This window comes from Rutidosis leptorrhynchoides, chromosome 1, assembly GCF_046630445.1.
Source record: "Rutidosis leptorrhynchoides isolate AG116_Rl617_1_P2 chromosome 1, CSIRO_AGI_Rlap_v1, whole genome shotgun sequence".
In the NCBI taxonomy this organism is placed as follows: domain Eukaryota; kingdom Viridiplantae; phylum Streptophyta; class Magnoliopsida; order Asterales; family Asteraceae; genus Rutidosis; species Rutidosis leptorrhynchoides.
In genome coordinates, this window is record NC_092333.1 from 178,844,925 (window position 1) to 178,917,013 (window position 72,089).

The window sequence follows — 72,089 nt, forward strand, 5'->3', positions numbered from 1 at the left end:
GCCATTGATCTTCAATACATAAATATATTATTAGTTGAAGAATCAAGATGTTATAAGTTTACAATCATGATTTATAACGTTTGCACAACACACATAGGTGAATAAGACAATATGCTTAAATAAACACTTAACATTATTGGAAACGAGGCATTATATAAGCCTTTATTACACGAGTTTGGAATGGAAAAAGTTTAGGCATAAGCCTTTACATAGATGGGTAAATGGAAAATAGGAAAACAAAAGGTAGGTTTTAGTTCTTCTTTTTCTCGTTCTCAGCTTCCTTCATAAATTTCTCTATCTTTTCATTTTTCTCCTTTTGTTTCTCGTGGAGGTATTCAAAATTATCGTAGAGGTTAGTGATGCGGCTGTTGACAAAGTTGTTGTTGAAATCCTTGATAGCCAGTTGATGATTGATTCGGTTTTTCTCTATTTTCATCTTAGACTCAACTAGTTCTTGGAGGTAGGCAAGAGATTGCTTTCCCCAACAGGTATTCCGTTCTTCCTCAGTCTTCACTTTCATTACTGTCTCCATTACTTTGTCCATGTTATTTTTCACAAGTTTTTCTAGTTTTTCAGTTTGAGAGTTGAAGGACTCTTTGATGATTTCTTTCAAGATTGTGTTTTCTTTTTCTAGGTTGTTTAGACGCATTTCTATCCGAGCAACTTAGCTTCGCTGAAGGTTGAGGATATCAGACTTCACCCTTACGTGTTCCATGTTATTACAAAATAATGGATCGGCTTCTCTAGTGGCGGCGGGTTCGGGTTGTTTTCTCTTTCGAGATGAGTTTTCAGATGATTCTTTAATAGGCTCTTCTTCAGGCTCATAACCTGAGAAGTCACTATCGTAGTTAGGGAGGTCTTGAAGAGCATTCCGTTTGGGAGTATTCATCGGTTGATGAGAGTCAGCAGTATTGGCATGATGTTTTCCTTTGCTTTCATTTCTCGGGGTTGGATAATATTCGGGAGACCCACGCTGTAACAAGTGTTCGGGCTATAGTTCATTGGTGGTGAAGGAGGACTATAAAGTGGGCTTCGAACTGATTTTTCGGTAGAAGATCCTTCAGTATCTTTCTCAGCTGGTTTGAAAAGAGTCATTTTGTTTATTTGATGATAGCTTGACATCCTAACATTAAGATAGAGATTTTGATTAGATTTTTAAGCTAGGATTGTAAAGAATGAGAGGTAGGGTTGAACTCTTTGCTTTAACATTCTAAGGTAATCCTAAGTGATTTAAAGTCTAAGGCAGGAAAGGTTATAGTTTCCTAGATCGCTAAGGTACCCTAGCTAACAAGTAAGGCACACATAAAATGCAATCCTGGTTCTCTATAACAGCCTGGTTATGCTCTGATACCAATCTATCACACCCCCAGTTAGGGCCTGGGCGAAATGTGATTCAATATCATAATACATACCAACATATTATAAAATGAGAACAAATACTATATGAATAAAACCAAATTTGCAGCGGAATGATTAATAATGTCGTTACAAGAATTATAAATTGTTCAAATGCAGAAAAATAAATATGCGATAAGTCTTGATCCTAGCCAAGTAAGTCATCACATAAGCAGTAGATATAGAGGTCCTGATCATTCAGTAACTGAGACAAACATGCTAAAAGTGTCAACCAAAAAGGTTGAGTGAAATTCATAGGTTTAACAAATATGATTGACCGTTTGTTCTTAGACCACAAGATTTATTATAAAAGTAGATTACGCAGATCCAAAAGTAGTACTGATTCGTGGTATTTTAGACTAAACGTTTGTTTTGTTGCCCTGATGATAAGTTGACAGTACCTTATTACCATGTTTAAATCATTATTAAGTAATACAAAGACATCGCGGTCAAATGTATCGGGGACGTTACTCCCGATAGGCCTACCCCCAATAATTAAGAATGCCTTATCCTGAAAGCAATTAAAAAAATATCACTGTGGGGTCTTAGTAGCATAAGCTAGTCATAGTACAGTTTAGGTTCGTACTTGTGTCTAAATTGTTTAAAGTATAAAAGCAGCATGTGTCTCACCCCAGTAAGTATAAAAAGTGCTATAGCAATAAGAGTGGGGCTATGAAAGTCACCTTAGTAATTCGATGAGGTAAAGTAATCCTTAAAGAAGAAGTATGGATGATCGAAGCACGGAATAAGTCAACCTAAGAATAAGTTGAGAATAGTTTAGATGTTTTTGCCCTTATTAAGATAAGTTTGAGTATTTTCTTTTATAGTAAGTTTAAAGAAGGTTTATCGTTTTGGAAAGGCTTTTCATAATAGACAAGCTTCCAATCTAACACTTTCAATTTAAAATGGCCTTTTCAGGTCATAGGTTTCTGAGCCACAGGATCCTTTAACTCGGTAATCCAAACTCTCCGCCTAGACTTTCGAGCGTCCTTCCACTCGAGAAAGATCAAGATCTATACCCATCTAATATACCGTTCCAATACGTTTTTAGGTGCGTATAGGAATACAACACTTTAAATACTTTATACAATAAGTATTTACTTAAGTTCGATTGTATTATCGTTATTAAGATTGTTTGGTTTTTAAATCCTAATAATAAGTAGGATATATTTAAGTAGGTAAACAAGTGTTTATCTTATATGTTAAAATATGTATAGTTTAATTTTAAGTTTTATGTCAATATAAGTACCAATAATTATCTAAAAATGCTAACAAGTGTTTTATTGATTTCATAACAGTAAGTAACTTGTATAAAACATAATAAAAATTTTCTATACATTAATATTAAGTTTTGTGTATTAAATATTACTTTTTATAATTGTTTTAATAGTTAAAATGCAAATAAATAGGTAAACAAGTTTAACACCACATCTTATATTTTTCTTAGGTTCTACTGATCAAAATAAACTTAGAAAAATTTTATAAATTTTTGTTATGGTGTAAAAGTATTTATTGCTAATTTCTTTTTCGGTTTGCAATAAATCAAAGTTTATAAAGTAATAATTATTAAATCAACTAAATTAATTCAACCAATAATTTTCGTGAGCTTATATTAGTATATTAAGCTTAGAAAAATTTATTTGTATAATTATATTAATAGTTTAACTATTTAATTCAACTTTTGTATTGTTATTAGTTTAAATTCGAAATTAACTAGAAATATATATTCATTAATTCAAAAAATAATTTTTATAACTTTCTTAATAGTTCCAAAGTAGTTTCTATTAATTATTGTAGTCATAAAAATATTATACCATTTAGTTCTCTTTTTATTTTAAAAACACTATTTTCGGCTACTGTAGCAAAAGTAAAGAAAATGCAAATTAATTATTTAAAATGACAATTAAATCAAACATTAATTTTTATAATTACTTGTATAACATATGTGATAAGCGAAAATTGTAAAAACATATATATATAATCGTTTACTATTTATTTATTATATATCTATATTTACCGAATATATATTTAATTCGTTTTTGATTTTTAATAAATATAAATTCGAATGTATAATTCATAAAAATAATTTTTATAGTCATTAGGATACTTGATACTAATTATCATATATTTAATTTATTTAATTATAATGGTTTGGTAATTAATTCCTAATTATCGATCGGAATACAAAAATAAATACAAAAACTGCATAAAAACTATAAAAAAAATAAAGGAGACTTACAAAAATAATTTTTGCAGAGGTTTGAGAGTATGATCTTCAAGTGAGAGTAAGTTTTTGGGAGTAAGTTTGTAATGGAGATTTGAGTGCTATTTATAGTGAAAAAATTTGTATTTAAAAGTATAAAAGAAAAATATAAATAAAATTATTGATTTATTAATTGTAATTAAAAATCAAAAGTAATAACACCAGCTCTAATAATCATTTCACTTAATAATTTAGTTAGGGTATGGGCTAAAGTGGATCTAGATCTAATAATACATGTGATTAGTTTTATAAAAGTAAAAGAAATAAAAATTTTTTTTTATATATAATACCTCTCGGCCGCTACAGTGATTTTTTTTTTTTTAAACTCATAAGTTTATAAAACTTTTTATCAAATCATAAAATGTTAAAATTGTAAAAACTTTTCTTAATTGATTTGTAGTTTTGTTAAACTTTTATACAAGTTATATATATACATATATACACATTTACGGTTTTTATATATATATTCATATATATATATATATATATATATATATATATATATATATATATATATATATTTTATAAAGTATATCAATAACTAAAATTTTATTTTATAAAAGTTATCGTCGTATAGTTTTATTTTTATAAGTGTTATTACGTTTATATACACTTTTTATTTTATATACATGTATATACTATTTAGTTATATATATTTATATATAACTATGTCAAGTATAACTAGTTTATAAGTTTAACTAATAAACTTATGTTACTTTGGTACAAAATTATATATTATAAACTTATTTATAATAAGTATACGTTATATAATTTAATTGATATTTTTAAGTTCCGTTATATAATATAAACTTATAAATGTACGTTGTTGAATAAAATTTATTATTCGTTTAACGTTCGTTAATTTCGTATGTATATAACGACCTTTCATTAATACATAAAGTTTATTCATTATACTTAAATCTTTTATTCGGGCATTAAATTATAAGGAAGAAAAATATAGACGAAAAAATGAGGGACGTCATATGTTGTGTGAACTATTGGTTGTTTTATACGCTAATGGTGGGGTCGTAAGGACCATGTTGTGTGAACTATTGGTTGTTTTATACGCCGATGGTGGGGTCGTGAGGACCATGTTGCGTGATTAGTGATGCGATAGTCGTGTTTCGCTCACATGTTATTACGGGTGTGACAATAGTCGATTTTGTAAACCTTGGGATTTGGGTTGCCTTAGTTGTTTTGGGCGCTATCGGTTTTAGCCGTTTGCTTATGATGTTATGATAGTTGCGTATTGGTCATATTGCGCACTACGAGGGATGTTTAGTGATAAGTGTAATCCGTAAGGAATCGCTTGTTCGGTCTTCATCGTTTGGGTTGTTGACCTTAGGTTGAGACTTGGTTACTTTTAGCGTTGTACTTGGTAAGGGTACGCTAAGGGATTGATATCTTGGTAAGAGATTGGTTGAGTTCTTCCCGATGTGAGGGATTGGGCAAGTTTTAGTGCTCGAATTTGCGGATTTGATAAATCGCGGATGACGATTTAGTTGTTAAAGGTGATTTATAGAGAAGAATTACCTAGGAAGGTCGGATTGGGACTTATGATTGAGGAACGTTGAGTGTGGTCCGTTCGGTTAAGTGGCACATATCGCGAGGACGTGATCATGTTTAAGTGGGGGAGAGTTGTAAGACCCTGTTTCTGTTTCAGTCCTTTTCAGTTGATTGGGACGCCGTCCAGATTGGAGGACACCGTCCAGCAATGAAGGGTTGGACGTCGTCCAAGTTTTGGGACGCCGTCCAACAGAACTGAAGGGCCAGCTGTGATAAATTGAGTTAATAAGGGGTATTTTGGTATTTTTACTTGAGGGTCGGTTTATGAGCCACAAAATTGATCTATGAGCTCTTATCCTCATTTCACCTCTTTTCACTCACACACTTGTATCTAGAGATAGAGGAAGGGTTTAGAGAGAGAGAGAGAGAGAGAGAGAGAGCTTGATTTGGAGAAGAAGGAGTCGGATTCTCACCAAAGCTCGGGTTCTAAAGTTATTCATCTCGTTCTTGGCTACGTTGTGGTAGTATTGGTAAATTCAAACTCCGAATTTCATTTGTTTGATTTGAGTTTCAATGTTAGGGTTTGAGCTTGATTAGTTGTGAAACCCTTTTAGATGATGAAGTGGGTTTATGGTGACTAGTTATTCTTGTCACTTGGCGGGTTTTGGGTTGGTTGACGTTTTATCCATGTTTAGGCTTTGATATTGGGTTTAATCACTAGGTTTAGTGATTATGGAAGTGTTGGAACCCTTTTGGGAGTATTTGGTGGACTAATTTTGAAATGGGTCAAAATTAGGGTTTGGTATTAATTTGGGCAAGACGAGTGTTTAACACTTGTGTTCGGGTTTGATTGGCGTATTAGGACCATTCTCACTTATGTTAGTGATTATTAGTTAGTTTGGACGCGGTTTGGTGCTTGGAAGTGCAATGGGTCGAAATTGCACTAAGTGTCGATTTGAGTTGGTTTGTAAATCCACTCTAAGGGTGTTGTTTGTATTGTGATAATTGAATAGGTACTTTCCATTGGCGCGTTGCGGATTATTCAGTTGCATTCATCAAGGCGACAAGGTGAGTGTTAATATCCTATGTGCATATGTATGTGTAGGATGGGTGCGGGTCGGGTGAAGTGATTCTCGGTTATAGAGCTCACTTCACATATAGGTGGTTTTGATGGACTTATGTATGGGTCCAATAGGCACGGTTGTGCATTTTGGTTGACTACCTTTGGCGAGGTGCACAATTTGTGTGTACGTTATCACACGTGTTTGTGATGTGGATTATATAACCCCAATGGCGAAGGGTTGATATTGAGTTGTGAATTGGATAACCTCGATGTGGTGGATTTCATAATCCCGTGACTGTGGGTTTGGATATTGGAGAAGTGGAGCACGTGTAGTTCGGATTCACGATGACTCTTGTAGTTCGGTCATCTTATTGAGGTAGTGATCTCGTGTGGTTTCGGATTCACTAAGGCTCGTGTAGTTCGGACAACCTCGATGTTTGTTGTGGTATTGAAGATAGTAGTCTAGTGTGGATGCGGATTTACTAAGGCTCGTGTAGTTCGGCCAATCTTCATGTTGGTAATTGGTAGTCGGTTCCGGTATTGGGTTAAGGGGTTAACCTAGGACGTTTGTAAATTGTTTATATATTGTCGTATTGTTGTGTTGTAGCTAACCCTCTGGGTGTAGCTTATTGGCGTTGTTCACATCGTCGTTGGTGAACTTATATTTGTTGTTATTATTAGCTTGATGCTTAGTGATCGTACGGTATGCTTTGTAACAACCCTGATTTTTCCGTTACTTTCGTTAACCTTCCGTTAGTTTATTTAACGGCGATTATTTAACTTTTATGCGTTTATGTGTATTAAATGCGTACTTGATCTTCGGAGAGTTTTAATATTTGATATGGGTTGATATTAATTCAAATGAATATTTCGAATAATGAAATACGATAAAAACGGTACGATTATGATAATAGCTTTTTTGAACAACGAAACACTCGGGTTTATTTTAATAATTAGTTTTATTAATTATTAACTTTTTAAAATATTTAATTTATTGGGTTTTTAATAAATTAGACAATTGGTTGCATTTAACGATCAGGTTAGCGTTCCGGGCCTTTGGTACGACAAAACGGACCATGATTACGCGTTTTTGCAAAACGAGAGCCCGGGAACCCATCCCATGGGGCCCATCGGCCTCCCCCCTCCCCCTCCCCTTTATTTTGTTAAATGTTGGATTAGTTGAGGGACTTATATGTATTTATCTATTTTAGGGCTATATATAAATACTTGTGATTAACCTAAACTAATTAAACCCTCACAAAAATTACTCCAGTCGATCCCTCCTCCCTCCCCAAAACCGTCGACCACCACCACCATACTATCACCTTCAATTTTCACTTTTTGATAAAACCCTGAACACGAAAGTTGTAATTCCCGATCTCCTCTACGTGTTGGTGTATTTAATTTAGCGATCAAAGGTATATTTGCATGAACCCTAATTCTTAAAAATCTGATTTTTATAAAGTTTCATAGTTATGTTGTCAATTGCTCAAGTCTATACGCGTACGTGTTAATTGTAATCGTTGTTTTGGTTGTTTGATGCGCTAGGGTTTAAAAACGAATTTGTATTTGTTTGATCAGAAAAATTAAGTTTTTCAAATGTTAATTATGATGTTATAATCAGATTCCTTGCGAAAAACTATTGAGTTTAGGCTTTGGATTCGCTTGATTTCGTTTCCGTATGATTAAGTTATGTCGATTTGAATTATCGTTGTGTTTTTGTTGCTTGATCAGAAATCTGGTATTGATAGACAATGAATTGGCATGTGAGACTTATACCACTGGAAATATAATTTAAAAACACTCAAGTTAGACTAGGATATCATGTCGTTTGCTTATGTATAGCCCGAGATATGCTAAAATTAGTGTAAACGTAGTTTTATACAGCACTTGCATGAAAATAACTTTATATGATAAAATATGGAAACTTCTGTGATTAAAGCTTTGCATATTTGAAAAATAGACAAAAATTACTTCATCTTTCATGTATATATCATAGGCTAATTGTATCTAGATCTTCGGATAATCGTATGCGAATGTGACTAACGAAATGGGAATCGAATCTGTAAATTGAACACGGTTTTGTACTTTGTGAATTTTGTATACTGATTGAGTATGTATGATTTTGGAAAATGAAACTTAATATGATATGTGACTTATTGTTAGTTTATGTCAATCTCTGAAACCTTATGTATTGGGCACAATAGAGCCATACTTTATGTGAATTCTGATTTGAGCTGAAAACTGAATGTTCAACTTGCACGAATAAACTGTATCAATTGGCTAAACAAAAGTTTCTAGATTTTTTCTATGTATTACTTTGATTTTTCCTTGAACTATGGCCACTGGTCTTGTATCAATTTCATGTTCCTAACTCTGGTTATAGTCGAAATGAAATCAGTGCGCGATCAGAAACTGACTTGGCAAACCCCAAATGTATCCCTTCTGATTCCTGACTTTTAATTGTCGTATGAGTCCCTGGCCAGACTTTTTGGAATAAATTTTAAGTCTAATTATGATCTGGAGTTTGTCATATTTACTTGAGTTTTGTACTATGAGATAATGTGCTACGTATGCTACGTGTTCATAAATTTTGTGCATGACGATAAACTGAAATTGTGAGAATGATCATTCATGACCTAAAACGTATTGTTTGACTTAGGTTTGACATGTTGACCAATATATGACATGAACCTACTGATGTTGACTTTAGTTGACTACTTTGACCAAGTTTGACTTTCGGTTTGACTTCCCTTGACTTTATTTGACTTGCATGATATAGTTGACTTTTACTTTGAAACGCGTCGAGTCGAGCAATAAAACAACGTACACTATGAAACACACTTATATAAGATACATATATTGACCAACCTACATACGTATACTTAGGTTACATTACTCAGGTCTAAACCATACAAGTCATCTGTCTTTCATTCCGAGCTTATTCAAAGGTGAGTCTACAGTCCCGCTTTTTACATGTTTTCAGGGATGAGAATACACACTGTTATATTTACATTTTCAAATTCTTTTATATTGACATGAGTACTACACATATGCATACTGAGTTTGTACACAAAGCCTCTAGCTTGAATACTTTTAATACCATCGATGTAAGCACAATTTAGATAGACGGATCCGTTAGGTTGACAACCTCACCCACTATAAAAGCAGTGGTGCATTTATTTTGAATATTAGATACACTCGTACAGGTGTATAACATTTTAGGAGGTAAAGGCGGGTATAGTGGCATCTATACTCGGGTCATTGCTAGTATTCAGGTGCTCGGTGTATGCAGCGATAGAATCTCGTGGCCAAGGAAACTAAAATATTTTTCTGATAACTGTTTTTCTTCAGATACTGTTACATTACTTTAAACCTGTAGATTCACCAACATTATTTGTTGACCTATTTTTGCGTGTTGTTATTCTCAGGTCCTTAAGAGGTATGCTTCCGCTGTGTTTGCTGCATGACTGGCCGTGGAGTCAGCATTTGATTTTAAAGAACATTATTTACTTTCGCATTTAAAACTTTTATACTGTTTAAATACTGTTGGCTTGTGGTTACGATCACAATAGTGTTTCTGTTTTGGGATTATTGACTTGTGCTTTTGAAAGTTAATTTTTATTAAAATAAAATTAAATGCGATTGCTTTAAACGTCTCATATAGAGGGCGTAACTGTTAACTGTGGGACCGGAATTAACACGCCGTCAGATGGTATTTTGGTGGGGTGTTAAAGTTGGTATAAGAGCGAAACGGTTACCTAGGACTAGGCTGCATTAGGGAGTCAAACGCTAGGACAACTAGTGCGTCTGGACTGTAACCATGGACTAGTTAAGCTACGTAGACTATAGTTACACTACTTACTACTTTACTTGATTCTATGACTGCTTAGTATATCATATATGTTTATATATATATAAATGCCTACTATTATTATATATTGGATGTTCTAATGTGAGCGTGCTTCTATGCTGACACCAGATGAAGTATCTTCATGATGTTTACTTAAGTGCTTGGGATGCGGATACCGAGTCCGATACTTCCGTGACTGCTCGGGATACTCTTACACCTGGTACTGATGAAGAGAAGTTGTCTGAGACTGTTGGGCAGCCTGAGACCAAAGAGGACGAGGAAGATTCCAATGCCGAGGATAACCCTTTGTTTGATTTTCTCGACTGAGAGGATTCCGACGAAGAAGAGGAACCCGGGAATGAGGAAGGTTCTGATGAAGAAGATTCTGATGATGAAAAGGGATCCGAGAAGGAAAAGGATTCCGAGGGTAAAGAAAAGTCTAAGGAACTGCTCAATACTAAACCAAGACCCCAGGATTCGATTATACCTATCACTACACCTACTACCCTTACCGAATCACGTATGTTGCCATCCACCAAGAATTCCCGTAAGCGTAAGATTACATTTAGTTCTCATGACAATGATACTACACGCTACTATGGCTCAAGTACTCCCCTACCTCGTGTTGTTCGTCACCGTTCTAATATACCAACTACTAGTGTTGCAAAGCCTTCATCATCCCCTACCAATGAAATTCGAGAGTTAAAGGAGATTGTTAGGAGTTTGGTAGCCAGAGTTTCAGTGCTAGAAGAGGAACAAAAAGCCATAGCAGCCATCCAAGAAGACTATGAACGCCTTAGCGAAAAGTATGCTGACCTGCACGACGAGCTGGCCGCATTCAAAGAGCGTGTCGAACCAAGTTTTCTCTATTTAGAGCGGAAATTTCCAGATGAAGATGACTCTGAGTGAGATCGAGTTTATCTTAACATACGTTACCTATAGTACCTTGTTTCATGTTAAGGCAAGCAGACGTGTTTCATTATTTGTTTTGTGAGACATATTCAATCACTTCGAGACCTTTTATTGTACTTTCACATTTTGAATGCTATTCCTTCTATCTTATTCGTGCATGTGTCATTGAAAGTTGATCATACTATTACTACTATTTATTTACACTAAGCTTATGTCATTTGGGCAGTTACACTAACGTTGATTTGAACTAAAACACGAGCGTCACACACTTTCTTTACATATTGGTATAGTATAGCGTACAGTCAACTCTGGAATTTTCTTCTTATGATATAAATACAGCTCTGTTTGCTTGGAATACACGTCAAAAATTTCCTAATAAAATCCCTTGTAACTTATCCACATAACCGCCCCTAACGTTTTGAAGGAAAGTCGCATTGAATTAAAAACTCACATGACTGAATTTTTGAAATATTACAGCACTTATTTAATGTATAAGGGGCCTTGTCAATTTTTATAAAGACATAGAAAAGTCATGCGAAGGTGAATTTTGGGTCTAAATTTATTAGTAATTCTTCCAATGGGTAGAAGTACACGTAGATTCTCGTTACATGCAATGGATTAACCGTATGTGTTTTGCTAATCTGAACTTGTGAAGTAATGTCAAAATGAAAATATAAGTCAGCGTAATGTAATGACCGGGATTATATTACGGTAACTTATATGGAAGTTTAGACAGCATGACATAAGGAATGGGAGGCTAGTTAAAGAAATTATTCAAACTCTCACTGCTTATAAAATAAACATAATAGTTTCTGTTAACCCATCGATAATATATGTACATACCACCAATCATCACTAATGACCCCCACTTGCTACTACGTATCATTTGTTGAATGAACATACTCATCATCTCATGTCGCAACTCCTTACTATATATCATTGCCAATCACTATTCGACACTATTCCTCACTTCTAATCGATTCAATCACCACTCGTTTCTAGTTTATTTTTATAATGTTGTTTCATCGACACTCGTACGTTATGCTATTTTGCACTAAGGAACACCCCAAATGGTGAGGAACATTAGGGCCATCATGTGAGATCTATGAATTGCGCAAGGAGGCAACCACATGGCCAGATACATTAGAATTGGAGCTTCGGTCCTGCTTATTAAGAAGAAGGGTGGGTCGATGAGAGTGTGTATCGAATACAGAGAATTGAACAAGTTGACAATCAAGAATCGGTATTCGCTACCGAGGATTGATGACTTATTTGATTAGCTACAAGGATCCAGTTGTTATTCGAAGATCGATTTGAGGTCCGGGTATCACCAATTGAGAGTCAAAGAAGCTGATGCCTCGAAGACAGCGTTTAGAACACGTTATGGACATTATGAGTTTACAGTGATGTTGTTGGGTTTGACGAACGCACCAGCAGTGTTCAAGGACCTCATGAACCGTGTGTGTAAGCCATACCTAGATAAATTCGTCATCGTATTCATTGATGATATATTGGTGTACTCCAAGAACAGAGAAGAGCACGAACAGCATCTACGATTGATTTTGACTATGCTTAAAGAAGAGCAGTTATATGCAAAGTTCTCTAAGTGTGACTTTTGGTTACCAGAAGTATAATTCCTTGGCCATGTTGTAGCGGCCAATGGAATACAGGTCGATCCAGCAAAGATTGAGTCGGTTAAGAATTGGGAAACTCCAAAGACGCCAACGCAGATTAGACAATTTTTGGGTCTAACTGGTAACTACCGGAGATTCATTGAAGGATTATCTAAGATCGCTCGACCATTAACCGCGTTGACTCATAAGGGCAAGAAGTTGAGTGGTCAGAACCGCAAGAGACTGCATCTTAGTTGTTGAAGGAGAAGTTAACAACTGCACTAGTATTGTCTCTACCCGAGGGAAGTGAAGATTTTGTTGTTTATTGTGATGCCTCACGTCAAGGAATGGGTTGCGTGCTTATGCAACGAAACAAAGTTATTGCTTATGGATAGCGTCATTTAAAGATTAACGAGCAGAACTACGCTACACATGACCTTGAGTTAGGAGCAGTTGTCTTTGCACTTAGAACGTGAAGACACTACCTGTTTGGAACCAACTTCACTATATTCACTGACCATAAGAGTTTACAGCACATATTCGATCAGAAGAAACTCAACATGCGACAACGGCGTTGGATGGAACTACTTAACAATTATAACTGCGACCTTCAATACCATTCGGGCAAGGCGAATATTGTGGCAGATGCCTTAAGCAGAAAGGAGCGAGAGAAACCTCTTAGGGTTAAAGCTCTTAATATAGTTGTCCGTACGAATCTCACATCAGCACAACAAGAAGCCATGAAACTAGAGAATGTTGATGTTGAATTTCTCAAAGGGATGGATAAGAAGTTTGACGTCAAGGAAGATGGAACACGGTACTTTGCTAACCGAATTTGGGTACCAAAGTTTGGTGGATTGAGAGAACTAGTGTTGGAGGAATCATACAAGTCGGGATACTCAATTCATCCGAGATCAGATAAGATGTACCAGGATTTGAAGGCGTTTTATTGGTGGCCAAATTTGAAAGCTGATATCGCTACTTATGTCGGGAAATGCTTGACTTGCGCTAAAGTCAAGGCTGAACATCAGAAGCCATCAGGATTATTAATTCAACCAGAGATTCCCCGGTAGAAGTGGGAAGGAATTTCCATGGACTTTATTACGAAACTGCCGAGAACGCCGGGAGGTCACGATACCATTTGGGTTATCATGGATCGTCTCACTAAGTCCGCACACTTCTTACCGATAAGGGAAACCGATAGAATGGAGAAGTTGGCTCAGATCTACATTAAGTCGTCTCTAGGCATGGAATGCCTATATCCATTATATCCAACCGCGATAGCAGATTTACTTCTAGGTTTTGGCAATCATTGCAGAAAGCAATGGGGACCCGTTTAGATATGAGTACAGCATATCACCCCCAGGCGAATGGCCAGAGCGAACGAACTATTCAGACTTTTGAAGACAGGTTGGGAGCGTGTGTCATAGATTTCGGAAACGGATGGGATAAGTATTTACCACTGGCTGAGTTCTCATACAATAACAGCTACCATGCGAGTATTAAAGCTGCACCTTTCAGGGCATTATATGGAAGGAAGTGTAGATCTCCCATTTGTTGGAGCGAGTTGGGAGATAGTCAGTTGACAGGTCCTGAGAATATTCAGGAGACGACTGAGAAAGTGCTACAGCTTCAGGAATGACTGAGAACGGCTCGAAGTCGTCAAAAGAGTTACGTCGATGTTAGACGGAAGGACATAGAGTTCCAAGTTGGTGACAGAGTTATTGATGATGTAGCGTGAGGGTACGAAATAGTATTATTTTTACTAGGAAATACTACAAAATATGACACAAGTTTTATTAATTTACGGATGGGATATACCTAAACCTTGCTACAACACTATAGGCAGTGTACCTAATCGTAAAGTAGTGTAGTTTTTAGTAAGTCCGGTTCGTTCCACAGGGAGCTGGTGAAGTTAACGCTATATTATTAAGTTTATTTGTAAAAATATATATATAAATAAGTAGTAGTATTATTATAAAATGGGGGTTTTACCGTTTAATGACCGGTTTGTCGATTTTAAGCGTAAAAATAAATGACAAGAATTAAAGTGCGTAAAATAATGACAATAAATAAAATGACAGTAAATAAAATTGCGAGTAATAAAATGACAGTAAATAAAGATACGATAAGAAATATAATAAAAGAATTATGCTTATTTAAACTTCCGTAATCATGATGTTTGACGTGTTGATTTTAATTTATTACCATGGGTTAATTGTCCTTTGTCCTGGTTTATTTGATACGTCTATCTGGTTTTTGTCCATAATAGTCCATCGGTCATAAATATAAAGTGCGAGTATCCTCGTCAAATTACCCTTATACCCGAAGTCAAATATTCCAACTGATTAAGGATTTAAACTGTGACGCAGTTATCACTTCTGTCAACAATTACATCAGTTATCACTGTATGTAATCCACCCCTGTTTTAATTAGTTTATGAATATTAATTCATCCACTTGATCAGAATGAATAATCAATTACCCAACCCAATTGATTAATTAAATGATTATAACAGATTCCATATGAACATCACTAAATAGGACAACCATAATCATTATTAATTATTAGGTTAATTAATTTGAAGATAGGTTCGACAGACTCCAATGAGTTGTCACTCAATTAGACAATACCCCCCATCTATTAATAGCCCATAGTTCAATTTCCACAAGTGTCGTTCTTTTATTCAAACCCCAATTATGGTACAAAGCCCAATTACCCAATTTTAGTAATTAGCCCAACATCATGATTACTTCATTTTAAATAAGCATAATAACGACTTAGCTACGAGACATTAATGTAAAAAGGTTGAACATAACTTACAATGATTAAAAATAGCGTAGCGTTACACGGACAGAATTTCGACTTACACACTCAAACGATCTCTATCATAAATCTTATTATTATCATAATTTAAAATTAAAATTAAGATTATTGTTATATCTGATTACATTAACATTATGATAGAGAATTATAAATATAGATATTGATATTTGATATAGAAAAATAAGAAAAAAAGATAGAAAGAAAAAAAAAGATCGTAAAAAATCTCTACCTAATTCATCGAACATATCGTTCGTTTTATAGGCAAATTAGAATTCAAATTTTCTTTTACGACCCCTGAACTATGCTCAATTAACAACTTTTTATTATTTAATATTATTCTTATTATGAATTATTTAAATATTATATTTTATTCTTGTGCATAGTTGACTTGTAATTTTTACACCGTTGCGTCGAGCGTTGAGAGTTGGTTCATGTCCTGGTTTCGGATTTTCGAACGTCCTTTCGTACAATTTTATATCTTGTACTTTGCGTTTTGTAACTTGTACTCTTGTCATTTTTAGACGTTCTTCATCAATAAATTGAACCTTTTGAATTGTATCTTGTACATTTGAGCTTTTTGGACGTTTTGGTCTTTCAAATCTTCGTTTTTGTCTTTAAATCTTCATTTTCGAGCGATTTGCGTCTTTCGTCTTCGCACTTATTTATTTAACTATTACAACTAAAAATAAGGAAATTACATTTAAAAACATTACATATTGGAACGATATTGCTACTAAATATATGTTCATTTGGAACACTATCAAATATCCCCACACTTGAGCGTTGCTTGTCCTCAAGCAATACAGAACTTGAAATAAAAACATACATGAATCACTTTTTTATTCATCACATTTTGTACATCAGTGATTTTGATATAGCGGTATAAACAATGACAGTAATGATGGTTAAAGGTGGGTGTGTCATCCACAGTTGCCTCGGGTTTAGGTCAACGACACTTGCAATCAAATAGCCGATTTACTTTCGGTTTCCAAAGCAAAGTGCATATTTGAAAGGCGGTTTACAGTCCCACATGACTATAAAAATTTAGATCCTTTAAGGAAATTGGATCTTTATGAAAACATTTGATCTTTTGAAAATTCAAGCTAGATTTTACCCTAGATAAGTTTTCTGATTTGATCCACCATTGGTGTTGCAAAATATATTTGTGGATCAATATTTTGGCTAAAAACATTTAGGTTTGTGTAATCCACTGCTATCCCGGTATCGGAAAGCACACATCCAGTTTACGTGTTCCGTATATTACCTTTCGGCAAACTACCGTCCGGTTGTAAAGGAAAGCGATGAACAAGAAACTGTTAAGGCAATGTCCCGTGACATGCAGATGATTATGGTCTTTTAACGTGTCGGATGCTAGAACTATCCTTGGTAGGAGCGATAGTAAAGATCATCCTATGATTTTTCGGTCTGGCACAAGGTCCTGTCTCTGACCATGCTATGCAACCACCGTTCTTACGGTTGACACCCGATTTGCTTCAGGTGACCTAATGAATTCCAGGTGAATTCCTAGGATTTTACGTTCAATGGTAATGAACGCATTGAAAATGGATTTTCAGAAAACAAATCGGTTTGTATTTTTGATCAAAATATTTTCTCGTTCAAGCTCGAGTTTAGATATCATTGAATTCCATGAGTTTGAATTCTCAATCTTTAAGGTCAATCTCAAGGATTGAGTAATATCAGGCTTAAAAGCTGATTTTTGATCTTTAAGGAGATTATCCTTTCTGGGGATCTGATTCATTAGTCTTATCAAGCTAATTTGCACGGTGCCTCCCCATTGTACGAGATAAATCCTTCTCATGGTTAGGATAAATCTGACCACATGGCGACCCTGTTTGATGCTGAGGTCCGTGGATTTCCTGCTGATTTTAGAGATGACTTTTCTAGATTTTTCGTCAACCTACAGCTGGTCTGGACGACAACTTCTTGACCTAAATCAAGAAGCGCGTGTCTTTTTCGGAAGACTTTACTTCCTTTTAATGATGGAATTGATTCATCGTGTAGATCCATCTTTCTTTCAAATGTATTACAGTAAACCGGGTAAAACTGATTAGTATCGTCCAAAGCAAAAGTACCTGCAATAATTCTTATACAAAAATGTGATAGATAGTTTTTAATTGAATAACTTGGTACATTCTCCCCACACTTAGCTTTTATTTATTCTTTTCTTTGCCTTTTTATTCTCTTCTATCCCATTTTAAATGAATTCAAGCGTTTTGGGTTGTTTCTCAATTTATGTCCTTTTCGAGGTAACGATAATTTCGGTATTATCACCTAGTTTTCATCGTTCATAAATATGTATAAACATGATTTTGAGTTCATTTAATTGAAAATTTTTCAAATTTTCACAAAATTTGGCAAATAAACTAAGTGTAAACCCGAGAGAATTTATAACCCTTCCCCACACTTAAGATCATGCAATGCCCTCATTTGCATGAAATCATACTATAATTATAAATTCATGAGGGTGATTAGTGTAGAAAAGTGATTAAAAATACCCAGTTTGTAAGCATATTATTTTACATCACATTTGATATTTTGCTTCTTGTCGTCAAAATCAGTAGCTATTGCTGAACTTAATGTTAGTCTTTGAAAGTGCGTTGTTCTACCCTGTTTTGTACATAATATAAAATACAAACATATATATACATATTTTTGAAGTTGGGTATATTACCCCACGTTCAAAAATTTATAAAGTCTAATATCTTTTTGGCATACTTTAGATCAATAAAATTAAAAATAATGATAACAAAATTTGCCGTCCCACCCTCGGGTAAAGCAATTTCGGCTTAATGACCTAGTCTTCAACTCACGACGAATTTTAGAAATCATTTTTTTCAACTTAATGAATTAAAGTAAATTTTGTTTTTAAATATCACACAAAACTTAAAAGCATATTAATTTCATATAAAACCTAAAAAAAAAACAAAAATTCAGAATGGGGGAAGAAAACTAGTTCTTTAGTGTCTGCTAGCGGAAAAGACCAATCGGATTCCATTCTCGGAACTACACGAGAACAGAACAACTAACTCTAGATAACATTTTCTTAGAACATTTGAATCTCCCCACACTTAGGTAGCTGTGGTGTCGAAATTGTGATTAACTTCATCGTCAATTTCTTTTGGTCCATAATCAACTTGCCTATCTGTGACTTTTTCTTTAAGCCAGTGCCCGGCTTCTTCCGTAATATCCCAAAATTCAACTAGTTTCGCCTTTTCTTTAGGCGACAGATTGGATACTAACCGGTTACATAACTTAAAGTTCCCTTTACTTCTAGCATCGATAGCCCGTTTAAAAAGTTTCTTCATTGAACTGTTAATAACGGGGTCATTTAATTTCGTATCAACAACGGGGTTCTTTATTATCAAGTCATCATTAGGTTTTACTTCATTTTCCCCACACTTAGGCGTTTCATTATTGCTAAGTATTACCGTTGGAGTTGGTAAAAGCACATGGTTCTTACCAATTGTTTTTACTGGTTCAACGGTTTTGGCTGGTGGAGATTTAGACTTTCGAATCATAAAGGTGATCGATTTGTCACCACTTTTAAGTGTCATTCTTCCATTTCCTACATCAAATAACGCCTTGGTGGACGCTAAGAATGGCCGACCTAAAATTAGAGGAATGTTTGGGTCCTCTTCTATGTCAATGACAATAAATACGACTAGAAAGGTTAAATTGCCTACTTGAACGGGTAGTTTGTCAGCAATTCCAACTGGGTGCTTAATGGTTTGATCAAAGAGTCGAACACTCATATCCGTTGGAGTTAACTTACCTACACCTAATCTCTTATATAAGGAAAGAGGCATAACACTTACACTTGCACCTAAATCTGCTAGTGCATCATACATGACACAATCACTAAGTAGACAAGGAACAATAAATTCACCCGGATCACCTACCCTAGGTGGAGGTTTTGGTGGAACTGTCTTCACCGGGTTTATATTTACGGCTTTTGTTTCTTGCACTTTCTTATTCTTTTTCTTCTTCTTCTTTCCAGAGGTATCACAATCTTTATTACCTATCACTTGCTCATACTCAACTCCTTTTCTTGGAAACGGGATGGGTGGTTTGTATGGTGCCACCACTGGCTTTACATACTCGGGTGGTGGTGGTGTAACTTCTTCATTGTTACTCTCATCTAAAACCTTCCCATCTTCTGGTGCTGGTTTTTCAGAATTCGTTGAAACCATATTAACATTCTCATTCCGAGGATTTACTTCAGTATTACTCGGTAGCTTTCCTTGTTCCCTCTCACTCATCATGCTAGCAAGAGTACCTACGTGTTTTTCTAGATTCAAAATGGAAGCTTGTTGAGTTCTTAATGACTGATCAAACCTCTCGTTCGTTTGGGTTTGAGATGTAATGAATTGTGTTTGAGATTCAATCAGCTTTGCCATCATTTCTTCTAGATTTGGCTTTTTCTCTTCGGGTTGTTGTGGTGGTTTATACAAGCTAGGTCTTTGTTGATTGAAAGTGTTGTTTTGAGTTGGTTGGTTATTCGGACCTTGTTGGTTATACCAGTTATTTTCGGGTCCTTTTGGATTGTAAAGAATGTTTTGATTTCGATTTAAGTTTAGCCTTGGCGGTTGATAATTATTTTGATAATTATTTCCCGGCCTTTGGTTCATATAGGAAACATTCTCTCGTTGTTCCATCGTTGGTTCAATGTGACAATCTTTCAATAAGTGTGGTCCACCGCATTGCTCACAACTGATTCGTATTGCGTGAATATCTTTATTCATCTTTTCCATTCGTCTTTCGAAAGCATCTATTTTTGCGGAAACGGAATCAAAGTCATGGCTAGAATCGGCTCTAGCCACTTTAGATGAACGAAAGATATCTTTTTCTTGGTGCCACTCATGCGAGTGGGAGGCTGTGTTATCAATAATTTTGTAAGCTTCAGTTGCGGTTTTCTTCATAATGGATCCACCGGCTGTTATGTCGATGTCTTTTCGTGTAGCAACGTTGACACCTTGGTAGAATATTTGTACTATTTGGTAAGTGTCTAAACTGTGTTGAGGACATCCTCTCAACATCCTTCCGAATCTTGTCCACGCCTCATATAATGTTTCATTTGGCTTTTGCGCGAACGTAACAATTTCTCCTTGAAGTCTCACGGCTTTAGATGCCGGAAAGAATTGTTTAAGAAATTTTTCAACTAAAACATCCCATGTGTCAATCGCCCCTTCAGGTAACGATTCTAACCAATCTTTGGCTTCTCCCTTTAAAGTCCAGGGAAACAACATGAGATAGATCTGCTCATCTTCCACTTCTCGGATTTTGAATAGTGTACAAATTCTTTTAAACGTACGAAGGTGTTCGTTAGGATCTTCATTCGGTGCACCACTGAATTGGCATTGGTTAGTTACCATGTGTAGAATTTGTCCTTTGATTTCATAATCTGGCGCATTAACTTCTGGCTTAATAATGGCGTGACCTTGGCCCGTGCGTGTAGCTCTCATTCGATCTTCCATACTTAGAGGTTCCGTTACTTCCATAATTGAATTTGTTGAATACGAATCACTAGAGGATTCTGATTTAATGGTTTGTGGCTCAGGAGGAATAATTAGTGGTTCAAGATCTTGGAATTGTCCTTGAATATGCTCCGGGTTCTTAATTGTGAAGTCGGGTTCAAAAGATGGATTATCGGAAATTTGAGTTGGAGTTCTTGTTCGACTAGATGACGATTCTAAAGAAAAATCAACGGCGACAATATTTGCTAGATGTCTTGATCGAGTTACAGGTGGTGAACGTATGACCGGCGGCGAACGTCTTGCTCTGTGCATTCACTGAATATCCTATTAGTTTTTAAAAAGGAAAGAAAAATTATAATAAGTTATCCAATTAATAGACTTTTCTGATTTTGCCCACGTTTCGAATAGCCAAAAGATGCAGCAGAGGGGCAGGATTCGTTTGGTCTCAATATAATTGAGGACTGTTTGGCTCCAATAACCCGGTCCACGTACAAATCCAACTATTACTACGAACCAGAAAATTTTGATGTCTATCAATTTAACAACTTAAAATAAATTTTCGTAATTTTAAGAAATTTAGAGAAGAAGTAGAAAAAATTCTAAGTCCTAAAAACTAGAATGGCGAGAAATAAGAGAGAAATAGATTGCGCGCCGAAAAATGTCGAAAAATAAAAAATGGTTGAAAAATAAAAGGTGACGGAAAAATAAAAGAAACTTATCAAAACTTAAAAATACTTAACTAATTTAACCTTATTACTACAACTAACTTAAAATTATAATCGCAAATTGAAATTACTAATTGGAATGATAATTGATACATAGTAAAAGGTCTAAAAATATTAAAGCTTACAGGAAAAGACTAAATCCCAAATGGAAATAACTTAAAAAGAAACTAAAACTTAAAAAGGCGTCGCAAAATTCTAAAGCACCTAAATCTTAGTCTAAAGAAAAAAGCACTTAAGGAATTCTACGGCAAAGCCTAAAAATCTAGGAGTAAAAATAACTATAGCAAAAACTAAGTTTAAAATTAAATATGAGCTAAAAATACAAAAGTTACGCTACAACGATTAAAAAGGTACAAAATATAAAAATATACAAAAAGTTGTAAAAAGTACAATTTTTATAAAAATATTATTTTATATTATTTATTTAATAAAACTATTAATTTTACAATTTAATAAAAACTTATTTAAACTAAATACATAAATAAAAATAAAACTTAAAACTAATAATAATAATAATAATAATTAGGTTTTAATAATAATAATAATTAAAAATAACCCGTGATTAGGGTTTTTGTCCGTGTGTCAGAAGGCCTCCGCGAGTCGCGGCAAATAAAGAGGAAAACTCCGCGAGTCGCGGGGTTCAGGAATTCAGTTGACAGCTTTTGTTTTTACGCGTTTTTCTTTTTTTTTTTTTTTTTTTTTTTTTTTCTATTTTTTCTGTTTTTTAATTAAATAAAAGATATTAAAATTAAAACTTATATTTTTATAAACTAAAATAAAAATAAAGAAACTTTTAAAACTTAATTATTTAACAAAGTCTTAAAAATACATATATTTTTTTTTTCTTTTTTATATTTTTTTTTTTTTTTTTCGTTTTTTTTTTTTTTTTTTTTTTTTTTTTTTTTTTTTTTTTTTTTTTTTTTAAAAAAAACGATTTTTTTTTTTTTTTTTTTTTTTACAAATTTTTTTTTTTTAAAAAAAAACGCTTTTTTTTTTCTTTTAAAAAAAAACGATTTTTTTTTTTTTTTTTTTTTTTTTTAAAAAAAACGATTTTTTTTTTTTTTTTTTTTTTTTAAAAACGATTTTTTTTTACAAATTAATAATTTTTTTTATAATTATAATTTTTTTTAAAAACTCTTTTTTTTTTAATTCATTTACTATTCATGAATAGTAAATGAAAATAAATTAATTAATTTACTATTCACATGAAAGCGACATGATAGCAATTATTAATTATAAGTTACATAATATACCCCTGAAGTATTTAATAAATACGACTTTTTTTTTTTAAAATTTACGTAAAGATTCTTAAATATTTTTATATTATTATATTCTATTTCAATATTATTATATTATTATATTTTATTTCAATATTATTTTAATTAAAAATATAGCGTTTTAGCGCTCCCCGGCAGCGGCGCCAAAAACTTGATGATGTAGCGTGAGGGTACGAAATAGTATTATTTTTACTAGGAAATACTACAAAATATGACACAAGTTTTATTAATTTACGGATGGGATATACCTAAACCTTGCTACAACACTATAGGCAGTGTACCTAATCGTAAAGTAGTGTAGTTTTTAGTAAGTCCGGTTCGTTCCACAGGGAGCTGGTGAAGTTAACGCTATATTATTAAGTTTATTTGTAAAAATATATATATAAATAAGTAGTAGTATTATTATAAAATGGGGGTTTTACCGTTTAATGACCGGTTTGTCGATTTTAAGCGTAAAAATAAATGACAAGAATTAAAGTGCGTAAAATAATGACAATAAATAAAATGACAGTAAATAAAATTGCGAGTAATAAAATGACAGTAAATAAAGATACGATAAGAAATATAATAAAAGAATTATGCTTATTTAAACTTCCGTAATCATGATGTTTGACGTGTTGATTTTAATTTATTACCATGGGTTAATTGTCCTTTGTCCTGGTTTATTTGATACGTCTATCTGGTTTTTGTCCATAATAGTCCATCGGTCATAAATATAAAGTGCGAGTATCCTCGTCAAATTACCCTTATACCCGAAGTCAAATATTCCAACTGATTAAGGATTTAAACTGTGACGCAGTTATCACTTCTGTCAACAATTACATCAGTTATCACTGTATGTAATCCACCCCTGTTTTAATTAGTTTATGAATATTAATTCATCCACTTGATCAGAATGAATAATCAATTACCCAACCCAATTGATTAATTAAATGATTATAACAGATTCCATATGAACATCACTAAATAGGACAACCATAATCATTATTAATTATTAGGTTAATTAATTTGAAGATAGGTTCGACAGACTCCAATGAGTTGTCACTCAATTAGACAATACCCCCCATCTATTAATAGCCCATAGTTCAATTTCCACAAGTGTCGTTCTTTTATTCAAACCCCAATTATGGTACAAAGCCCAATTACCCAATTTTAGTAATTAGCCCAACATCATGATTACTTCATTTTAAATAAGCATAATAACGACTTAGCTACGAGACATTAATGTAAAAAGGTTGAACATAACTTACAATGATTAAAAATAGCGTAGCGTTACACGGACAGAATTTCGACTTACACACTCAAACGATCTCTATCATAAATCTTATTATTATCATAATTTAAAATTAAAATTAAGATTATTGTTATATCTGATTACATTAACATTATGATAGAGAATTATAAATATAGATATTGATATTTGATATAGAAAAATAAGAAAAAAAGATAGAAAGAAAAAAAAAGATCGTAAAAAATCTCTACCTAATTCATCGAACATATCGTTCGTTTTATAGGCAAATTAGAATTCAAATTTTCTTTTACGACCCCTGAACTATGCTCAATTAACAACTTTTTATTATTTAATATTATTCTTATTATGAATTATTTAAATATTATATTTTATTCTTGTGCATAGTTGACTTGTAATTTTTACACCGTTGCGTCGAGCGTTGAGAGTTGGTTCATGTCCTGGTTTCGGATTTTCGAACGTCCTTTCGTACAATTTTATATCTTGTACTTTGCGTTTTGTAACTTGTACTCTTGTCATTTTTAGACGTTCTTCATCAATAAATTGAACCTTTTGAATTGTATCTTGTACATTTGAGCTTTTTGGACGTTTTGGTCTTTCAAATCTTCGTTTTTGTCTTTAAATCTTCATTTTCGAGCGATTTGCGTCTTTCGTCTTCGCACTTATTTATTTAACTATTACAACTAAAAATAAGGAAATTACATTTAAAAACATTACATATTGGAACGATATTGCTACTAAATATATGTTCATTTGGAACACTATCAGTTATGCTTAAAGTATCACCTTGGAAGGGTGTTGTACGATTTGGGAAACAAGGTAAAGTGAGTCCTAGATATGTTGGACCGTTTGAGATAATCGAAAGAGTTGGACCAGTAGCTTACAGATTGAAACTGCCACAAGCACTCAGCGGTATTCATGACGTTTTTCATGTGTCCAATCTAAAGAAGTGCCTAGCCGATGATAATTTAATTATTCCTTTAGAGGAACTACGTATCGAAGAAAAACTTCATTTCATTAAGGAACCTGTTGAAATCTTGGACCATGAGGTCAAACAGTTGAAGCAAAGCAGAATTCCTATCGTTAAAGTTCGGTGGAACGCGAGAAGAGGACCAGAGTTCACGTGGGAGCGTGAAGACCAGATGAGGCTGAAGTATCCGCAATTGTTTCTCGAGGAAACTACTTCAGCGGACGATCACTAAAATTTCGGGACGAAATTTTCAATAACAGGTGGGTAATGTAACAACCCTGATTTTTCCGTTACTTTCGTTAACCTTCCGTTAGTTTATTTAACGGCGATTATTTAACTTTTATGCATTTACGTGTATTAAATGCGTACTTGATCTTCGGAGGGTTTTAATATTTGATATGGGTTGATATTAATTCAAATGAATATTTCGAATAATGAAATACGATAAAAACGGTACGATTATGATAATAGCTTTTTTGAACAACGAAACGCTCGGGTTTATTGTAATAATTAATTTTATTAATTATTAACTTTTTAAAATATTTAATTTATTGGGTTTTTAATAAATTAGACAATTGGTTGCGTTTAACGATCGGGTTAGCGTTCCGGGCCTTTGGTACGACAAAACGACACTTAAAACGGACCACGATTACGTGTTTTTGCAAAACGAGAGCCCGGGAACCCATCCCATGGGGCCCATCGGCCTCCCCCTCCCCCTCCCCTTTATTTTGTTAAATGTTGGATTAGTTGAAGGACTTATGTGTATTTATCTATTTTAGGGCTATATATAAATACTTGTGATTAACCTAAACTAATTAAACCCTCACAAAAATTACTCCAGTTGATCCCTCCTCCCTCCCCAAAATAGTCGACCACCACCACCATACTATCACCTTCAATTTTCACTTTTTGATAAAACCCTGAACACGAAAGTTGTAATTCCCGATCTCCTCTACGCGTTGGTGTATTTAATTTAGCGATCAAAGGTATATTTTCATGAACCCTAATTCTTAAAAATCTGATTTTTATAAAGTTTCATAGTTATGTTATCAATTGCTCAAGTCTATACGCGTACGTGTTAATTGTAATCGTTGTTTTGATTGTTTGATGCGCTAGGGTTTAAAAACGAATTTGTATTTGTTTGATCAGAAAAATTAAGTTTTTCAAATATTAATTATGATGTTATAATCAGATTCCTTGCGAAAAACTATTGAGTTTAGGCTTTGGATTCGCTTGATTTCGTTTCCGTATGATTAAGTTATGTCGATTTGAATTATCGTTGTGTTTTTGTTGCTTGATCAGAAATCTGGTATTGATAGACAATGAATTGGCATGTGAGACTTATATCACTGGAAATATAATTTAAAAACACTCAAGTTAGACTAGGATATCATGTCGTTTACGTATGTATAGCCCGAGATATGCTAAAATTAGTGTAAATATAGTTTTATACAGCACTTGCATGAAAATAACCTTATATGATAAAATATGGAAATTTCTGTTATTAAAGCCTTGCATATTTGAAAAATAGACAAAAATTACTTCATCTTTCATATAGATATCATAGGCTAATTGTATCTAGATCTTCGGATAATTGTATGCGAATGTGACTAACGAAATGGGAATCGAATCTGTAAATTGAACACGGTTTTGTACTTTGTGAATTTTGTATATTTATTGAGTATGTATGCTTCTGGAAAATGAAACTTAATATGATATGTGACTTATTGTTAGTTTATGTCAATCTCTGAAACCTTATGTATTGGGCACAATAGAGCCATACTTTATGTGAATTCTGATTTGAGCTGAAAACTGAATGTTCAAATTTCACGAATAAACTGTATCAATTGGCTAAAAAAAAGTTTCTAGATTTTTGATATGTATTACTTTGATTTGTCCTTAAACTATGGCCACTGGTCTTATATCAATTTCATGTTCCTAACTCCGGTTATAGCTGAAATGAAATCAGTGCGTGGTCAGAAACTGACTTGGCAAACCCCAAATGTATCCCTTCTGATTCCTGACTTTTAATTGTCGTATGAGTCCCTGTCCAGACTTTTTGGAATCTATTTTAAGTTTAATTATGATCTGGATTTTGTCATATTTACTTGAATTTTGTACTATGAGATAATGTGCTACGTATGCTACGTGTTCATAAATTTTGTGCATGACGATAAACTGAAATTGTGAGAATGATCATTCATGACCTAAAACGTATTGTTTGACTTAGGTTTGACATGTTGACCAATATATGACATGAACCTACTGATGTTGACTTTAGTTGACTACTTTGACCAAGTTTGACTTTCGGTTTGACTTCGGTTGACTTTGTTTGACTTGCATGATATAGTTGACTTTTACTTTGAAACGCGTCGAGTCGAGCAATAAGACAACGTACACTATGAAACCACACTTATATAAGATACATATATTGACCAACCTACATACGTATACTTAGGTTACATTACTCGGGTCTAAACCGTACAAGTCATTTATCTTTCATTCCGAGCTTATTCAAAGGTGAGTCTACAGTCCCGCTTTTTACATGTTTTCAGGGATGAGAATACACGCTGTTATATTTACATTTTCAATTTCTTTTATATTGACATGAGTACTACACATATGCATACTGAGTTTGTACATAAAGCCTTTAGCTTGAATACTTTTAATACCATCGGTGTAAGCACAATTTAGATGGACGGATCCGTTAGGTTGACAACCTCACCCACTATAAAAGCAGTGGTGCATTTATTTTGAACATTAGATACACTCGTACAGGTGTGTAACATTTTAGGAGGTAAAGGCGGGTATAGTGGCATCTATACTCGGGTCATTGCTAGTATTCAGGTGCTCGGTGTATGCAGCGATAGAATCTCGTGGCCAAGGAAACTAAACTATTTTTCTGATAACTGTTTTTCTTCAGATACTGTTACATTACTTTAAACCTGTAGATTTACCAACATTATTTGTTGACCTGTTTTTGCGTGTTGTTATTCTCAGGTCCTTAAGAGGTATGCTTCTGCTGTGTTTGCTGCATGACTGGCCGTGGAGTCAGCATTTGATTTTAAAGAACATTATTTACTTTCGTATTTAAAACTTTTATACTGTTTAAATACCGTTGGCTTGTGGTTACGATCACAATAGTGTTTCTGTTTTGGGATTATTGACTTGTGCTTTTGAAAGTTAATTTTTTTTAAAATAAAATTAAATGCGATTGCTTTAAACGTCTCATATAGAGGGCGTAACTGTTAACTGTGGGACCGGAATTAACACGCCGTCAGATGGTATTTTGGCGGGGTGTTAAATGCTTAGCTTAGCTTGCCATTATGCTTGGATGCTCCGGTATGCGTTATTTGATTACTTATGTGGCGTGTCCAGTTTATGCATATATATGTATGTAGTATATTCTCACTCACTAAGCATTAGCTTACCCTCTCGTTGTTTACATTTTTATAGATTTGCATGGATGCGGTGGCTCGGGTAAGCGTGGGAACTAGTGGGCTTGCGTAGTTGCTTAGAAGACGTACTTTTGGATTTGATTAGGATTGGGTAGCGTATCCCCAATCACCATGCTCGGTCTTCGTTTTTATGTTAAACTTATATGGTCGAAAACTCGTAATTTTGTACGAAAGTCGTAAAACGGCCGATGTGGGCCCGGTGTCGTAAAACTCGGTTTTATTGTGGAAAACTCTTAGTTTTAATTATTATAACATATTGTGAAAGTGTTTTGGTTTAAAAGTGTCGGAAAGCGGGTTTTTCGCTCGCGTGTATTTGTAAAACTGATCAGAATTATTTAGTTCATTTGGACGTCGTCCAAAAGGCTTGGACGCCGTCCAGTCCTTCAGAACTGGACGCCGTCCAGTCATTCAGAACTGGACGCCGTCCAGATGTACTGTCCCACAAAAAAAAAATTAGGCGTGTTTTTGGTCGGATAACGGGTTGGGTCGTTACACTAACTATACGCGAAACAGACATTTTTTTAAAAACGCTAAACACGGCGACAGCCCGTATCTTTCTGTTCGCCGCGAGTTAAAATTTCCCGACTGCACCGTTACACTCGAAAAATTTTATTGAAAAAACAAAACTAACTATATTTGAAACGGATACTTTTTAAAAAAACGCTTAACACAACCACATCTAAAACGGCGCTTAACACACATGAGCTGTGTTTCCCTCTGTAAGTACACAACGCTACGTTAAATATGAATACGCAGCCCGAAAGCTCCCGCCGCAATGCGCGGGCCGGTCCGGACTAGTTAATATAAAAAATGAAAAAATAGTTTTTATTTGATTTATCAAATTAATAGTTATAATTTAGGATAATGGTTAGACTTCATATCAATGTCAAAAAAGAGATGGAAATTAATACCATCAATATTTAAAGTTATAAATTCATTCATTTGAAGGTAGGAATTCAAAATTTTTTAAACGATAACATAATTAATTTTTTCATATAAAAAAGAAAAAAAAAGAAGAAAAGGATAATGATGTTGACCAAATGATCCACCATTATTTACTCTATGTATATACATTTTTCTTATAACCTTATTGCTCTGATGTTTTAGCAATGAAAAATACGATGATTATATTTTTTTCTTGGCTGGTCTTCAATTTTGCTTAAATTTCACGTTTGTTCATCTTTTGATTGTTGTTGATTGTGTGATCGTGCTTCCTCGATGATGGGGAAGAGCTCAATAGGAAAAAAGAAAAAGAATATCGTACCAACGGTGCCTAGGGTTTTGTGGAGTTGAAAAATTGAGTTTCATAATCAAGATGAGGAGGATAAAGACTGGGGAGAATGATGGAGATCATTCGAATTTGTCGAGCGAGTCTGATTTTGATCTGAATAATTCGCTTTGGGTAGGTAGCAAAGATGACTTTACAGTTATTCAAATAAGGGCAGGTAGCAAAGATGATGGTAGGGTTTTTTCGCTGGATCAAATTATTGAAGATAATGAACATGAACAACGTTTTGGGCCTGGTACCAAAGTTAATACGATGGTGGAAAATCAGGAGTTAACAGGTAATACCGAGGGCAACTTTTTTGATAAGACTGAGTTTTCACAACTTGTTATTGGTGTTGGAGATGATAACAGGAACATGGATTGTGAAAATTTTTCTCATCCTACGAGTGATGTTGGGGTTGTTCAACCTCTTGTTCCATATTTGAATGTGGTGGTTGGTCCTAAAGTGCAAAAGGTGGTAAATTTTCGTATGATTGAGCTAATGCAACCTTTGGAAGAGGATGTGAACATGATTATTCCATTGGAATCTGCCAATGAAGCTTTTAAAAGATACAATAATACTTTGTATGCATACTTTATTAGTCATCGAGTGGCTTTTCCTGTTGTGCAAAATTATGCTCTAAATGTTTGAAAGAAATATAGCATCGAGAAAATTATGATAAATGCGAAAAGTTTCTTCTTTTATAAGTTTGCTACAAAGGAAGGTACATTAAATGTTATCCAAAATTGTTCATGGATGATTTGGACTATTCCTATCATCATTACAAATGGTCCTGATAATGTCAAAAACGAACATATATTTCATAGCATTATCTTTCAAGAAAGACAAGCTTTTAGTTGCAATTGTTCTATTTACAAGTGATATTCGTTTAAATAATAAAAGGTGAAGACAAAAGACAGATTCGACGATTTGAAGACGCAAACGACCAAAAAGCTAAAAAGTACAAAGTACAATCCAAGTGGTTCAAATTATTGATGAGAAACGTCTAGAAATTACAAGAGTACAAGCCGCAAAACGCAAAGTACAAGATATTAAATCGTACGAAAGGACGTTCGAAAATCCGGATCCGAGACATGAACCAACTATCAATGTACGACTCAACGGAGCTAAATTTACAAGTCAACTATGCACAAGAATATAATACAATATATAATTAATTATATATATATATTATATTATAAAATAATCAGCAGCCCACGTTTTAAATCAACAAATGAGCTGGAATCCAAAGCTCCGTGACTGCGGAGCTGTGAGGAAGAGAAATACCGCAATCGCGGAGCTGCACAGTACAAAATGGGCCTATAAAAGCCAGCGCATTCTGCTCGATTCATCATCCCTTTTTCTTTCTTTCTATCTACGTAAAATATATGTATATAATTATAATTTTAATTTTAATTTAACTTTAAAAATAATAAGGTTATAGTGGCGAATGTTTTAAGTTTGTAAGTCGAATTTCTGTCCGTGTAGCACTACGCGATTAATACTCATTGTAAGTTATGTTCAACCTTTTTAAATTATTGTCTCGTAGCTAAGTTATTATTATGCTTATTTAAGCCGAAGTAATCGTGATGTTGGACTAAATATTAAGACTGGGTTATTGGGCTTTGGACTATAATTGGGGTTTGGACAAAAGACCGACACTTGTGAAAATTGGACTATGTGCTATTAATGGGCTTTATATTTGTTTAAATGAATGATAGTTCGTTAATTTAATATAGAGATTTACAATTTGAGGTAATTATAAATAACCACATACACTCGATCGGACACGATGGGCGGGATATTTATAAATACTAATAATCGTTCATTTAACCGGACACGAGAATGGATCAATAGTCAATGGACTCATTAAAACAGGGGTGGATTACATACAAGGACACTTGGTGTAATTGTTAACAACGTATTAAAACCTTGGATTACACGCAGTCGATAACCTGGTGTAATTATAAACAAAGTATTAAGACCTTGTTACAGTTTAAGTCCCCAATTAGTTGGAATATTTGACTTCGGGTATAAGGGTAATTTGACGAGGACACTCGCACTTTATATTTATGACCGATGGACTGTTATGGACAAAAACCAGATGGACGTATCAAATAATCCAGGACAAAGGACAATTAACCCATGGTAATAAATTAAAATCAACACGTCGAACATCATGATTACGGAAGTTTAAATAAGCATAATTCCTTTATTTTATATCTCATCGCATTTTATTTATTGCACTTTTAATTATCGTACTTTTAATTATCGCACTTTTATTTATCGTCATTTACTTTACGCTTTAAATTAAGTTGTATTTATATTTAATATTTTACATTAGGTTTTAATTGTGACTTAAGACATAAAATCGACAAACCGGTCACTAAACGGTAAAAACCCCCTTTTATTATAATAATAATAATAATAATACTTATATATATATATATATATATATATATATATATATATATATATATATATATATATATATATATATATATATATATATATATATATATATATATATATATATATATATATATAGTTTAAAATAAATATAGCATTAAACTCAGCTAGCTCCCTGTGGAACGAACCGGACTTACTAAAAACTACACTACTCTACGATTAGGTACACTGCCTATAAGTGTTGTAGCAAGGTTTAGGTATATCCATTCAATAAATAAATAAATAACTTGTGTAAAATTGTATCGTATTTAATAGTATTTCGTAGTAAAATATAATCTATTTCGTACTACACCTCGCACACATCAAGTATTTCGGGCTCCGCTGCCGGGAAACACTCAAAGCCGAAGCGAAACGCTATAAAAAAAATTTAGTTTTTAAGTTATTTTTGTAAAAATATATTTATATTAGTTTTAAATATTAAAAACAAAAATATAAAAACATATATATATATATATATATATATATATATATATATATATATATATAAGTGTTTAAAATTAAAAAGTTTTTATTTTTAGTTACAAAAACTAATAAGTAATTTTTGTTAAAATATAAGTTTTACTTAAATTATATTTTCTAAAAATTAAAATCAGAAAAAGAAAATAAAAATCAAAAGTAAAAAAAAAATTATTAAAAACTGAACCTGCGAATTTGAGTCTGCACTCAATTTGAACCTGCGTAACTCCGCACTCGCGGAGCAATTTGGGTAGCAGAAATCCGCACTCGCGGAGCTGTCTGACAGACTGAACCTGGTACCTCATTTATTGCGCTGTTAGGGTTAAGATTTAATTATTAATTATAATTAGGGTTAATTAAAATATTAATTAGTTTATCTTAGTTTTATTTTTAGTTTTAATTAGTAATATTAAGTGTAATTATTATTATTAATTATATAAATTAATACTTTTATAAAAATAATAATATAAAAATAATATTTTTATAAAAATAAGTAATTTTATCATTTTTTTTGTTTCTTTTTATAAATTTTATATTTTTATCGTTTATTCGTAATTTGTATATTTTTCGTTCGTAATTAGTTTTAAACTTAGTTCTTACCGTAGTTATTTTATTTCTAGATTTTTAGGCTTTGCCATAAAATCCCTTAAGTGCTTTTTCTTTAGATTAAGATTTAGGCACTTTAGAATTTTACGACGTCGCTTATCGCTTTAATTTTAAATAGATTTTAGTGTCTTTTTATGTTATTGCCGTTTTGGATATAGAATTCCTTTTAAGCTTTAATACCTTTAGACGCAAGTTTTAATATTTAGTTTTTATACTTTTAAGTTTCGACGCTTTACTTTCTTATTATTATTTTTCGACCTTTTATTTTTCGAAGTTTTTCGACGCACTCTTTTTCTTCCTCTTATTTCTCGACGCTCTAGTTTTTAAGATATAGAATTTTCTATATTTTCTTTAAATTTCGACGAAAAATTATTTTAAGTGGTTAAATTGATAGACATCCAAAATTTTCTGGTTCGTAGTAATAGTTGGATTTGTTAGTGGCGAGTTGTGGGCTTCCGATTTAAAGGGTCCTGGCTACCTGCTGTATCTATTGGCTATTCGAAACGTGGGTAAAATCAGAAAAGTTTATTAATTTGATAACTTCTATAATTTTTTATTTTATAACTAATAGGATATTCAGTGAATGCACCGAGCAAAACGTTCACCACCTTTCATACATTCATCACCTGTAACTCGATCAAGACATCTAGCTAATATTGTCGCCGTTGACTTTTCTTTAGAATCGTCATCTAGTCAAACGAGTACTCCAATTCAAATTTCCGATAATCCATTTTTTGAACCCGACCTCACAATTGAGAACCCGAAGGATATTCAAGGACAATTCAGAGATCCTGAACCACTAATCATTCCTCTTGAACCACAAATTACTCATCCAGAGATTGTCGAGGAAGAAACCATTAAATCAGAATCCTCTAGTGATTCAGATTCAACAAATTCAATCATAGAAAATCAGGAACCTCTAAGTATGGAAGATCGAATGAGAGCTACACACACTGGCCAAGGTCAAGCAATTACTCAACCAGACATTAATGTGCCAGATTATGAAATCAAGGAATAAATCCTACACATGGTAACTAATCAATGCCAATTTTGTGGTACGCCAAAAGAAGATCCAAACAAACATCTTCGAACCTTTAATAGGATATATACTCTATTCAAAATCAGAGAAGTTGAGGATGAACAGATCTATCTCATGTTATTTCCCTGGACTTTAAAGGGAGAAGCCAAAGATTGGTTAGAATCGTTACCTGAAGGGGCGATTGATACATGGGATGTCTTAGTTGAGAAATTTCTTAAAAGATTCTTTCCGGCATCTAAAGCCGTGAGACTTCAAGGAGAAATTGTTACGTTCACACAGAAGCCAAATGAAACTCTATATGAGGCATGGACAAGATTTGGAAAGTTGTTGAGAGGATGTCCTCAACATGGTTTAGACACTTATCAAATAGTACAAGTATTCTAACAAGGATGCGACATTACTACATGAAAAGACATCGACATAGCAGCTGGTGGTTCCATTATGAAGAAAATCGCAACTGAAGCTTACAAAATTATTGATAACACAGCCTCCCACTCACATGAGTGGCATCAAGAAAAAGACATTGTTAGATCATCTAAAGCAGCTAGAGCCGATTCTAGCCATGACTTTGATTCCATTTCCGCAAAGTTAGATGCTTTCGAGAGACGAATGGAAAAGATGACTAAAGATATTCACGCAATACGAATTAGTTGTGAGCAGTGTGGAGGACCACATTTGACGAAAGATTGTCTCAGTATTGAACAAACAATGGAAAAAAAAGAGAATGTTTCATACATGAACCAAAGGCCTGGAAATAATTATCAAAATAATTATCAACCGCCAAGACCAAACTACAATCAAAATCAGAATTATAACCGAAATGTTCCATACAACAACCAACAAGGTCCTAGCAATCAACAAGTATCTAATAATACTTACAACCAGCAAAGACATATTTTCCCAAATAAACCACCACAAACCGATGATAAAAAGATAAATTTAGAAGATATGATGTCAATGCTAGTTGAATCTCAAACGCAGTTTTTCACATCTCATAAACAAACTAATGAACAAAATGCTCAAGCATTTAGAAATCAACAAGCTTCTATACAAAATCTGGAACAAGAAGTGAGTAACCTAGCAAGGTTGATAAGAGAAAGAAAACCAGGGAGTCTACCTAGCGATACAAATGCTAACTCCCGGAATGAAACAGCTAAAGCCATTACCACAAGAAGTGGTATTACACTTAAACCACCTGAAATACCTGTAATTTCTGATGACTCTATTTCTACTCCACAAGCACCACAGCCTGAGCAAGATAAGGAAACAGAACCAGTAGTTAAAAAGGTTAATAAAGATAACACAGTTAAGGCAAAGCCTTATGTTAAACCATACCAACCACCGCTTCCTTACCCGAGTAAAATGAGAAAAGAAAGACTTGAAGCCGAGCAATCCAAATTCTTGGATATGTTTAAACAAATAAATGTCAATCTTCCTTTCATTGATGTGATTTCAGGAATGCTAAGATATGCTAAATTCCTGAAAGATCTAATCACAAATAGAAAGAAAATGGAAGAACTCTCGGCTGTTACAATGAATGCTAATTGTTCTGCAGTGCTGTTGAATAAGCTACCAGAAAAATTATCAGATCCAGGAAGTTTCACAACTCCATGTTTTTTGGGTAGTCTCAATTCAGTAGAAGCATTGGCAGACTTATGTGCTAGTATAAATCTAATGCCATATTCACTATACGCTAAACTAGATCTTGGAGAATTGAAACCAACACGAATAAGCATACAACTAGCAGGCCGATCAGTAAAATATCCTAGAGGGATAATGGAAAACATGCTAGTTAAAGTTGGTACTTTAGTATTTCCAGTAGAATTTGTTATTCTGGACATGAAAAAAGATTTTCGAGTTCCTCTCATATTAGGAAGACCATTCTTAAACACGGCTAAAGCAATAATAGACGTGTTTGGTAAGAAACCGACTCTAAGTATAGAGGACGAGAGTGTTACTTTTTCTATTGATAGAGCCGTGCAACAACCGCAATCTGCAGATGATACATGTTACTATATTCAAACTATAGATTCAAATGCAGAATTGTTACAAGAATTTCCAGAATTACAAGGAACGGGAGAATGTTCTTTAGGAGAAGGAACTGAACCAATTGATGAAGCTGAAATGTTAGCCGTACTCATGGCTAATGAATACGAACTAACAATAGAAGAACTTCAATTGCTAAAAGAGGAAGACAGATATCGATACAAATCATCGATAGAAGAACCACCGATATTAGAGTTAAAGCCACTTCCAAACCATTTGAATACGCTTATTTACATGGTGAATCTGAACTACCTATAATAATATTGTCTTCTCTTACGAAAAATGAAAAATCTCAACTCATTTCTGTGCTAAAAGCTCATAAACCAGCTATTACATAGAAGATTCATGACATTAAAGGTATAAGTCCTTCTTATTGCACACATAAAATTATGGAAGAAAATCATAAAACATATGTGCAATGCCAACGAAGACTAAATCCAAATATGCAAGATGTTGTTAAGAAAGAAATTATTAAACTGCTCGATGCAGGTTTAATTTATCCAATCTCTGATAGTCCATGGGTAAGCCCAGTTCAATATGTACCTAAGAAGAGTGGCATGACTATCATCATAAATGAAAAAGATGAGCTTATTCCTACTAGGACTGTAACAGGATGGCGTGTCTGTATCGATTATAGAAAATTAAATGATGCCACCAGAAAAGATCACTTTCCCTTACCTTTCATTGATCAAATGTTGGAAAGGTTAGTTGGGAACAGTTACTATTGTTTTCTTGACGGTTTCTCCGGATACTTTCAAATTCCAACGCACCCGAGGAACAAGAGAAAACCACGTTCACGTGCCCTTATGGTACTTTTGCTTACAAACGCATGCCATTTGGACTATGCAACGCCCCTGCAACCTTTCAAAGGTGCATGATGGCGATTTTTCACGACATGATAGAGGAATGCATGGAAGTTTTCATGGATGACTTTTCAGTCTTCGGTGATACTTTTGAAACATGTCTAGTTAATCTTGAACGAATGCTTATTAGATGCTTATTAAAGAAGGCATCGTTCTCGGTCATAAAATTTCAAAGAAAGGAATTGAAGTGGATAGAGCTAAAGTAGATGTAATTGCTAAACTTCCACATCCTACCAATGTTAGAGGAGTTAGGAGTTTTCTAGGGCATGCCGGTTTTTACCGACGTTTCATAAAAGACTTTTCTAAAATTGCCACTCCTATGAATAAACTCCTAGAAAAGGATGCTCCATTCATCTTTTTGGATGAATGCATCAAATCTTTTAATATTCTTAAAGAAAAACTCACTAATGCGCCGATCATGATAACTCCAATTTGGAATCTACCATTTGAACTCATGTGCGATGCAAATGATTTTGCAATGGGAGCCGTTTTAGGACAAAAGATTGAAAAACGATTTCAACCTCTATATTATGCTAGTAAGACGTTACAAGGAGCACAAATGAATTATACAACTACTGAAAAAGAACTCCTTGCTATTGTCTTTGCTTTTGACAAATTTCGTTTATATCTCGTTCTAGCTAAAACGGTGGTCTATACTGACCATTCTGCTCTTAGATACCTATTTTCAAAACAAGATGACAAACCACGATTAATCCGTTAGATCTTACTCTTACAAGAGTTCGATATTGAAATCCGAGATAAAAAGGGAGCAGAAAATCTCGCCGCTGATCATCTTTCTCGCCTTGAAAATCCTGAATTAGAAGTTCTAAATGAATCGGCTATACAAGATAACTTTCCTGATGAATATCTTTTGAAAATCGATTATAATGAAATTCCATGGTTTGCAGACTATGCAAACTACTTAGTATGTGGATTCCTTGAAAAAGGGTTGTCGTACTAAAAACGAAAGAAATTCTTTAGTGATATAAAACACTATTTTTGGTAAGATCCACATTTGTTTAAAAGTTGTCCCGATGGAATAATACGCCGATGTGTATTCGGAGATGAATCTAGTCAAATCTTAAACCATTGTCACACAGGACCAACAGGAGGGCATTATGGGCCTCAACTCACAGCAAGAAAAGTTCACGATGCTGGATTCTATTGGCCTACAATTTTCAAAGACGCACACCTTCTTTGTAAATCCTGTGATGCATGTCAAAGGGCCGAAAAAATAAGTCAACGTGATGAAATGCCACAAAATGTCATTCAAGTATGTGAAGTATTTGACGTTTAGGGTATTTACTTTATGGGTCCATTTCCAAAATCTCATAATAATCTATACATTCTCGCTGCCATTGATTATGTATCTAAATGGGCGGAAGCACAAGCTCTCCCAACTAACTATGAACGAGTTGTAGTCAACTTCTTAAAACGTCTTTTTACAAGGTTCGAAACACCGAAAGCTTTAATAAGTGATCGGGGTACTCATTTTTGTAATAATCAACTTGAGAAAGTTCTTAAAAGATATGGAGTAACTCATAAAATCTCAACCGCTTATCATCCACAAACAAGTGGACAAGTTGAAAATACCAACCGAGCTTTAAAACGTATTCTAGAGAAAACCGTAGGATCAAATCCGAAGGATTGGTCCATGAAATTGGAGGATGCACTCTGGGCTTTTAGAACAGCCTATAAAACTCCAATTGGAACCACACCTTTTAAACTCGTTTACGGAAAAGCATGTCACCTTCCAGTAGAAATTGAGCACAAAGCATTTTGGCCTTTGAAGACATATAATCTTGATTTGCATGAAGATGGATGTCTACGATTAAGTCAATTAAACGAATTAGAAGAACTAAGACATGGGGCATATGAAAATTCATTAATATATAAGGAAAGAACTAAGAAATGGCATGATAAAAGAATCAGAAGTTCAAAAGAATTTAAGGAAGGAGACAGAGTTCTTCTTTTCAATTCACGATTCAAGCTATTTCCTGGAAAATTGAAATCAAGATGGTCTGGACCATTCATAGTCAAAAGAGTTTTCCCATACGGAACAGTAGAGTTAATAAATTCAAATGGGATTGAATTTAAAGTTAATGGTCACAGAGTTAAACATTACATAGATACTCCAATGGAAGTTGAAGATGAAGTTAATCACAATTTCGACACCACAGCTAACTAAGTGTGGGAAGATTCGAACATTTTAAGGGTAATATGTATTTCTGTTAGAGTTAGATTTTCTGTTTTCGTGTATTTTCCGAGAATGGAATCGGATTGGTCTTTCCCTAGTAGACCCTAAAGAACTAGTCTTCTCTCTCCATTCTGAATTTTTATTTCTTTTAGGTTTTACGAGATGAATAATTCCTTTTATCTGAACCATGGTCTACTACTACATGCTATGATTACTAAACGTCATAATAACACTTTCCCGAATGAATTGGTATCATTCATAAGAGGCAAAATGGACGAAGTAAGGAAAGAACTCAGGAACAATCATAATAAGATACATTTTGGTAAAGGAAAATCAAAATCCGCAGCGAAAAGAAGAGCATGACACCTAGAAAGATGTAATAAATGCGGAAAATGGTCACACGAAGGGAAATGTTCGAACAATCAAACACATTCCAATACCGAGTTTCTTACTTTATGCAGAGAAGGACCGTTCATATGTTTAGAAGAAAAGTTATTGAAAAATCGAGGTTACGCCTATATTGCTATGGAAAACCAAATCGAACGACTCTCCTATGAGTCGGCTAAAGCAGGTCTCTGAGAATTCTATCTCACAGGTAAGTATGTACAGTTTTTATTTGTTTTTATTTATTGCTTTTAACCTTTTGATAATAAACGCTGAATCATTCGCTATAAAGTATTAAATTGATATTCAATAAAATTAGGTATGCAAACCGAAATTATTGATATCATACAAAAATTTAATTCATCACTGCGAAATTTACCGTTTATTATAAGGTATAAATATCTTTAATCAATCAATCCAAAATATTTCAAAAATTCGTCAGGAGTAAAACTAGGTAATTTAGCCGAAATTACTTTACCCAAAAGAGGGACGTATATTTTTGATAATATTTGATTGATTAAAGTGGGATAAAAGACCAAAAAGATTTTAATTTGATTTTTACCTTGTTTTTAAAATTAATAAATATTAATTTAATATTATTGTAAATTTTTAAAAAACCAATATATAATTATATTATTTTAAATGTAAGTTTGAAAAATTAATAATATTTAGATAAAATTTTATGCATTTTAAATTTAAGTTTGGTGTGAATTTAAAAACAAATTTTACTTTATTTCATTAAGTTAAAAAATTGATTTCTAAAATTCTTCGTGATTTAAAAACTAGGTTGTTGAACCGAAATTGCTTTACCCGAGGGCGGGACGAGAAATTTTGTTATCATTATTTTTAATTATTGATTTAAAGTATGCCAAATGTGACGACCCAGAAATTTCCGACCAAATTTAAACTTGATCTTTATAAGTTTCGACACGATAAGCAAAGTCTGTAATATTGAAATCTCAAAAACTTTGAATTGTGTTCCTGTATTCATTTACCCTTTGACTACTCTTGGCGATTCACGAACAATTGTGTGTAATAAATATGTAAATATATATGTATAAACAAATCCTATACATAAGTAATATTATATATATATTGTAAATTTATAAATATTAAAGATTCAATAGGTCATATAATTGATAGTAATATATTTGTAATAATAATATTATTACCATTAATTTCACTATTATTATCAATAATTGTATCAATAATATTATTATATAAAGTATATATGAAAATTGATATAAGTTATTATATTATCAAAATTATTAATATTATTATTATCAACAATATTATGATAAGTAGTACTATTATTAGGATTAATAAACATACTATTGTTATCATTTTATTATGATTGTTATTAGTAAACTTATTAAAATTATCAATTTATGATTCTTAATATCACTATTATTTATAATTATTATTAATACAATTATTATTATTATTGATATTATTATCATAATTATTATTTTTATTTTTATTATTAGTATTTCGAAATATTTATTAGTATTAGTACTTATTATTAATAACATTATAAATATTAAAGTTTATGAATTTTATATAATCAAATATATAAACAGATATATATAAATACTTATAGATATATATAAAATACAGATATACATATATAAAAATACATATACTGATATATATTTATATAAATACAACTATATACATTTATAAATAAAAACAATTACGTATTTCATCCTAAGAGAATCAAAATCAGTTTTCCCATCATTATCAATCTGTAAATGATTTATTCTCTAGTATAAATCACGACTGTAAATCACAGAATGAATCCAAGAATCTGTTAGCAATCAATCTCATCTATTATTTTCTTTGCCTGCGAGAATATTTTGTGTCTCCAGTTTGTTACAAGTTGACCTCACACATATAATTATGAACGAATCTTGTGCTGTATAAGTCGTACGAATCTGTTTCCAATCTCTTTCTGCTTTTATATTCTTTTGTTTTCTTCTTCTTAGCTAGAATATCACCTGTCGACAACATCACAAAACAACAATCGATCTCAGTCACAATGAAAACAAGAAGGAGTACGATTCAGTTTCATCTCCCCATCGACACTGTAATCAAATTTGTTTATGTCTTCAGTTTGTACACGTCCTATAAAATTACAATACATACAAATATGAACGAAGAGAAAACAATTCATCAACACCCTCGCTACCAATATCAGTCTCACTCTCAAGCTCTATCTTTATAAAGATATGTATACACATAAATACATAAGAGATATACACATACCTTATTATTTTCTTCTTGATGAACCGACACGGTAATCACCATCTCGTCTACTTCAAACCTACCATTGCAACCACCATCATCGACACCTCCCTTACTCCATTGTGACCACCAAATCCACCAAGACAATCACCATACACCATCACCCTCCTCAAACCGTCAACCACCAACCATCACGTTTATCTCTAGCTCTAAAATCTTTGATCAACAACCAAAACCCCAAAAACAAACTGCTATACGTTCTTGATCGATCCTGCTGTTAAACCACAAGTATTTCTGTCGAACAAATTGATAAGTAAAGAAGTATTAATAAAGAAAGGAGACATTCAAAAGAAGTGCTCTATTATATATATGTTAGTGGTCGACAATTGTGTATTAAAACATTTACAATATTTTTATTTCTTGGATGCTACCTCAATTATAACCATATGCGTATAGTATTATTCTGGTACTTCTACAACCGTCGAAGTCTATTATCACCAAATTAAACCCACAAAGGCTTTAACCTTTCCAGCTGGAGCCGTGCGTTATTTTTTTAAACCCAGCCGACAACCATTTAAATCTCAAAATCCACGATCCAATATAATATATTTGTGATAATGTAATATATTCGCATACCTTTTTGAGCTGTTTACATATTTGTGATAATGGAGATTTGGTTGGTATCGAGCTGTAAAGTGGCCAAAAGCAAAAGCAAGGTCATTGTGATTATATTTTTTTTTCTTTTTCGAAGCAGGCCAAGAAACTCAAAAACCTGATTTTATACCTTGGTCCATTAAGTCTAGTGTTGGGCTGTGTACTTTCTATCTAGCTAAAATTTATACAGATCAAGTTAACACAGTGGGCTGCGAAGTGGGCTTCAGACAGATTTTATATTGGGCCGAATTAATAAGAAGAAGAAGAATATAAAACAGTAATAAGTAACGGGTTATATATGTACATGTTTCATATTATAGCAGAAAAACAGAAAGAGGTGGAGTGGTTAGTGGTGTTTTGTGTTGAGTGGAAGGTCGCGGGTTCGAGCCCGGTCTGCGACATTATTGTGGAAGCTATTTTTATTAAGGTAGTATACTTATTATTCCTATTATTATTATTATTATTATTAGTATTATTATTATTATTATTATTAGTATTATTATTATTATTATTAATATAAGTAATATTATTACTAATATCAATATTATTATCATTATCATTTTACTACAAATATCATTATTATTATTATTATTATTATTATTATTATTATTATTATTATTATTATTATTATTATTATTAACTACAACTTTAGTATTAAATATATCTTGTGTATAAAATATAACTATTTTTTATGACCTCAAACTAAAAAGATAGGTATTATAAGTTAGATACAAACATTATATATATATATATATATATATATATATATATATATATACATATATATATATATATATATATATATATATATATATATATATATATATATATATATATATATATATATATATATATATATATATATATATATATATAGTAAGTATACTACTTTTACTAATAAAATACTTTTCGTTCATTTACGTTTTAATATAACTCGAATCTATAAAAGATACTAACATATTAAAAATTATGAGTATTTTTAAATATTAATACTAAGTATTTATTCAAAATATATTAATAAGGTATATAATGTATTATTATGATAATTTAATAAAAATATATATATAATAAAAATATTTAAGTAATTATTAATATTAAATTTAATATCACAAGTATATTACTAATATCTAAATATATATATTTATTTGAATATTATTATATGTGTTAATATACATACTTGATATAGGTTCGTGAATCTGAGGCCAACCCTGCCTTGTTCAGTTCTGTCGTATGCATATTTTTACTACAAAATATCATATGGTGAGTTCATTTGATTCCCTTTTACTCTTTACATTTTTGGGACTGAGAATACATGCGCTACTTTTACAACTGCTTTATTAAATGCTTTTGAAATACATTTTGAACTGCGAATACATGAAATGCTTTTATAAATGTTTGACGAGATAGATACAAGCAAAACATTCCTCGAATGAATTATGTGGACGTGATAATTGCCACCATTGAATTATGTGGACGTGATAATTGCCACAATTGATATGAATATTTTTTCCCTGATTATTATTGCTTGGTAACCTAAGAATTAGGGAAAATCACTAATTTTGAGAATTAGTGCACGCCTAATTGACGCGAATCTTAAAGGTAGCTACCGGGTTTAACACCCCCACCCAGAATGTTCACTAGACGGAAGGGCTAGTGGGCGTGGTGTTTAGTACTTCGAAGTTAATAAGATTATTATACAGACGAGATTTTCTGTTTTGGGGATATTATTATGCGCATTATAAGTTAAGGTCGGTTACCAAGCCAAGCTATGAAAGCAATGAAAAGTGAATATTATGTATCGAGAGAATGATTTTATACACAGGTTATGTGTATGTTATTTTTGTGCACGAGATATGTGTACGGTTACTAAGATTTATGAAAGATGATTTCGTACACGAGAAAGGTGTACTGTATTTAAAAGATATTGCATGTACATTACAGGTGGGTATAGGATTCGGGCCCATTTGTACCATGCAGGATTTAAATCTTGTGGTCTATCAAAATGATGAATTTTATTGTTTAATGATAAACCTATGAACTCACCAACCTTTTAGTTGACACCTGAAAGCATGTTTATTCTCAGGTATGAAAGAAATCTTCCACTGTGCATTAGCTCATATTACATGGAGTCGTTCATGGCATATAGAGGTCCATTCATCGCAATGGTACCAGATGTTATTGTATTCGTTCAGCAGAATTTGGACGGGGTATGACATGTGGTATCAGAGCGGTGGTCTTAGCCAACCAGGTCTTGCATTAGTGTATCTAACAGGTAGTTGTTAGGATACACTAGTGAGTCTGGACTTCGACCTAGTAGTTGTTAGGATGCATTAATAAGTCTAGACTTGAACCTGGTCTGCATGTTAAAAAGTTTTGCTTATCATTTCTTGTCAAAAAAATATATATCTATCATTGTCAGTCTCGACACGTATTATTGCAATTATTGAATAGACGGTGTACATACAAATTCATATCCTATCACATTAAACTTTGTCTGACATGTTTCCTAAATTCCCTCCGTAAACTACGGGATCTTCTGTACTATATACAGGTATTCTATGTAATTAGAATATCATCCGATATCCAAAAATCATTTCATATCGAAACCCTTTATCTGACCGTGCGAGATGAATTCTGCAACCAGTTCAAGTTCCTCGGATTCTGACAACCATTCTGATATGGATTTCCACTCGAGCTCCGAAAGCAGTGTAACCAGAATGGATCAACCAATCAGCCATCATCAATTCTAGATGAATTGAGGATGGGTTCGTAGTCGACTTAATCAATGGAGGTGAGAAGAAGTGATCCCTCCCACCAACCATATTGCCCTATTGGCAAAGAACCTGAAGCACTTACTGGCGAATCTGTTCGTAAAACCATTTTCTCTCTCATTTCCCGAATATCTCGCCATGATTATATACTATCTCAAAACCTTATTCACTCGCTCTTTCCTACCGACAATCATCCCGGAGTAATAAGTCAACAAGCTTCGCGCCTGAGTTGTAGCCTTGAAAAATATGGTGCAAAACGTACCAGCTTTCAGCAACATCACTGGCACCAACCATACCGCCAACAGCAACATCCGCATCACACGTCTTGACATCACAATCTATACCTCGAACATCAACATCATACGCACCATAGATACCAAGGAGTACCAACCACAATGAACGATGAAGTATTGATCCATAACTTCATTGAAGAAATATTCTGCGAAGAATATGTGGTTCCTAATAGTTAACGATGAAGTATTGATCCATAACTTCATTGAAGAAATATTCTGCGAAGAATATGTGGTTCCTAATAGTTTTAGAGATTACTTATTCTAGCTCAAACCGAAAATCATATGAGTTTAATATCATATTAACTCATTAAATCCATGATTGCATCTGAAGAATATATATATATATATATATATATATATATATATGTTTTCATAAAGATTGTAATTAAAAATTCTTTTGTACAAACTGTTAATAGTGAAAATATTTTAACGAGTAGGTAATACCCGAGGAATATTTAGTTTCACATTAATAAGTTACACTGTACATTCTTCGAATCTGATTCAACAGTCATTTACTATCCTACTTACATCCACAGATATACGAATCCGTTCACCACAGAATAACCATTTTTTTATTCGATTTCATATTTGGATTTTGACTTATTAGAATCCAACAAGTGGCATAATGAAGAAAACATTGGACAATTAAAATGAACTAAAATATTGATTATAACATATGAAACTAAACAATTCTTCAAGTCTGCCACTTGATTTCATCTTAAACCTCATTTGTATCTTGATGATTCCAATCTTCATACAAACATTACATAATTCTTGAAAACACTTCAATCAAGAGGATGAACCAACCGCACTTCATCTACGGAAGAAAAGATTGATGCATATAGTTATGCACCTGAAAACACTCGAAACCTGAGTAAATGTTTAAAACGTATCTGTGCTAACCCTTTGGGAGTTGTTATTACCAAAAATAACTTTGCAATCCCTTTTCAAATTAGCTAATTTTGTCACAGCTCCAGCAAGTCAACTTCAACTTTTCATTCGAAACAACCTTATTATAACCTTGATATATATGCGTGCTCTTTTATTGTTATCGGAGAATTTTTATATTCCACCACATCATCAACAGACGTACCAGCAACTTCGTTGCTCCTTGGCTTAAATCTCTCCGACAAATCACTATATTTATCTATTGAAGTCTTATCATGAACTCATCCGCACCTTGTAACGAGAATTGCCATACCAATTACCAGAAATTAGCGATTAATCATCTAAAAACACAATTCTCTTAATACCCCTCAATTTGATAACCAATGATCCAGATCCGTTAACTTTGAAAATGCTAACGAAGAAGCATGTAGTAAATGGTCTTAATGGCCAAAAGTAATGATAAAAGAATGGAGTGTTGGGAACACTCGATAGAAAATTTGGTACTGAAAAATGGATTGAGCTAACCATGAAGGAGACCAAGGACAAATACAAGGACCAAACCCTATATTCAAAGAATCCAGGTAATACTGGATCCGATGAAATCTTTAGAGAATATCTTGCTCCGAAGTCATGTTAAAATCTTGCGGAAAATTTTTCTTCATCAACCTTCGATCTTAGAAATTCTGAAAATATCATCAGAAATATCTTCGATATTTCTGAGGATATTTTCATAACTCTTCTTGTCCGAAATTAGTTATCTCTACGTGCTATCTAGGTTACATTATAAAAGAAACTGTATTAGTTTCTATCCTTCTGTAAAAGTTAAGTTTAAATTAAGAATGAATTCCTGGAGTAGTGTTGGGAATTGAAGCATGAGTTAGTATAATATAATGACGCCCGGCCAACGTGATTATATTACAGTAAGTCATGCTAAATTTCTAATGGAATGTGATAATGGTTCACAGACTATACCGCCATCATATGCCATGTTACATAACTCTATCATTCTATTTAACCTCGAACATATCAAGAAAATATATTCTTGATAGTTCTATCTTTTTCGTGAAATCTGGTAATTTAACAAATCAAATTGTGCTATTACCTTTCTTTTCTGCATAGTATATTATGATCATTCATACCTACGAATCCAAGACGTCTTGATCGCTTTACTTAAGATCGGGAAGAGAAAACAGAAGCATGGAGATTCGAAATATAAATAGGAGTATAAATCACAGTAAATAGAAGATCATTAACCATGGATGTCAATAATTATGGAAAGACAGATGCAAGGAAGGATTATAAAAACCACTACCTAAGGGCGAAGTAGAAGTAAATAGATTCCTCCGGTGGAAGTTGAAAGAGAAGAATGACAGATGCGATAATTAGGAAAATATCAAGGATCGGAACTGGATTAAGCATTTTCGCAATCTATTGGAGTATGGATTAAGGAAGAAAGTATAGGAGTGGTGAAAATAATGGAACGAAAGAGGTTAATTTATCGCAAAATATCAAACATAGCAATCGAGACAGAATACCGCATTTAATTAAAGATATCCTAATTGCCTTAAATTCTGAAGTATCAGATTTTATATAGATTACGAAGATTTTAATCAAATCCCTTGAATTTCGGAATTCAAACGTGACTACGTCAAAAGCTAAGGCAAATCTTTATTTTCTCATTTCACTCTTTTGTGACAGCTTCACTCGTACGCTCTGTGTAATCGAATTGTCTTATCCATATTACTCTATGATAAAAAAACTCTCTAGTTATCAACTCATAATCGTCATGAAAACATTTTTATTGTTAGCCATGACGACCTCTTTCAAATTTCAGGACGAAATTTCTTTAATGGGTAGTTACTGTGACTACCCGGAAATTTCCGACCAAATTTAAACTTGATCTTTATAAGTTCCGACACGATAAGCAAAGTCTGTAATATTGAAATCTCAAAAACTTTGAATTGTGTTCCTGTATTCATTTACCCTTTGACTACTCTTGGCGATTCACGAACAATTGTGTGTAATAAATATGTAAATATATATGTATAAACAAATCCAATACATAAGTAATATTATATATATATATATATATATATATATATATATATATATATATATATATATATATATATTGTAAATTTATAAATATTAAAGATTCAATAGGTCATATAATTGATAGTAATATATTTGCAATAATAATATTATTACCATTAATTTCACTATTATTATCAATAATTGTATCAATAATATTATTATATAAAGTATATATGAAAATTGATATAAGTTATTATATTATCAAAATTATTAATATTATTATTATCAACAATATTATGATAAGTAGTACTATTATTAGGATTAATAAACATATTATTGTTATCATTTTATTATGATTGTTATTAGTAAACTTATTAAAATTATCAATTTATGATTCTTAATATCACTACTATTTATAATTATTATTAATACAATTATTATTATTATTGATATTATTATCATAATTATTATTTTTATTATTATTATTAGTATTTCGAAATATTTATTACTATTAGTACTTATTATTAATAACATTATAAATATTAAAGTTTATGAATTTTATATAATCAAATATATAAACAGATATATATAAATACTTATAGATATATATAAAATACAGATATACATATATAAAAATACATATACTGATAAATATTTATATAAATACAACTATATACATTTATAAATAAAAACAATTACGTATTTCATCCTAAGAGAATCAAAATCAGTTTTCCTATCATTATCAATCTGTAGATGATTTATTCTCTAGTACAAATAACGACTGTAAATCACAGAATGAATCCAAGAATCTGTTAGCAATCAATCTCATCTATTGTTTTCTTTGCCTGCGAGAATATTTTGTGTCTCCAGTTTGTTACAAGTCGACCTCACACATCAAATTATGAACGAATCTGTTTCTAATCTCTTTCTGCTTTTATATTCTTTTGTTTTCTTCTTCTTGGCTAGAATATCACCTGTCGACAACATCACAAAACAACAATCGATCTCAGTCACAATGAAAACAAGAAGGAGTACGATTTAGTTTCATCTCCCCATCGACACTATAATCAAATTTGTTTATGTCTTCAGTTTGTTACACGTCCTATCAAATTACAATACATACAAATATGAATGAAGAGAAAACAATTCAACAACACCCTCGCTACCAATATCACTCTCACTCTCAAGCTCTTTCTTTATAAAGATATGTATACACACAAATACATAAGAGATATACACATACCTTATTATTTTCTTCTTGATGAACCGACACGGTAATCACCATCTCGTCCACTTCAAACCTACCATTGCAACCACCATCATCGACACCTCCCTTACTCCATTGTGACCACCAAATCTACCAAGACAATCACCATACACCATCACCCTCCTCAAACCGTCGACCACCAACCATCACGTTTATCTCTAGCTCTAAAATCTTTGATTAACAACCAAAACCCCAAAAACAAACTGCTATACGTTCTTGATCGATCCTGCTGTTAAACCACAAGTATTTCTGTCGAAAAAATTGATAAGTAAAGAAGTATTAATAAAGAAAGGAGACATTCAAAAGAAGTGCTCTATTATATATATGTTAGTGGTCGATAATTGTGTATTAAAAGGAAAAGGTGGCCAACATTTACAATATTTTTATTTCTTGGATGCTACCTCAATTATAACCATATGCGTATAGTATTATTCTGGTACTTCTACAACCGTCGAAGTCTATTGTCACCAAATTAAACCCACAAAGGCTTTAACCTTTCCAGCTGGAGTCGTGCATTATTTTTTTAAACCCAGCCGACAACCATTTAAATCTCAAAATCCACGATCCAATATAATATATTTGTGATAATGTAATATATTCGCATACCTTTTTGAGCTGTTTACATATTTGTGATAATGGAGATTTGGTTGGTATCGAGCTGTAAAGTGGCCAAAAGCAAAAGCAAGGTCATTGTGATTATTTTTTTTTTCTTTTTCGAAGCAGGCCAAGAAACTCAAAAACCTGATTTTATATCTTGGTCCATTAAGTCTAGTGTTGGGCTGTGTACTTTCTATCTAGCCGAAATTTATACAGATCAAGTTAACACAGTGGGCTGCGAAGTGGGCTTCAGACAGATTTTATATTGGGTCGAATTAATAAGAAGAAGAAGAATATAAAACAGTAATAAGTAACGGGTTATATATGTACATGTTTCATATTATAGCAGAAAAACAGAAAGAGGTGGAGTGGTTAGTGGTTAGTGGTGTTTTGTGTTGAGTGGAAGGTCGCGGGTTCGAGCCCAGGCTGCGACATTATTGTGGAAGCTATTTTTATTAAGGTAGTATACTTATTATTCCTATTATTATTATTATTAGTATTATTATTATTAATATTATTATTATTATTATTAATATAAGTAATATTATTACTAATATCAATATTATTATCATTATCATTTTACTACTAATATCATTATTATTATTATTATTAACTACAACTTTAGTTTTAAGTATATCTTGTGTATAAAATATAACTATATTTTATGACCTCAAACTAAAAAGATAGATATTATAAGTTAGATACAAACATTAGATATATATATATATATATATATATATATATATATATATATATATATATATATATATATATATATATATATATATATATATATATATATATATATATATATATATATATATATATATATATATATATATATAGTAAGTATACTACTTTTACTAATAAAATACTTTTCGTTCATTTACGTTTTAATATAACTCGAATCTATAAAAGATAATAACATATTAAAAATTATGAGTATTTTTAAATATTAATACTAAGTATTTATTCAAAATATATTAATAAGGTATATAATATATTATTATGATAATTTAATAAAAATATAAATAAAATAAAAATATTTAAGTAATTATTAATATTAAATTTAATATCACAAGTATATTACTAATATCAAAATATATATATTTATTTGAATATTATTATATGTGTTAATATACATACTTGATATAGGTTCGTGAATCTGAGGCCAACCCTGCCTTGTTCAGTTCTGTCGTATGCATATTTTTACTACAAAATATCATATGGTGAGTTCATTTGATTCCCTTTTACTCTTTACATTTTTGGGACTGAGAATACATGCGCTACTTTTACAACTGCTTTATTAAATGCTTTTGAAATACATTTTGAACTGCGAATATATGAAATGCTTTTATAAATGTTTGACGAGATAGACACAAGCAAAACATTCCTCGAATGAATTATGTGGATGTGATAATTGCCACCATTGAATTATGTCGATGTGATAATTGCCACAATTGATATGAATATTTTTCTCCTGATTATTATTGCTTGGTAATCTAAGAATTAGGGAACATCACTAATTTTGAGAATTAGTGCACGCCTAATTGACGTGAATCCTAAAGGTAGCTACCGGATTTAACACCCCCACCCAGAATGTTCACTAGACGGAAGGGCTAGTGGGCGTGGTGTTTAGTACTTCAAAGTTTATATGATTATTATACAGACGAGATGTTCTGTTTTGGGGATATTATTATGCGCATTATAAGTTAAGGTCAGTTACCAAGCCAAGCTATGAAAGCAATGAAAAGTGAATATTATGTATCGAGAGAATGATTTTATACACAGGTTATGTGTATGTTATTTTTGTGCACGAGATATGTGTACGGTTACTAAGATTTATGAAAGATGATTTCGTATACGAGAAAGATGTACTGTATTTAAAAGATGTTGCATGTACATTACAGGTGGGTATAGGATTCGGGCCCATTTGTACCATGCAGGATTTAAATCTTATGGTCTATCAAAATGATGAATTTTATTGTTTAATGATAAACCTATGAACTCACCAACATTTTGGTTGACACTTGAAAGCATGTTTATTCTCAGGTATGAAAGAAATCTTCCGCTGTGCATTAGCTCATATTACATGGAGTCGTTCATGGCATATAAAGGTTCGTTCATCGCAATTGTACCAGATGTTATTGTATTTGTCCAGAAGAATTTGGACGGGGTATGACACCAAAAACATAAAAAAAACTCAAAATTTTGCTTTTAAAACAAACGTTTTAAAATGACAAATTTTAAATTTTGTCGAGGGACGGACTAGGTAAACGTACCGAAACAACCTCTGCCTAAATAAAGAGGAAACAAAATTTTAAAAACTAATCAATTAATTGTTTTATGAATAAAGGTTTTATAAATATATATATATATATATATATATATATATATATATATATATATATATATATATATATATATATATATATATATATACCGCACTCGCGGAGATTTTTGGGGTCCCCACATCCGCACTCGCGGAGCTTCCATTTTCCAGACCAGTTAACTGGTCGAGACAGACCAGTCCACACACACACAATCACATTTTTCTGCGAAAAAACACCCAAAAACCTTCTCAAAATCACGATTTTTCACCGTTAATCATCAAATTTTTTGCTAAAATCATGTTGAGAAGAATCCTACCAAGAAGTTTTTCAAGGAGATCGGTAATTTCTACATCTAAACACTCTTTAATCTGGATTTTTAGTGTTCTTGAGCAAAATTATACCTAATTTGATTTTGATGATTTCTAGTCTAATTGTGCTTAAATTGTTTGTATATTATGCTTGTATAACCTAGATTGATGCTATTTAACATGATTAGAAGCCTTAAACTTCAAATTTTGAGTAATCTGGGATTTGTGTTCTTGAACAAAATTGGAGCTTTTTGATATAAATGGGTTATGACCGAATTTTGTTATTAGTTCATGCTTAATTAAGTAGTGTAACATGTTTAGGTTGCTAAATGATCAAAACTCTGATCCTAAACATGATCTTTGAGCAAGATTGTTGACTTTTTGAGTCAAAAATGCATGAACTTGATTTAATTGACATGAATGCCATTTGAAACTTGTTTAATTGCTATAATGATTATTTTTGACATATTTTAGAAGATGAATACTAAGGAACATTGTATACATTTTCATATATGTTTATTTGTAAAAGTGTAGAATTGTGAATATTATGAAAATGTGTATAAGTTATTATTGTTAAAACATGTCATTATGGTTATTTTAAGTTTTGATTTTGCCAACACTAATGCATATTTGGATGCACAAAAATTGTGTTTAATGTGTTTTGCAGACTGAAAGGGGTGAATCTTCATCCGCATCCCAGGCTCACAATGCTCCTCCTGAGAATGCAGAAGAACAGGAGATTAATGACCAATACAGACAAAATCTACCGCATCAATTCATTTCATATTCAAATATACAATTGGCAGATTTACACCCTAATTTAAGATTTGACAGACATTGGATAGATTATCCAAAATATCAGAGGAACTTACACACCCTTCAGTCAAATAATGTTGAAGTACCCAGGGTAATAGATTGGGAACCGTTAGAAACAGTGGGATTGGCCGAGCCAATCAGAGAATTACTTACACAAAGGTATAGTAATTCTACTTTTAATGATTGGGAATGATTATTCAATATACGTAGGCCTGTATATAGAGAATGGTGTGTGGAATTATTATGTAGTGTTGAAATAAATGATCGGGTAGCTACCTTAACCGATCAGAGCTTTATTAGATTTTTATTAGGAGGTGTGATGCGCCATATGTCTCTATTAGATATGGCTCAGGGTTTGTGTATATATACGCCTGAGGAACTAGCATCTACTGATTGTCAAAGGTTGATAATTAATGGTAGGAGGGTTGATGAAAATTTTGATATGAATGGAATATGGAGTAGAATGACTAGCCATAACTGACTTCGTGGGGGATATTACTCTTATACGGATATTAATAGAGCTGAGCTAAGAGTGATCCATAGATTTTTAGCAAACTCGATTACATAGCGAGGTAGGAACAAAGAGAAGGTAAATGAAAATGATTTATTTTACCTCATGTGTATTCGAGACCTACAGAGCATTGTCAGTATACCTTATTGTGTGGGTTATTATTTATCGGTAATGGTTAGGGGTATGCGGCCTAATAGTATAATAGGAGGTGGTATCTTTATTGCTTTAATTGCTGAGTATCTCAATGTGGATAGAAGTCAGGGGGGATTATTAATTGCAGTACCAGAACCCCGTGATAGAATTGGTTTGCAAGTATATCATGGTGCAAAGGTTTTAAAGAAACGACATAACGCTACAGCACCATATGATGGCACTGATGTGCGTAGAGGTGTATACGAAATAGTTATATATTTGTTATGAAATACTATTAAATACGATACAATTTTACACAAGTTATTTATTTATTTATTTATAGAGTGGATATACCTAAATCTTGCTACAACACTTATTGGTAGTGTACCTAATCGTACAGTAGTGTAGTTTTTAGTAAATCCGGTTCGTTCCACAGGAAGCTAGCCAAGTTTAACGCTATGTTTTTAAAACTATATTTGTAAATATATAAATATATATATAAGTAGTATTATTATTATAAAAGGGGGTTTTTACCGTTTAATGACCGGTTTGTCGATTTTAAAACTTTAGTCGCAGTTAAAACCTAATGTAAAATAATAAAAATAAATATAACTTAATTTAAAGCGTAAAGTAAATGACAATAATTAAAGTGCGATAAATTAAAATGCGATAAATAAAATGACAATAAATAAAATTGCGATAATAAAAAAGTACGATAATTAAAAGTGCAATTAAATAAAATGACAGTAGCTAAAAGTGCGATGAAATATGAAATAAAGGAATTATGCTTATTTAAACTTCCGTAATCATGATGTTCGACGTATTGATTTTAGTTTATTACCATGGGTTAATTGTCCTTTGTCCTGGATTATTCAATATGTCCATCTGGTTTTTGTCCATAACAGTCCATCAGTCATAAATATAAAGTGCGAGTGTCCTCGTCAAATTATCCTTATATCCGAAGTCAAATATTCCAACTAATTGGGGACTTAAACTTTAATTACACCAATTTTCCTTATATATAATTCACCCCTGTTTTAATAAGTCCATTGACTATTAATCCATTCCCGTGTCTGGTTAAATGAACGATTATTAGTACTTATAAATATCCCACCCATCGTGTCCGATCGAGTGTATATGGTTATTTATAGGTACGTTCAATTGTAAATCTTTATATTAAATTAACGAACTATCATTCAATTAAACAAATATAAAGCCCATTAATAGCCCATAGTCTAATTTCCACAAGTGTCGTTCTTTTGTCCAAACCCCAATTATGGTACAAAGCCCAATTACCCCGTCTTTAATATTTTAGCCCAACATCACGATTACTTCGGCTTAAATAAGCATAATAATAACTTAGCTACGAGACATTAATTTAAAAAGGTAGAACATAACTTACAATGATTAATAATAGCATAGCGTTACACGGACAGAATTTCGACTTACACACTTACAACATTCGCTAACATACCCTTATTATTATTAAATTAAAATTAAAATTATAATATATATATATATATATATATATATATATATATATATATATATATATATATATATATATATATATATATATATATATATATATATATATATATATATATATATATATTACGTGAGAGATAGAGAGAAAAAGGTGTAAAACATTCGACCAAAAACTGCGAAATTTATACATGTGGCCAGCCTTTTAGGCTCATGCGATCGCATGAAATATGGGCATCCTGGCCATGCGATCGCATGGCCAGCTGGATCAGCTCACATGTTCTTGTTTTCTAGTTTGCCGACGTTTTTAATATATAATATAATATATATATAATTTTAAAAATTAATTATATATTATATTATATTCATGTGCATAGTTGACTTGTAATTTTTAGTCCGTTACGTCGAGCGTTGAGAGTTGACTCTGGTCCCGGTTCCGGATTTTCGAACGTCCTTTCGTACAATTTAATATCTTGTATTTTGCGTTTTGCGGCTTGTACTCTTGTAACTTTTAGACGTTTCTCATCAATAATTTGAACCTCTTAGATTGTACTTTGTACTTTTGAGCTTTTTGGTCGTTTGCGTCTTCAATTCATCGAATCTGTCTTTTGTCTTCACCTTTTATTATTTAAATGAATATCACTTGTAAATAGAACAATTGCAACTAAAAGCTTGTCTTTCTTGAGGGATAATGCTATGAAATATATGTTCTTTTTTAGCATTATCAAATATTCCCACACTTGAGCGTTGCTTTTCCTCAAGCAATATAGTCTTGAAATAAAAATACTAGAATCACTTCTTTATTCTTCACACTTTGTACATCAGTGATTTCTATACGGCGGTATGAACAATGATAGTAACGTTGTGGTTTACAGTCCCACATGACTATGAAAATTTAGATCCTTTTAAGAAATTGAATCTTTATGAAAACATTTGATCTTTTGAAAATTCAATCTAGATTTTACCCTAGATAAGTTTTCCAGAATAACCCTTCACCGGTGTTTGCAAATTGTTTGTGTGGGTTTCATATTTAAAATTTTAGCTCAAAATTTGCGGTTTTGTGTCACCCACTTGCTAACCTTGTATTAGGAAAGCAACACGTCCAGTATACTTGATCCGTATATTACCTTTCGGTAAACTACCGTCCGGTTGTAAAGGAAAGCGTTGAACAAGCAACTGTTAAGGCAATGTCCCGTGACATGCTTTTGATTATGGTCTATAACGTGTCGGATGCAATTACTATCCTTTGTAGGAGCAATAGTAAAGATCACCCTATACTTTTTCGGTCTAGCACAAGGTCCTGTCTTCGACCATGCTATCCAACCACCATTCTTACGGTTGACACCCGATTTGGTTCAGGTGACCTAATGAATTCCAGGTGAATTCCTAGGATTTTAAGTTCAATGGTAATGAACGCATTGAAAATGGGTTTTCAGAAAATAAATCGGTTTGTAATTTGATCAAAATATTTTCTCGTTCAAGCTCGAGTTTAGATATCATCGAATTCCATGAGTTTGAATTCTCAATCTTTAAGGTCAATCTCAAGGATTGAGTAATATCAGTCTTAAAAGCCGATTTTTGATCTTTAAGGAGATTATCCTTTCTGGGGATCTGATTCATTAGTCTTATAAGCTAATTTGCACAGTGCCCCCTATTGTACGAGACAGATCCTATCATGGTTAGGATAAGTCTGACCACTTGGCGACCCTGTTTGATGCTGAGGTCCGTGGATTTCCAGCTGATTTTCGAGAAAACTTTTCAAGGTTTTTCGTAGACTCTACAACTGGTCTGGACGACAACTTCCTGACCTAAATCAAGAAGCGCGTTTTTTTTTCTTTCGAAAGACTTTACTTCCTTTTAAATCTCATTTATATTACAATAAACTGGGTAAAACTGATTAAAATTGTCCAAAACAAAAGTATCTTCAATTATTTGTACAAAAATATGTGACATATGTTCTAAATAACTTGGTAAATTTTTCCCACACTTGGCTTTTATTTTCCTTTCTTTGCCTTTTTATTGTCCTCTATTCCATTTTAAATGAATTCTAACATTTTAGGTTGTTTCTCAATTTATGTCCTTTCCGAGGTAACAATAATTCCGGTGTTAACACCTAGTTTTTTCGTTCATAAATTTGTATAAACATGATTTTGAGTTCATTTAATTGAAATTTTTTACTAGAATTGGGTAGTCAGTATATAAGACTAGGGCTGTTCTTTATTATCAGAGAGCACTAGATTCTAATACAACTACTGCGTTACTAGTATTTTTTTAATGGTAACCAAGTGTTTAAGTTAAAAATTTTAAAAATCCGAAAGAATTTAACCCCTTCCCACACTTAAGATCTTGCAATGCCCTCATTTGCAAGAAATCAGTAACAATTTAAATTATTGAGGGTGATTAGCGTAGAAAAATGATTAAATTTTACCAAAGTTTCCAAACATATTGGCGTTTGTTTGTTGAATGATAAATGGTGCACATCATTTGTTCATTCCGTCTTGTTGTTACATCACATTTGTTTTTCGTTTTGTCGTCAAAATTAGTAGTTTTTGCTGAACTTAATGCCAGTCTTTGAAAATGCGTTGTTTTACCCTGTTGTGTACAATTGACAATATACATACATACAATTAATAACATGCATGGTAATTTGAAATGGGACTTAACATCTCATTTTCAAATCAAATATAAAATATTAGTACAACATAATAAAAATGTTAAAACTTACATAAAAGTATCACAATATTATATGTTTAAACATAAATAAATAAAAATAATAAAAAGATAAAAATCATAGAAATCACCAACGGAACTATATCAATCTGGATAGGGGTTCCAGTTCATGTCGTCGGGCGGGTTCCATGGTTGGTTATAGGTGTACTGATAGGCCCGGTTAGGGTCGTAGAGAGTAAATGGTGGTCGCATATCGGGCTGGTGTGGAGGATAGTAAGCAGGTCAGGTCGGTATGTAGTTATTTGGTACCTGAGGTGATAGCTGGCTCATGATCTGATGCTGATGATAGTGCCATCTATCATGATGTCGTTGCCTAGAATGCTCGTACACATTCTCGGCTTGCCACTGCTCGTACCGAATATGTCTATTCTCGTTTGTCATTTCTACCTCATCTATACGCTGGTAGACGTCAGTCATAGCCTCCCTAATGTCATTCGGTTCCTCCATTTCCTCATCTGAACCTCTCTCTACCTGTGGATGATGACCATCATATGGTATTGCCTGATTGCGTCTGCTCTTTAATACCTTTGCACCCTGATAGACCTTCAATCCTAAAGTATCAACCTGTTCCCTACACACCATCATTGGACTCCCTTGATCCCTATCTACACCCAAATACTCTCCAATGAGAGTAACAAAAATACCTCCTCCTATTATTCCCCCATCCTGTATTCCTGCCACTATTTTAGACAGATAAAAACCAACACAGTAGGAGATATTAACAAAGCTTCTAGTGTTTCGAATACACTTAAGGTAAAATAAGTCGTGTAAGGTCATCTTCTCCTTGTTTTTACCTCTTTGTGTAATCGAATTAGCTAAAAATCTATGTATAATACGTAGCTCTGCTTTGTTAATATCTAAGTAGGAGTGTCTTCCTCCTAGCGAAAAAACATTATAATTTGACATACGCCTCTAGACGGCGTCCGCGTCAAAAATCCTCTCTACCCGCTCCCCGTGATAAATCAAATTTATACAATCGGGTAGGAGTAATTCACCAGGAGTGTAAATCTGTAAAGCCCTGGCCATGTCCAGCATGGACATCCTATACATCCTACGGCCAAGTAAAAATCTAAGAAAACTTCTATCATCTAACCTAACTACATCAGCATTAAGTGAAATAGTACTCATAAGCTCAACGCACCACTCTTTATATACAGGCCTACGAATGGTGAATAAACGTTCCCAATAGGGAAAGGAAGAGCTGCCATACCTGATAATGCTAAAAACGAACATATATTTCATAGCATTATCCCTCAAGAAAGACAAGCTTTTAGTTGCAATTGTTCTATTTACAAGTGATATTCGTTTAAATAATAAAAGGTGAAGACAAAAGACAGATTCGACGAATTGAAGACGAAAACGATCAAAAAGCTAAAAAGTACAAAGTACAATCAAAGTGGTTCAAATTATTGATGAGAAACGTCTCAAAATTATAAGAGTACAAGACACAAAACGAAAAGTACAAGATATTAAATTATACGCAAGGACGTTCGAAAATTCGGAACCGGGACCAGAGTCAACTCTCAACGCTCGACGCAACGGACTAAAAACTACAAGTCAACTATGCACATAAACATAATATAATATATAAATAATTCTTAAAATTATATATATATTATATTATATATATAAACCGTCGGCAAATAAACAAACAAAAGCATGTGAGCTGTAAAAGAAGGCCATGCGATCGCATGGCCAGAAGGCACAAATGCCATGCGATCACATGGTGAATAGTATCAGGCCACATCCTATAAAAAGCAACGAATTCAGTCGAATGCATATACCTTTTTCTCTCTATCTCTCAACGATATATATATATATATATATATATATATATATATATATATATAATTTATAATTTTAATTTTAATTTGATAATAATAAGGGTATGTTAGCGAATATTGAAAGGGTGTAAATCGAAATTCTGTCCGTGTAACGCTACACTATTATTAATCATTGTAAGTTATGTTCAACCTTTTTAAATTAATGTCTCGTAGCTAAGTTATTATTATGCTTATTTAATGCCGAAGTAATCGTGATGTTGGGCTAAATATTAAGATTGTGTAATTGGGCTTTGTACCATAATTGGGGTTTGAACAAAAGAACGACACTTGTGGAAATTAGACTATGGGCTATTAATGGGCTTTATATTTGTTTAATTGAATGATAGTTCGTTAATTAAATATAAAGATTTACAATTGGACGTACCTATAAATAACCACATACACTCGATCTTACACGATGGGCGGGATATTTATAAGTACTAATAATCGTTCATTTAACCGGACACGAGAATGGATTAATAGTCAATGGACTTATTAAAACGGGGGTGAATTATATACAAGGAAAATTGGTGTAATTATAGTTTAAGTCCCCAATTAGTTGGAATATTTGACTTTGGATATAAGGATAATTTGACAAGGACACTCGCACTTTATATTTATGACTGATGGACTGTTATGGACAAAACCAGATGGACATATTGAATAATCCAGGACAAAGGACAATTAACCCATGGTAATAAACTAAAATCAACACGTCAAACATCATGATTACGGAAGTTTAAATAAGCATAATTCCTTTATTTCATATTTCATCGCACTTTTATTTACTTTCATTTTATTTAATTGCACTTTTAATTATCGTACTTTTTAATTATCGCAATTTTATTTATTGTCATTTTATTTATCGCACTTTAATTTATCGCACTTTAATTATTGTTATTTACTTTACGCTTTAAATTAAGTTATATTTATTTTTAATACTTTACATTAGGTTTTAACTGCGACTAAAGTTTTAAAATCGACAAACCGGTCATTAAACGGTAAAAACCCCCTTTTAAAATAATAATAATACTACTTATATATATATATATATATTTATATATATACAAATATAGTTTTAAAAATATAGCGTTAAACTTGGCTAGATCCCTGTGGAACGAACCGGACTTACTAAAAACTACACTACTGTACGATTAGGTACACTGCCTATAAGTGTTGTAGCAAGGTTTAGGTATATCCACTCTATAAATAAATAAATAACTTGTGTAAAATTATATCGTATTTCCTAGTATTTCCTAGTAAAATATAAGCTATTTTGTATACACCTCTACGCACATCAAGTATTTTTGGCGCCGCTGCCGGGGACTTCATAAACGCCGAAAGCGAAACGCTATAAATTTTTATTAAAGTTTTAATTAAGTTATTGTAAAAATACATTTTAAAAATACAAAATATAAAAAGAAATTTTTTTATATTTCTATATTTTTAAGTGTTTAAATTAAAAAGTTTTTTTTTATTTTTATTTCTTTTATTAAAAGATTAAAACTAATAAGTAATTTTTTTTTTAAATATAAGTTTTTATTACATATTATTTTATATAAATATAACTCAGAAAAAATATATATATAATTGCAATCGGGCCAAGGTACTGTAGTAGCCCAACCTCTGGCCTGTTTTCTGGATCCATGCAGTCGTATGACTTAAGCAAAGGAATTTCATGTGGTCGCATGAAATGACTTGACAGGCCTGAAACCTTGTACGTACGAAATTAGGGTTAAGATTTAATTATTATTATTATTAATTAATTAAGATTAGGGTTTAATTTAATATTAGTTAGTGTTAGATTTTAATTAATTTGTAATTTAAGTGTTAATTAGTTTTATTAATATATAAAATAATACTTTTATAAATAATAATTTAAAAATAATATTTTTATAAAAAAATTGTATTTTTATAACTTTAGTTTTAATTTTATGTTTTCATAGTTTAATTTGTATTTTGTAATTTATCATTCGTAATTAGTTTGTAATATAGTATTTTGCCGTAGTTATTTTTATTTCTAGATTCTTAGGCTTTGCCGTAAAATCCTTTAAGTGCTTTTTCTTTAGACTAAGATTTAAGTGCTATAGAATTTTGCGACGCCGTTTTTAATTTTAGTACTTTTTAAGTTATTGCCATTTTGGATATATAATTTTCTTTAAGCTTTAATACTTTTAGACGTAACTTTTAATTTTTAGTTTTTAGAATTTTAAGTTTCGACGCAGTACTTTCTTATTTTTATTTTTCGACCTTTTTCGACGCACTCTTTTTCTTTCTTATTTTTCGACGCTCTAGTTTTTAGGACATAGAATTTTCTATTTCTTCTCTAAAATTTCAAAACGAAAAATTATTTTAAGTGGTTAAATTGATAGACATCCAAAATTTTCTGGTTCGTAGTAATAGTTGGATTTGTTAGTGGCGAGTTGTGAGCTTCCGATTTAAAGGGTCCTGGCTACCTGATGCATCTATTGGCTATTCGAAACGTGGGCAAAATCAGAAAAGTCTATTAATTTGATAACTTATATAATTTTTATCTTTTATAACTAATAGGATATTCAGTGAATGCACCGAGCAAAACGTTCACCACCTTTCATACGTTCACCACCTGTAACTCGATCAAGACATCTAGCAAATATTGTCGCCGTTGATTTTTCTTTAGAATCGTCATCCAGTCGACCAAGTACTCCAATTCAAATTTCCGATAATCCATTTTTTGAACCCGACCTCACAATTGAGAATCCGGAGGATATTCAGGGACAATTCAGAGATCCTGAACCATTAATCTTTCTTCCAGAACCACCAATCATTCAAACAGAGATTGTCGAGGAACAAACCATTAAATCAGAATCATCTAGTGATTCAGATTCAACAAATTCAATCATGGAGAATCTGGAACCTCTAAGTATGGAAGACCGAATGAGAGCTAAACGCACTGGCCAAGGTCACGCAATTACTCAACCAAACATTAATGCGCCAGATTATGAAATCAAAGGACAAATCCTACACATGCTAACTAATCAATGCCAATTTAGTGGTGCGCCGAAGGAAGATCCAAATGAACATCTTCGTACCTTTAATAGGATCTGTACTCTATTTAAAATAAGAGAAGTGGAGGATGAACAGATATATCTCATGTTATTTCCCTGGAGTTTAAAGGGAGAAGCCAAAGATTGGTTAGAATCATTACCTGAAGGGGCGATTGATACATGGAATGTTTTAGTCGAAAAATTTCTTAAACAATTTTTTTCGGCATCTAAAGCCGTAAGACTTCAAGGAGAAATTGTTACGTTCACACAAAAGCCAAATGAAACTTTATATGAGGCGTGGACAAGATTTGAAAAGTTGTTAAGAGGATATCCGCAACATGGTTTAGACACTTATCAAATAGTACAAATATTCTACCAAGTATGCAACATCACTACACAAAAAGACATAGATATAGCAGCTGGTGGTTACATTATGAAGAAAACAACAACTGAAGCTTACAAAATTATTGATAACACTGCTTCCCACTCACATGAGTGGCATCAAGAAAAAGATATCGTTAGATCATCTAAAGCGGATAGAGCCGATTCTAACCATGACTTTGATTCCATTTCTGCAAAGATGGATGATGTCGAGAGACGAATGGAAAAGATGACTAAAGATATTCACTCAATACGAATTAGTTGTGAGCAGTGTGGAGGACCACATTTGACAAAAGATTATCTCAGTATTGAACAAACAATGGAACAAAGAGAGAATGTTTCATACATGAACCAAAGGCCTGGAAATAATTATCAGAATAATTATCAACCGCCAAGACCAATCTACAATCAAAACCAGAATTATAACCGAAATGTTCCATATAACAACCAACAAGGTCCTAGCAATCAGCAAGTATCCAATAATACTTACAATCAGCAAAGACCTATTTTTCAAAACAAACCACCACAAACCGATGATAAAAAGCCAAATTTTGAAGATATGATGTCGAAGCTAGTTGAATCTCAAATGCAGTTTTTCACATCTCAGAAACAAACAAATGAACAAAATGTTCAAGCATTTAGAAATCAACAAGCTTCTATTCAAAATTTGGAACAAGAAGTGAGCAACTTAGCAAGGTTGATAGGTGAAAGAAAACCGGGAAATCTACCTAGTGATACAAATGCTAACCCCAGGAATGAAACAGCTAAAGTCATTACCACAAGAAGTGGTATTACACTTAAACCACCTGAAATACCTGTAATTTCTGATGACTCTATTCCTACTCCACAAGAACCACAATCTGAGTAAGATAAGGAAACACAACCGGTAGTTGAAAAGGTTAATGAAGATAATACAGTTAAAGCTAAACCTTATGTTAAACCATTCTAACCACCACTTCCTTACCCGAGTAAAATGAGAAAAGAAAGACTTGAAGCCGAGCAATCCAAATTTTTGGATATGTTTAAACAAATAAATGTAAATCTTCCTTTCATTGATGTAATTTCAGGAATGCCCAGATATGCTAAATTTCTGAAAGATCTAATCACAAATAGAAAGAAAATGGAAGAACTATCAGCTGTTACTATGAATGCTAATTATTCTGCAGTGCTGTTGAATAAGATACCAGAAAAATTATCAGATCCAGGAAGTTTCACAATTCCATGTTTTCTGGGTAGTCTTAGTTCAATAGAAGCATTGGCAGACTTAGGTGCTAGTATAAATTTAATGCCATTTTCACTATACAGTAAACTAGACCTTGGAGAATTGAAACCAACACGAATAAGTATACAACTAGCCGATCGATCAGTAAAATATCCTAGAGGAATAATGGAGAACATGCTAGTTAAAGTTGGTACTTTAGTATTTCCAGTAGATTTTGTTATTCTGGACATGGAAGAAGATTCTCGAGTTCCTCTCATATTAGGAAGACCATTCTTAAACACGGCTAAAGCAATAATAGAGGTGTTCGGTAAGAAACTGACCTTAAGTATAGAGGACGAGAGTGTTACATTTTCTGTTGATAGAGCCATGCAACAACCGCAATCTGCAGATGATACATGTTATTACATTCAAACTATAGATTCACATGCAGAATTGTTAGAAGAATTTCCAGAATTACATGGAATAGGAGAATGTTCTTTAGGAGAAGGAACTGAACCAATTGATGAAGCTGAAATGTTAGCCGCACTCATGGCTAATGGATATGAACCAACAACAGAAGAAATTCAAATGCTAAAAGAGGAAGACAGATATCGATACAAATCATCGATAGAACCACCGACATTAGAGTTAAAGCCACTTTCAAACCATTTGGAATACGCTTATTTACATGGTGAATCTGAATTACCTGTAATAATATAGTCTTCTTTTACTGAAAATGAAAAATCTCAACTCATTTCTATGCTAAAAGCTCATAAACCAGACATTGCATGGAAGATTCATGATATTAAAGGCATAAGTCCTTCGTATTGCACACATAAAATCCTTATGGAAGAAGGTCATAAAACGTATGTGCAACGCCAAAGAAGACTAAATCCTAATATGCAAGATGTTGTTAAGAAAGAAATTATTAAACTGCTTGATACAGGTTTAATTTATCCAATCTCTGATAGTCCATGGGTAAGCCCAGTTCAATGCGTACCTAAGAAGGGTGGCATGACTGTCATCACAAATGAAAAAAATGAGCTTATTCCTACTAGGACTATAACATGATGGCGTGTTTGTATTGATTATAGAAAATTAAATGATGCCACCAGAAAAGATCACTTTCCCTTACCTTTCATTGATCAAATGTTGGAAAGATTAGCCGAAAACAGTTACTATTGTTTTCTTGACGGTTTTTCAGGATATTTTCAAATTCCAATAGCACCCGAGGATCAAGAGAAAACCACGTTCACGTGCCCTTATGGTACTTTTGCTTACAAACTCGTGCCATTTGGACTTTGCAACGCCCCTGCAACCTTTCAAAGGTGCATGATGGCGATTTTTCACGACATGATAGAAGAATGCATGGAAGTTTTCATGGATGACTTTTCAGTCTTCGGTGATACTTTTGAAACATGTCTAGTTAATCTTGAATGAATGCTAATTAGATGAGAGCAATCAAATCTAGTACTTAATTGGGAGAAATGCCATTTCATGGTTAAAGAAGGGCTCGTTCTTGGTCATAAAATTTCAAAGAAAGGAATTGAAGTGGACAGAGCTAAAGTAGATGTAATTGCTAAACTTCCACATCCCACCAATGTTAGAGGAGTTAGGAGTTTTCTAGGGCATGTCAGTTTTTACCGACGTTTCATAAAAGATTTTTCTAAAATTGCCACTCCTATGAATAAACTCCTAGAAAAAGATGCTCCATTCATCTTTTCAGATGAATGTATCAAATATTTTAGTATTCTTAAAGAAAAACTCACTAATGCGCCGATCATGATAACTCCAAATTGGAATCTACCATTTGAACTCATGTGCGATGCAAGTGATTTTGTAATGGGAGTCGTTTTAGGACAAAGGATTGAAAAACGATTTCAACCTATTTATTACGCTAGTAAGACGTTACAAGGAGCACAAATGAATTACACAACTACTGAAAAAGAACTCCTTGCTATTGTCTTTGCTTTTGACAAATTTCGTTCATATCTTGTTCTAGCTCAAACGGTGGTCTATACCGACCATTCTACTCTTAGATATCTATTTTCAAAACAAGATGCCAAACTAAGATTAATCCGTTGGATCTTACTCTTACAAGAATTCGATATTGAAATTCGAGACAAAAAGGGAGCAGAAAATCTCGCCGCTGATCATCTTTCTCGTCTTGAAAATCCCGAATTAGAAGTTCTAAATGAATCGGCTATACAAGATAACTTTCCTGATGAATATCTATTGAAGATAGATTATAGTGAAATTCCATAGTTTGCAGACTATGCAAACTACTTAGTATGTGGATTCCTTGAAAAAGGGTTGTCGTACTAAAAACGAAAGAAATTCGTTAGTGATATAAAACACTATTTCTGGGAATATCCACATTTGTTTAAAAGTTGTCCCGATAGAATAATACGCCGATGTGTATTCGGAGACGAAGCTAGTCAAATCTTAAGCCATTGTCACACAGGACCAACAGGAGGGCATTATGGGCCTCAACTCACAGCAAGAAAAGTTTACGATGCTGGATTCTATTGGCCTACAATTTTCAAAGACGCACACCTTCTTTGAAAATCCTGTGATGTTTGTCAAAGGGCCGGAAAAATAAGTCAATGTGATGAAATTCCACAAAATATCATTCAAGTATGTGAAGTATTTGACATTTGGGGTATTGACTTTATGGGTCCATTTCCAAAATCTCATAATAATCTCTACATTCTCGTTGCCATTGATTATGTATCTAAATTGGTGGAAGAACAAGCTCTCCCGACTAATGATGCACGAGTTGTAGTCAACTTCTAAAAACGTCTTTTTGCAAGGTTCGGAACACCGAAAGCTTTAATAAGTGATCGGGGTACTCATTTTTGTAATAATCAACTTGAGAAAGTTCTTAAAAGATATGGAGTACCTCATAAAATCTCAACCGGTTATCATCCACAAACAAGTGGACAAGTTGAAAATACCAACCGAGCTTTAAAACGTATTCTAGAGAAAATCGTAGGATCAAATCCGAATGAATGGTCCAAGAAATAGGAGGATGCACTCTGGGCTTTTAGAACAGCCTACAAAACTCCAATTGGAACCATACCTTTTAGACTCGTTTATGGAAAAGCATGTCATCTTCCAGTATAAATTGAACATAAAGCATTTTGGGCTTTGAAGACATGTAATCTTGATTTACATGAAGCTGGACGTCTACGGTTAAGTCAACTAAATGAATTAGAAGAATTAAGACATGAAGCATATGAAAATTCGTTAATCTATAAGGAAAGAACGAAGAAATGACATGATAAAAGAATCAGAAGTTCAAAAGAATTTAAAGAAGGAGACAGAGTTCTTCTTTTCAATTCACGATTCAAGCTATTTCCTGGAAAATTGAAATCAAGATGGTCTGGACCATTCATAGTCAAAAGAGTTTTTCCGTACGGAACAATAGAGTTAATAAATTCAAATGGAGTTGAATTTAAGGTTAATGGTCACAGAGTTAAACATTACATAGATAATTCGATAGAAGTTGAAGATGAAGTTAATCACAATTTCGACACCACAGCTAACTAAGTGTGGGAAGGTTCGAATCTTTTTAGGGTAATATATATTTCTGTTAGAGTTAGATATTCTGTTTTCGTGTAGTTTCCGAGAATGGAATCCGAATGGACTTTCCCTAGCAGACCCTAAAGAACTAGTCTTCTCCCCCCATTCTGAATTTTTATTTTTTTTAGATTTTACGAGATGAAGAATTCCTTTGATCTGAACCATGGTCTAATGCTACACGCTTTGATTACTAAACATAATAATGAAACACTCCCGAGTGACCTGGTGTCAGTAATAAGAAGCAGATGTGACGAAGTAAGGAAAGAACTCAGGAAAGATCATCATAAGACACATTTTGGTAAAGTAAAATCAAATCCGCAACAAAAAGAAGAGCACGACACCTTGAAAGATGTTATAAATGCGGAAAATGGTCACACGAAGGTAAATGTTCAAATAATCAAACATATTCAAATACCGAATTTGTTACTCTATGCAGAGAAGGACCGTTCATATGTTTAGAAGAAAAGATATTGAAGAAGCGAGGTTACGCTTACATAGCTATGGAGAACCAAATCACACGACTCTCCTATGAGTCGGCTAAAGCAGGTCTCTGAGAATTCTATCTCACAGGTAACTATGTACAGTTTTTATTTTTTTTATTGCTTTTAACCTTTTGATAATAAATACTGAATCGTTCGCTATAAAGTATTAAATTGGTATTCAATAAAATTAGGTATGCGTAACCGAAATTATTGATATCATACAAAAATTTATTACATCACTGCGAAATTTACCGTTTATTCTTAAGGTATAAATATCTTTAATCAATCAACCCAAAATATTTCAAAAATTCGTCAGGAGTAAAAGTAGGTTATGGAACCGAAATTACTTTACCGAAAAGAGGGGCGTATATCGTTGATAATATTTGATTGATTAAAGTGGGATAAAAGACCAAAAAGATTTTTAATTTTATTTTTTACCATGTTTTTAAAATTAATATATAAATATTAAATTAATATTGTAAACTTTTTAAAATTAATATATTTAAGTTTGTAAATATTTGAAAAATTAATATTTTTAATATAAGTTTGTATGTATAAAAACAAAAATATAATATAAATTTGGTGTGAATTTTTGTTTTTAATAATATGAATTTTTAATTTTATGCATTTTAAATTTAAGTTTGGTGTGAATTTAAAAACAAAAATTTACTTTATTTCATTAAGTTAAAAATGTGATTTCTAAAAATTAGTCGTGAGTTGAAAACTAGGTCGTTGAACCGAAATTGCTTTACCCGAGGGCGGGACGAGAAATTTTATTATCATTATTTTTAATTTTATTGAATTAAAGTATGCCAAAAACATTAAAAAACCCAAAAATCTTTGCTTTTAAAACCGAGCTTAAAAATGACAAATTTTAAAATTTTGTCAAGAGGGACGGACTAGGACAACGATCCGAAACGCCCTCATTCTAAAAGAAACAAATTTTTAAAATTTATTAATCTATGTTTTCTTAGTTGAAGGTTTTTAATAAAAAAAAGGGACCCCATGCGATCGCATGGGGTTTCCCCTTAAAATCCATGCGGTCGCATGAAGTGAAAAAACTGGGCAGATTAAAAAGAGCAGCGAGTCTTCTGTCTCACACCACCACACACACAAACACACGAGCAAACACACACATATCACTCTAAAATTGCCATTTTTTCACCAAATTCAACCAAATTTCGTCCTACAATCCGCTCTAATCATGCCTAGGTTCAGATTATTTATCAAGAAGGTAAAAATTACACCCCTAATACTCTTTAATTCCCTAGTTTTTGTGATAATTACCAATATTTTACCTAATTTGATTATGTTAATTTCTAGTGTAATTAGAGTTAAATTGGTAGTATATTATGCATGTATAACCTAGATTGATGCTATTTAACATGATTTGAAGCCAAAAACTTTAAAAATTTTAGGAATCTAGGGTTTGTGTTCTTGAGCAATTTGGGGCTTTTTAATATAAACATGTTATGGCCGATTTTTGTCATGAATTATTGCTAAATTAAGTAGTGTAACATGTTTAGGTAGCTAAATGATCCAAACTTTGATCCTAAACATGATTTTTGAGAATTAAAGTGGACTTTTTAGGTCTAAAATTCATGAACTTGATTAAATTGATGTAAATACCATTTGAAACTTGTTTAATTGCTAGTAATGGTTATTTTAACATGTTATTTGAGTTGAATGCTTATGAACTTTGTAAACATTTTCATATATGCTTATTTGAAAAAGTGTAGAATTGTAAAAATTGTGAAAATGTGTATAAGTTTAATTTTGATTGAACATGTTATTGTAATTGTTTCAAGTTGTTATTTTGCTAACACTAATGCATATTTGGATGCACAAATTTTGTGTTAAATGTGTTTTGCAGAAAAATACCGATACTGATGGTGCTTCATCATCATCTAGGCAACCTGCTCCGGAACCTGAACTAGAAATGCAATATGAGCCACAATATGAACCAGAACCTAAACAGGAGCAACAACAAGAACAACAACAACAACCTGATCAACACGTACCATATTATGATCCGCAACTAGAATATGTTAATGCCTACGTACAATTTCCGATTCATCCGATAATAGCACACTCAACGATTCATGAAGAACAGTTGCATCCTAATTTGAGATTTGATCGAAGTTGGAGAGATTACCCGACATATCAAAGTAACAAATTCAAACTGGTAACGAAAAATGTAGAAGTACCGAGGGTAATCGATTGGGAGCCTTTGGAAAGGGTCCAACTAGTTAATTCAGTTAGACAGCATCTGATCCAAAGGTATGGCAGCTCTTCTTTTCCTGATTGGGAACGTTTATCCACCATTCGTAGGCCTGTATATAAGGAATGGTGTGTTGAGCTTATGAGTACTATTTCACTTAATGCGGATGTAGTTAGGTTAGATGATAGAAGTTTTCTTAGATTTTTACTTGGCCGTAGGATGTACAGAATGTCCATGCTGGACATGGCCAGGGCTTTATAGATTTACACTCCTGGTGAATTACTACTACCCGATTGTACAAATTTGATTTATCATGGGGAGCGGGTAGATAGGAATTTTGACGGGGACGCCGTCTGGAGGCGTATGTCAGATTAT

General features: G+C 32.7%; 1 non-coding gene across 1 annotated transcript; it reads right to left on the reverse strand.

The window, feature by feature from the left end:
* Nucleotides 1-34,688: 34,688 nt before the first annotated feature.
* LOC139886985 (small nucleolar RNA R71) lies at nt 34,689-34,795 on the reverse strand. Its single transcript, XR_011772841.1, has one exon. It is a non-coding gene; the product is annotated as a small nucleolar RNA R71 (small nucleolar RNA).
* Between the last annotated feature and the right edge of the window lie 37,294 nt (nt 34,796-72,089).